The following is a 72,089-nucleotide window of genomic DNA, read 5'->3' as shown; positions in this document are numbered from 1 at the left end:
TTTTGGAAGCTCTTTCCCCTAAAATTGTTTTGTTTGATTAAACCCTACTGAACTGTAGGGTGACTGAACCCAAATGAAACCTGGTTCAGGAGAGGTACAGTAGAAACACTGCGAAGACACACTGAACCTAATAGGGTTAAGTTAGACACCATTGTCCAGTCCTTAGTTGTTTATTTGCAGTGGGATTATGCGTAGAACACAGGAACATAGGTACATACGCAGGAATATCCGTGAGTGTGGTTCTAAAATGAATACAAACTTAAATTAACCAGTAACATCAACATAATACAAATAAATCTGCCACACTTTAACACATTCAATAAGCGGCTGCACATTGCTACTGATAACACGAAAGGCAAATAATACATATTCGATTAAACGCAACACACTCGCAAATTAAATGTACATGCCAATATAAACAGGAATAACTTAAACGATGTGGTATTAATGGAATCAGGGAATTACAATTAAATGCCGCTTCCACAACTCAGGAAAGTAACGCAGTTATCGGTAAGTGCGCAAGTAACTACTATAAGTTTTCTGTAATGCTACTTACTTGTATATCCATGCACACTCTCAAATGTGACACAGGGGCAGCTTTCGGCTGAGAAGTTAACGAACTGAATAAACCAACTATACGAGCTGCCCGCATCCTCAATTTGCTCTCTTCCGGTCATACGTCTTACGAATGCACGTTACCAGTCCTCGTACGTGTCAACTTAAATAAATTATAATAATTACAGGGTCTTTTGTAAACCTGCAGTCCAGCAGCTTTGCCCTAAATCTTTAGATATGTCTTTACTACACATTCTGTCATTGTATTTATTGCATACAACTCTTTCAATTCTGTTTTTGTCTGTCTGTGTGTTTTTGCAGCCATTTATTAACTGTAGAGTTTGCAGCAAACGGTCTGGTAATGACCTTACGGATCCATCAATTGACTGTGCGCCACAAAAGAGAGTGGATGAAGTAAGTGTAAATTAGATTTGAGAAACTTTGCATTATGGAAATGTCACAAGATCAGTTAACTGTGAGACGTGTGCTCAGAATATAAAATGTAAAATTTTACCAGTGTATTATTTATTAATGATGAATTTATATTTATTGTGAATAAATGACTACAATCTAGGCCTATATATCACACTCTGATTAAAGTGCTTAACTTTTCATCCCCATTTTGCACTTAAGGACAAAAGGCAGGAAAAGTGTCCACGTATCACTGGAGAAAAGTCTGTCTTGCTTAGAAAGCTGAAATCGACTGTCCAGGCTGTTACTGATAGCTGATGGTCCTGCAGTGTCCCAAGAGGAGGAAACTATGAGGGAAAATGCTTTGCTTTGTTATATAGGTGTAATCAGGATGTAATACAACATTTAAAAATTTCCGACGCAATTCCAATTAACCAAATGAACTACTTAACACCATTTACAATGACATGTCATTTATACTTTTACCAAGATAATAATTATTGTAGTGTCCTGTCAGTAAAAATGCACTGCTTAAGGTCCCTCTGGCGGATAGCTCAGGAAATATCAGCCCTGTAGACCGAGATTTTTTCACCAGTGGTAAACTTTCTAATTTCTACTACTTCTCTCGAAATAATGACACACATTAATAAAATACAACTAATAAAACAAAAATAATCTATCATTCTCCTTCATTGTATTAGCTGTATACTGATTTATGTTCTTTTGAAACTCTATGCCATTTATACGAGTTCTTTGGTTCGCCTTATTACATTATCAGCTTTACATGGATCAAGTTTCACTTATAGAAAATTAAACAGCAGACATACTCAGATATACCGCAAATCATTTTCAGTTATTCATTCTGGCTGGCTTTCTGAACCACTACAGGACACAATAGATCCACCCCTGGCAAATTGTATCGTCAGGACCCGCCTTGCATTAAGTACAGGGTGTGTGTGCGCTTAAGCACAATGGGATCTTAATTATAGTATGTGCTCGTCATTTTAAATTTAATATTGAAAGCCAGTGTAACCAATAAAAACTAGAACTCCTACATACTACTTTTTACACATCTCATACCCTGAAGGTTTTATCGTCAGCAGTGATATAATGTTTGATATTTGTGATTACATCCTCATTGTCGTGTCGAGCAACAGGAATGATGCGGGAGCAGGAATTTAAATGAACAAAATGGGGTTTTATTAACTAAGGATTGAACAGAAACAAGTAGGATTATGGGGGATCTAAAACAATAATGAAGGGCAAAGGGGAAACGGCACACAGGGGAGATAACATTAATGTCAGGAGAACACAGGACTGGGAAGTACTTTTATATGGGAGACCAAAAAGGGAGCAGAACGAGAGGCAGCATGAAAGACCAGAGGAGGGGGACTGAGGGAGCAAACATGAGGGCTGAAGAATGACGTGACCCAGGACCAGACAAGGGCTGATAATATCCATGGTGGACAGACCAGACAATACAAGACGGAACTCCAGAAGGACAAAACCAACCACTGGACCAGACACAGAATGTCACAAGGGGAACAGAGCAGAACAAGACCAATGACAACCAGAGAGCATGGCACACACCTGACAAGACGAGACAGGACAGTACTGGGGCCGGGAAGCAGACAAAGACAAGACTAGGGACTGCAGGGAAAGGAGACTGGAAGCACCATGGGACAGAAACAGGGCAGACAGATGGAAGGAACACAAGGACAGGGACAGAGACACTAGTGCGGACCACAGAGGACATAGACCAGAGAGAAACAAAGGTGGTACAGGGTAATGGGGCAAAAACTGGGGCATGGGTGATATGGTTCTTCTGGGTCTTCGGGAGCTGGGGCTGGATGCAGGGACGTGGATTCTCAGGGGTGTTGGAAGGTTCAAGAGACTAGGTGGCACCATGGGAACAATAGGACTGGGACTGATAGACGCTGATGGGCCCACAGAACCAGGATCCAAGGCCATTGAAGGGACTCCAGGGCCAACACCGAAGGACGCTGATGGATCTATAGGCTTGGGACCACTAGGATACCCAAGGACTGAGCTGGAACCACTGGCAGTCGGCGGAGCTGAACTGAGACCCCTGGTGAAAACTGAATATTGAATTTGAGGCTTTATTGTGGTGTAACAAGAATTCCTTTGTAAGACATTCTAAGGTTGTAGATTTTTATCAGCTGTGTTCACCACTTCATGTTCACAGAAATGTGCTCAATACTCTGATTTAGTGTACTGTATGTTGTAAATTAAATAAGTAATGTATGGTGGTGTGGTCAGTCACATCCACTGCCTCCTCAACTCTAACACATTGTGAATCTAATTAGTATTACAATGTTCAGTAGAGACAGGAGGGTCATTAGTTAGTAAACAGTGCAACAAGTAACATAAGGTGGTGCAAACTGTATTCAAACAAAGCAAACCCAAAGTGCACTGTCCATTTCCTCCCCTGTGTTCTGAGTTCACCATTACTGGAATAAATCGTGCTTCATCATGGCTCCACAAGTTTGTGGCTTCATGTTTTTCTTATACTCTTTCTCAAGCTGCACATCAAAACCTCGACATTCATAAGTTACTAATTCTGAATACTGTACTGTGTTTAAGAGATTTAGAGGGAAATGGGAAAACCTTAATACTGCAGATATGGTAATACCGCGATAATAGCAGTGAAATTGCTCGTATATGCATATAATTATATCTGCTATGTCAATTAAAAGTCATTTTGTTCTATTCAGTTATTTATCCTCACCCCAACACCGCCTGGTGGCAGTGTAGCCTAGGCTGTACGAGGCTACTGAAGAACAATTTGTTTGAATACACGAGAAAAGCACTGTTCTCGAAGTTTTTCAGTTATTTTTCAAAATTTTAATGTTTGGATAAACAAAATAAGAGTTTGGAGAAAAGTGCCAAGTAAGTAATTTTAATAAGTAGGATATATAAAGGCAAATACGGAGATGTTTCATTTTACACTACTTTTGGTGTGTAGGTGAACGCGGGGACGGGGTGGGGTTCGTCCACGCGAGCACCCCCGCCTTGTGTCCTCCTCGAGCCCGGGGACAAAAACGCCCAAATGATTTTCAGGGTTGCTAAGTGTGATACTCACGCTTTCAGACTCTCACGCTCATGCAAGAAATCTTACGGCAAATATATATTATTCAATTATAAACTTAAAATGAGCTAAATCAAATCTGCTGGGGTAGTTTGCAAATGTGTTGATATGTGAAGTTGTTTGTTTAAAATTCCTTGTATTCTATTTTTGCATGTTTCTGTGAAGGACTTTTATTTTGGTGTTGCGTCCTCTGAAAAGGAGGGGCTCATAATGTGGAGGAGGAGAGCAGAGTAGGTAGTGGCGGGCAGAGAGATCGTTGTTGATCTCTTCCCTAGTTCTAGGCCTTTGCTCAATAAAAAATATTATTTGTCGGTATTTTCAAGTCCATCGTCTTTATTTACATCCACCCACGGGCAGCTAAAACTCCATGCCTTACATATTTATTGGTGGCAGCGGTGGGATATCTTCGGCATCTTTGGAGAAGTTGCTGGTATGGTGAGGAAGAGTACAATATATGATTATCACTGCCCTTTCATCGTATATGCTGGATCAGTTGTACTGGTGGATTAATTTAGACTGAAACGTATTTTGCTTTACGTGCCATTTCGAATACATGGACTGTATTCCGACAGGCTATTTATAATTTTAGAGCGTTTTTTTTTTTTTTTTCACCATCGTGTGAGTTTTAATTTCACGTTCAGTTATTTGGTTCTTTCATTTTATTTCGGAAAAAGAAAGACAAAAAAAAAAAAAAAACAGTAAAAGACGACGTTTGCAGCGCGGCTATTTGAAGTTGGCTTTTTGCCAGGAGTGAACAGCGCTCACTTTTCTGACACGTGTGCGCGTTACTCCCTCCTGTGGCGGACTTCGACCACCTTTATCAATAAAAGACTTTGCTGGATTGAACTGATACAGCACTCCATTGACTTGACTCTTTTGAAACATGGCAGAGGACAATGGAACGAACCCGCACGTGCACTTCAGAGCTGTTTTACCCCAAGACTTCGCTGGAGACGGCAACGAAAGTTTTTCTCAATGGGCTCGTCGTTTTCAAGTATGCTGTGAGACCTCAGGTATGGACAAACCTCAGCTTGCCAAAGTCCTTCCCTCAAGATTGGCGGGTGCTGCATTCAGTTACTGGGATAGTTTGGCAGATGACGTAAAAGCTGATTATGACACCACATGTAGCAAACTGGCTGCAGTTTTTGATCAAAAACAGCTACTAAGAACGTTTCAAACTTACTTGAATGCCAGACCACGTCTGAGTAATGAGCCATTGGAAGTATATGCTGCTGAATTGACCCGCCTTGTTCACCAAGCTTTTCCAGATTATGGAGGATCAGCCATAAAAGGTGAAATTTTGCAGAGATTTACAGCTGGACTTGAACCGGCATTGCAAACTAAGTTGTACGAGTTTGGTGTTACTACACTTGAAGAAGCCATTAAAGTAGCTGGTCGGTGTGAGAGGGCACGTTCCGCAGCCACTGAGACTTTTTCTCTGCCGGCATCTGCTGCTCCTCAGCCTGCTGCGGTGCACAGCCTTGCAGCAGAGTCTGCCAATATGCTTGCAGCGCAGCTCAGCGACCTCCATCTCAAAGTAGACAGGCTTCAGTCTGTTATTACTATGCTGATGCAGCCCAAGTCTCATCACACCAGTTCAGTCTCATCTCCTGAACGTCGCTTCGCCTATCGTCAGAAATCCCCTGTTCCTGACAGAGCTAAGGATGGTCGTTGTTTCTCACCTTCTCGCTATCATTTCACTGCATCTGGTGAGCCCTACTTCAGAGGAAGATCTCCTGTACGTTCCACTAACCACTATCACAGATCGCAAGGGAGCCTTAGGTCGAGTTATCATCAGCAGCAAGGCTATGACAAACCTTTACACTATGACAGTCGAGATGTCCACTTTAGCCCTCAGAGAAGATTTGCTGCGTACGATGACTCAGTGACTTCTCAATCCAGCTACTGCCGTTATTCAAAGGATGACAGCAGCCCAGGTGGGAACCGAGATCGAAGGAGGAGTGAGCAGTATTACAGACATCGCTCTCCAAGTCCACAACGACCACATTCACGCCATGTACACTTCTCCGAACATCAGCAGTCGGGAAACGAATGGTAGCTGGAGATGAGGGCCAATCTTCAGTTCCACTGTCAGCGACCCATAGTGACGACACAGTGACATCTTTGGACTCTACGATCTGGACACCATACGTAAAAGGACTCATTGAGGATCAAGAAGTCAGTGTCTTCCTTGACACTGGCGCTGGTTTGTCACTCATTAGTGAGTCTTTACGTCAATGCATCCCTGCATTAAAACATCGACCCTTACTGAAAATTTTCCAGGTGGCACACACTCTGACAGGACAACAATTAGACATTTTAGGTTCGTTACCTGTCACATTACGTCTTGGGTCACACACATTCAGTATGAACATGTACGTTGTAAGAGACTCTAAACAGGATGTCCTTCTTGGGTGGGACTTTTTCAAAACACATGGTGCCTCAATAGACACGGCCTGTGGTACTTTTATGTTCAATAATGAGAAAGTTTCCCTTCTCAGTTCCTCGCATGCATTGCCTTTTTGCTGTAATGTGTTCTTGCTCTCACAAGTCTCAGTTCCCCCCCTGACAGAGATTGTTGTTCCTGCCTCAGTGGCATGTTCATCAGAAACAAGAAGTCAACTTCATGGTTTTCAAGGTATTCTCGAACCAAATGTGACAATTGACAACGACTTAGCTGTTGCTCGTAGCTTCTCTAATGTGGAAAATCCTACACACCAGGACATTGAGCTGCCCAAACAGACTCAATTAGGTCAATTCTACACGGTGCGTAACGTGCCTTCGGATTTCTATAGGCCTGTGGATAGTCTGGTGGCTCAGGTGAGCCTGCCAAGTCCTTCATGCCAGATACCTGATGTTCACATGGGTACTGACACTCTTGCTCCCAGTGAGGTAGAAGTGGTTAATTCCCTCCTACGAGAGAACTGTGATGTCTTTAGCACTACCTCTGCCGATCTAGGTAGAACTGATTTGATTAAGCATAGCATACAGACATCCTCTACGTCCCCTGTGCATCAGAGAGCATACCGTACATCTCCTGTCCTTCGACAGGAAATTGATAACCAAGTACAGAAACTTCTTGATGCTGAGTTGATTGAGCCTAGTCATAGCCCATGGGCCTCCCCAGTGATACTTGTCCGTAAGAAGGATGGCTCTTACAGATTTTGTATTGATTACAGACGTTTGAACTCAGTTACTATTAAAGATGCACACCCCCTCCCACGTGTGGATGACAGTTTAGATGCCATCTTGTTTAGCACTCTAGATTTGTCCAGTGGCTACTGGCAGATTCAGATGGACGATGCTAGCAAGGAGAAAACTGCCTTTACTACAGGTGATTCCCTCTATCATTTTAAGGTCATGCCAATGGGCCTTACTAATGCCCCCCCGACATTTCAGCGATTGATGGAGCTTGTTCTCCGTGGCCTCCATTGGTCCAAGACTCTAGTGTATCTTGATGACATAATAGTCTTTAGTAAGACCTTTAAGGACCACATTCATGATCTGTCTGAAGTGTTTGGTAGATTACGGCAAGCTGGCCTCAAACTCCGTCCTCAAAACTGTCAGTTTTTCAAGCAGTCTGTACTTTTTCTAGGACATGTTGTTTCAAAGGATGGCATTCAACCAGACCCCAAAGTGACTGAGAAAGTACTGAACTGGCCTCGTCCAACTACGCCTACAGAGGTTAGATCTTTCATAGGCCTTTGTTCCTACTATCGGCGTTTTATCAGGGACTTTGCCGAAAAGGCAGCCCCTTTACACAATCTGACGAAAAAACATGCCACATTCGCATGGAGTGAACAATGCGAGGACACTTTTCAGCATTTCCGGCATGTTCTATCTTCTCCACCTATCCTCACCTACCCTGATTTCAGCAAGTCTTTTATTCTGTATACGGATGCATCTCACCATGCCATTGGCTCTGTTCTTGCACAACAACAACAGAGCGTTGACAAGGTAATAGCCTATGCCAGTCATGTGCTAAGTGCAACAGAGCGCAACTGGTCCACCTTTGACAGAGAATGGTGGGCTATTGTTTGGTCCGTTAGACATTTCTCACACTACTTGCAAGGGTGCCCCTTTGTAATTTTTACCGATCATCGCCCACTGTTAGGGTTAAAGAAAATGCCTATCGATCGGGATCCAACAGGACGTAGGGCACGCTGCGCATTGGAGCTTGATGTGTACGATTGGGTCATGCAATATAGGAATGGTGCTAAGCACACAAATGCAGACTCACTATCCCGACGCCCGACTCAAAGTGATGCCACTCCTCAGCCTACTTCTAATCCCTCATTGTCAGGAGGGTTGGAAACTTCTTTAATCACAGCCCCTCTTACCGCTCATGCTGCCATAGACCTTTCTCAGACTTTGTCGGTCGATATTGCACAGTGTCAAAAAGATGATGTCACGCTGAGGACGGTGAGTGAGTGGTTGAAGGATGGAAGGAGACCTCTAGCTTGGGCTCTAAAGAAAGGTTCGGCAGAGCTCAAAGTATACTGGCGACAGTTTGATAGACTGCATTTGCAGGATGGAAAAATCTACCGTTTTGCCTGTAATAAACCAAAAGAGCCACCTACTCTTCATGTAGTCATTCCCAGCAAAGCTGTCCCCCAGGTGTTACAGTTTTTACATGGACATTCCACTGTAGGTCACCTTGGTCATAAGCACTTGCAAGAGCTAGAGAGCATTTCTACTGGCCTTACATGGCTAGAGACATAGAGAACTACTGCCAACAGTGTGTCCCATGTCAGTCAAGATCTATGCCGGTCCCACATCGAGTAGCTCCTCTCCAGACTATTCATGCCAGTCGTCCTTTTGAAAAAGTGGCAGCTGACATTACCGAGCTTCCTGTGTCACCATCAGGCCATAAATATGTCCTTGTTCTCCAAGACTATTTCACAAAGTATGTGAATTTGTACCCAATGAAAGACCAAAGAGCTATAACGGTTGCGCAATGTATATTTGAACAGTATGTCACGGAGCATGGTGTTCCTGAATGTCTTCATACAGATCAAGGCCGTCAGTTTGAGGCAGACTTAATTAAGGAGTTGTGTTCTAAGTTGGGTGTCACCAAAACCAGGACTTCTCCTTATCATCCTGAGGGAGATGGTTTAATCGAAAGATTTAATCGCACCCTGAAAGACCAGTTGAGCAAATGTCTGTACCAGCAAACAGAGCCATGGGATACCATGTTAAGGGCAGTCCAGTTGTCTTATAATACTAGTGTACACAGCAGCACCGGATACACCCCTTTCTTCCTCATTCATGGACGTGAAGCTAGACTGCCTGTGCATTTACTATTCCCCTGTCCTACTGAAGCTTCCAGCGCCTCTGCCAGCACCCCAGCAGGGTATGCTACATCTGTCTACAGGAAATTGCAGTTTGCTTTCAAGCTCCGTCAGGAGAATCAGGAACATGCTCATGAGCAGCAAAAAGCTCAATATGACAAAAAGGTCAAATATACCACATACAATGTTGGAGACTTGGTTTGGTTGAATGATCCTGCTCATTCCCGGTGTAAACTGGCCCCACGTTGGAAAGGACCCTACATTGTAACAGAAAATGTTCAGTCTAATGATGATCATTCTGTACTGTATGCTATTCAGCCAAAAGAAGTTCCTGCAAAGACAGTGAAAGTGGTACATCATAACCGCCTTAAACCTTACCTGTCTTCCACCTATCAGCTTGGACAAACAGTCTCGGATGCATCATCTCCCATAGTACCGCCTCTTGAAAGGGAAGTACCCACTAGTACTTCTAATCCTTCTACACTTGCTGTCAAGGAGAACTTGCCTTCTGTTGTTTTTACTGGCGAGGTCCCTAGTTGGAGTTCAGCTAGGTCTTTGCTTTCGGAGCAGTCCCCACTGAACTTAACACAAAACACTGGACAGGTTAATGTCACACAGCCTGGTGACATGGATACTGTATCCTTAAACGTGGACCGTCCTGAAGCTATGACTCTGCAGGGTATGCTGGACCCTAGACCCTTAGGTCGCAGGCCTGTCAAATTGCCTGCAAGGTTTAAAGATTATGTTGTGGAGTAAAAAAAAAAAAAAAAAACAACAACTTGTTTTCCGTTACTTGTTTTAGACCATTTGCTGCGGTCCACATAAACACCATGTATTGTTTATTGTAAATTTGGGTTATATTGCGAAAATAATCTGCACATTGTTTTGTCCGGTTTAAGGACGTTGTTACTTTATATAGGTCGAAAACGTGGACATTTCTTTTCCCACAGCGTCACTAATGTGAAGTTGTTTGTTTAAAATTCCTTGTATTCTATTTTTGCATGTTTCTGTGAAGGACTTTTATTTTGGTGTTGCGTCCTCTGAAAAGGAGGGGCTTATAATGTGGAGGAGGAGAGCAGAGTAGGTAGTGGCGGGCAGAGAGATCGGTGTTGATCTCTTCCCTAGTTCTAGGCCTTTGCTCAATAAAAAATATTAGTTGTCGGTATTTTCAAGTCCATCATCTTTATTTACATCCACCCACGGGCAGCTAAAACTCCACGCCTTACAATATATGTAAATTCGTGAGCAGACATCTCGAATTGAAAATCTCACGCAAACCAACTGACCAAAGTTGGCAGCACTAATTTATTGAATAGATTTATTTTCAGATTCATTGTCGCCAACTTTGGTCAGCATGCTGGCGTGAGATTTTCAATTCGAGACAAACCTGCACACATTCACACCCATTTACGTGTATGTGACAGTTTTATTACCTTGTAAATAGTTTGTAGGACTTGCAAACTACCCCAAGATTTTTGATGTAGCTAATTTTATGTTTATAATGGATTAATGTAGATTTGCTGCATGTAAGTAAAGCGTTAAAGTTGGCAACCCTGCGGATTCGGAGTGGCAACCCTAAATTCATACGGCCGAATCCTGAGTTTCGGTGTCAAATTTCCGGGCCCTTCCCATATTGCATTTATTCTACGCAATTCCAGTCTCAGTCTATGACTTATTTATTCCGTGCAAATCGACATTTACCCAAAGACGGATAAACCTACCGGACCAGAAGAATTCCCTAACTGGTAACTATTTTACGCTTAATGGTGTAGATGTGTGCGTTTCACTGACAGTCGGTATGATGTGGTATGAAATAATAAGCCTGTGCTGTTATCCAACAATTTTACAGTGTGAGCTACTTCTACAAAGAAAAAAAAAGTGGTTCTGCAGAGCAGGGGGTGGCGACATTAAAATGAATCCGATTTCTGTTAAGTTTTATTTGGGCTCCGCGTTGCCGACTATGCAGCTGATTGTTACTCTTTCATTACCAATGTATTCTAAATTTCCAAGTGTCAATATATTTGTCATATGTACAGTACTGTGCAAAAGTCTTAGGCAGTCAAAAGAAATGTTTAAAGCTGTTTATCTGGGTAGCAAGTGTACTTTGGCTTAGAACAAAAAACACAATTTAACATTAGAACATGTGCAAATTAAGAGTAACACAATAAAAACTAGTAATAATTTCTTCTGTTTTCTAAAAAGTTACTGATATCTAGTAGAATGGTTAGATGAACACCGCTTCAGTTCCCAAACTTCTCCTCAGGGGCACCTCAGACATTCCATGATTTTGTTAAATTTCACTAACAGCTCAATTAAATAATTAAATAAATTGGTTTAAAAAGTCAGTGACAGATTGACTAGCTGTATGAGGTGAGCTAGTGGCCAAGTCAAAAAATACATGGCTGCACTGGACGGTCGCTGCAAATACTGGGATGATTTTAGCAGCGGTTCTGAAATGGCTAAGCTGACACACTTTGAGAGGAATAATATCATAGATTTACTCCAACATGAGGATAATTTAAACATCATTCTCTTTGCCTGCCTAATAATTTTGCACAGTACTGTATGTTAACACAGTGTTAACATTACAGTGAAGTGCTACATACATTTACACTTACTTCATATAGGATAAACAGGAGAACAAGTCTGTCAGCATTGCTGGATAAGATGAAATAAATAAAAATTAAGAATGAAAAAAGTCGTAAATAAGGAAATGTCTGTGTCTGTGTAACTTTCCAGTACATACTAATATTACCATTTTACTAATACTACAGGTATCTATTGCTAAGGCATATTCGCTTGTTTACAGGATCGTGTTTTGTATTCATCGCAATAATAAGTTTCAGGGATCATTAGGGTCAAGCAATTTTACTCTTCCTTTGCAGGTATCTGGTACCTTTTTGGTAGCACCGGCTGTTGGGTACATATAACTAACGCATTTCTTATATGGAACACAACAGATTATTTTGAATAAACAGTAAAAATAAATCACAAAATGTATACATGGATTCTTTATTTTTTCATTTTCAAAATACAGGTTTCGATTCAAGTAACTTGAGTTACACGGTAAATTAATGTCTATGTTCTATGTCTTCTTTGTTGCTAAAATCGTTGAGGGTGTAACCCCCTTTTCTACATGAAGAATTAATTAAACATCTTACACTTTGTCTTCTTTTTCGAGTTCATCACTGGGTGTGACCAAGCTGCCAACGGGGAAAGACGCATAACCTTTCTCAAATGTGCATAACTAAAAGTACCTGATGGTAGAATTCGGCCCCAGGGTTCTATCTACTACCCAAACATATAATTTATCAATATTTTTCTCATCCAAGACTGTAGTATCATTCGAAGATCTGCTTGTTTAGTGTGAAGGAGACGCCCCTGGACGTACTGAATAAGGGGACCACAGACCAGTGTCCTCAGTTCTATTTCTCCCCCCAGTTCTGAGAGGAAGATGACCCGCCTGCTGGTTCTGGTGCTGGCTTGTGGAGCTCTGCTTATCTCCACAGAGGCCCAGCAAGGCTACAACAGTCTCCCTGATCTCTACAAGGAGGCCATTAAAGTCGCAGTCAAAAATGCTCATCAAAATACCCGTCAGCACATGAATTTCTATGACATCCTGGGCCATCCAAAGGTAACTGCTGAGAAAATGTTTACAAAAGTGTGAAACTTTCATCATCTGCAAGCTGAAGTAATGAGTATCACATTGATTTTGATATTTTCATTTCAATGCATATGATGCTTAATGTCACTTAACAATGAATGTGGTGGTTTTATATCTCAGCTCTGGTCAATTTTACCTTCTCACAGTTTCCCTCTGAATCTGGTGCATTCAAGTCTGTGACAATTTTGCATTTTTTCCTGATTGTTGTTTGTTATATAGACTTTAAAACAGTTGTAGGCAATTTTGTATATAACATGTTTATGTGATTTAGCTCGGCAGTGAATCTATTGATATCGAGATTCTCTTGAGAGCAACAGAATGTGCAAAGTCAGCTGTACCAGATCATCGGGATGACTGCATGTTTATGACCAACAGGGTAAGTAATGAGTCACTGGACTGTGAGCACTGGACATGTCAGTTACCAAATTAATTTTGGTTTGTAAATTTTTTCAATGCCCTCTGGAAGAATGTTGGCGAGCAACAAACAAACAAACAAATAAATAAATAAATAAATAGGTGGCCTCAAACAGCCAGTTCCTTCACCTTATTCTGAAATTTTAGCAGAGCAAAAGCAAAAGGCTGGATTATCAGGCAGAAACAAACGCTAATCATCTGAACGGCGACCTGTAGAGTATGCCTCGAGCTATGACACCTAGCTGGCCTTATTTAAAGTGTCAAGGATCTGGGCAGCTCGGGTGCGGGAACGAGGCATGACCAGGGCACAAAAAGGGTGGACGACCCACTGGCGGCTCCAAGAACAAAAAATGGGGTTTATTAAATAAAACAGAAAACACTACAAACACAAAACCAAAAGGACCACGCAGGGTCAAAAAACTAAAGGGGATAAATAAAGACTACAAATCACAAATAAACATAAACTGGGCAGGGAAACATAATACAAGTGATGTTAAGCTTCACACCCAAGCTCTGAGGCATGTGTCAAAAAAAACGATACAGTGCGTTCTGAAGCAGAACTTCGATGCTTCTTCCGTTGTACCCTAAACACGTGACCATGGTGATCCGAAGCTTCGTTCTGCGCTCAACCACGTGACTGTTTCAGAAAAGTGAAAATGAGGCGCGAACCTCAGTGACCCCAATATACCACATACTGAAGACCCTTTGAGGTTCTGGGATATGCACCAGGCTGTGTATCCACACTTATACAAACTTGCAGTACAGTTTTTATGCACTCCAGCGTCCTCCGATCCATGTGAGCGGGTATTCCCCAAAGCAGGAGAAGTGGTGAATAAAAAACGTAACCAACTTAGCCCCTGCACTGTTGAACAAATGCTGTTCCTGAATAAAAATCTGTAGACTAATGGCCCTCTTCCGTTACACTAGCACCCCTTCCCAGTTAAGTCAATGGTTTCCCAGTCCACAAGAAGTCACATTCAATTTCACCAGGTCATTAATGTTCATGACGCACTACAGACCATTAGAATTTTTGTCAATTTATAAATATTCAGATTCACTGCACTCACTCAAAATTAAGTGTTATTTCCTTATTTGACCACTTGGTGTCGCTAATGGTCACCATTTCGGAAGGCTTCGAGTACTGAACCATTTTTCGACACGTTTGAAAAGGAAGCTTCAGTGCTTTGAAAAGCTTAATTTTGCCATCACTACATAATACATGTAATGAACCACTGGGGAACTGAACAGAAGCAGGAACTAAAATACTAAGAGGTAACAAGACTAACACAGGACAGGTGAGGCTAATTAACAAAGACCAGGGAAACGGGGCACAGGTGAAACTAATAAACTCAAAGGAACTAAAAACCGGGAAACTAAGAACTAACCAAGGAATAAGAAACCAACACTGGGGAATTACAGACAGGTAAAGACAAGCAGAGCCACAAGGAACAAAACAAAAACCAACTACAAAATCAGACACAAGAACTAGAGAAACTCAAATGAAACACTAGGGATCAAAAATACAAAAACAGAGGTGGTGGGATTCAAACACAGGACGGAAGGGTACAAGGACAACTGGCTGCTCAATGTGTTAACCAAATCTGATTGCTGCAATCAGCATTAAATGGTGCTATGATGGTGGTGATTAATACAGTAAGCTGACGTGGGGTTTCCTTATCATAGTCTGTGTGCATTTACATATAAGGGCCCACTCTGGCATTGCAAACTAGTGATGCAGACTGACATCTGCCCTTTGATAGGTGGCTCATAAAGGGGCACCGAATATCAGTATCAAGATAAAAAGTTGGTATTACTTGGTATCGGATCGAAAAGAAAATCAGTGGTATTACCCATCCCTCAAAGGGGGCTCATATATAGGCTACGTTTGTGGTGAAAGGGCGGGACTTAACACCTGTTTTAATCTGAAAGCCAGCAATTTAACCTGATCAGAGCAGGTCAGGTGTGCAGTACAAATTACCATTGAAATTTATCTAGTTTAAATAGTGAACTACAATTCATAGTACCTAAAACTCGGTGAGCCTCTAGAAACCTGGCTAATCCAGTAAACACGCTCCGTAGTACAGCAGTGTAATCAGGGTCACTAGCTTGACCGGAGGGCAGTATTTTAATATAGAGCAGTGTTCAGTTAAATGGCATTTGCTGTCAATACTTTTTGTTGTATTTGCTTTGTATGATATCGCCTTATGGTGTCCCTGCTTTGGAAGCTCTTTCCCCTAAAATTGTTTTGTTTGATTAAACCCTACTGAACTGTAGGGTGACTGAACCCAAATGAAACCTGGTTCAGGAGAGGTAGAAACACTGCGAAGACACACTGAACCTAATAGGATTAAGTTAGACACCATTGTCCAGTCCTTAGTTGTTTATTTGCAGTGGGATTATGCGTAGAACACAGGAACATAGGTACATACGCAGGAATATCCGTGAGTGTGGTTCTAAAATGAATACTTCTCAGCTTTCGGCTGAGAAGTTAACGAACTGAATAAACCAACTATACGAGCTGCCCGCATCCTCACTTTGCTCTCTTCCGGTCATACGTCTTACGAACGCACGTTACCAGTCCTCGTACGTGTCAACTTAAATAAATTATAATAATTACCGGGTCTTTTGTAAACCTGCAGTCCAGCAGCTTTGCCCTAAATCTTTAGATATGTCTTTACTACACATTCTGTCATTGTATTTATTGCATACAACTCTTTCAATTCTGTTTTTGTGTGTCTGTGTGTTTTTGCAGCCATTTATTAACTGTAGAGTTTGCAGCAAACGGTCTGGTAATGACCTTACGGATCCATCAATTGACTGTGCGCCACAAAAGAGAGTGGATGAAGTAAGTGTAAATTAGATTTGAGAAACTTTGCATTATGGAAATGTAACAAGATCAGTTAACTGTGAGACGTGTGCTCAGAATATAAAATGTAAAATTTTACCAGTGTAGTATTTAATAATGATAAATTTATATTTATTGTGAATAAATGACTACAATCTAGGCCTATATATCACACTCTGATTAAAGTGCTTAACTTTTCATCCCCATTTTGCACTTAAGGGCGAAAGGTGGAAAATGTGTCCAAGTATCACTGGAGAAACTTCTGTCTGGCTTAGAAGCTGAAATCGACTGTCTGGGCTGTTACTGATAGCTGATGGTCCTGCAGTGTCCCAAGAGGAGGAAACTATGAGGGAAAATGCTTTGCTTTGTTATATAGGTGTAATCAGGATGTAATACAACATTTAAAAATTTCTGATGCAATTCCAATTAACCAAATGAACTACTTAACACCATTTACAATGACATGTCATTTATACTTTTACCAAGATAAAAATTATTGCAGTGTCCTGTCAGTAAAAATGCACTGCTTAAGGTCCCTCTGGCAGATAGCTCAGGAAATATCAGCGCTGTAGAGCGAGATGTAAGACCGAGTTTTTTTCACCAGTGGTAAACTTTCTAATTTCTACTACTTCTCTCGAAATAATGACACACATTAATAAAATACAACTAATAAAACAAAAATAATCTATCATTCTCCTTCATTGTATTAGCTGTATACTGATTTATGTTCTTTTGAAACTCTATGCCATTTATACGAGTTCTTTGGTTCGCCTTATTACATTATCAGCTTTACATGGATCAAGTTTCACTTATAGAAAATTAAACAGCAGACATACTCAGATATACCGCAAATTATTTTCAGTTATTCATTCTGGCTGGCTTTCTGAACCACTACAGGACACAATAGATCCACCCCTGGCAAATTGTATTGTCAGGACCCACCTTGCGTTAAGTACAGGGTGTGTGTGCGCTTAAGCACAATGGGATCTTAATTATAGTATGTGCTCGTCATTTTAAATTTAATATTGAAAGCCAGTGTAACCAATAAAAACTAGAACTCCTACATACTACTTTTTACACATCTCATACCCTGAAGGTTTTATCGTCAGCAGTGATATAATGTTTGATATTTGTGAATACATCCTCATTGTCGTGTCGAGCAACAGGAATGATGCGGGAGCAGGAATTTAAATGAACAAAATGGGGTTTTATTAACTAAGGATTGAACAGAAACAAGTATGATTGTGGGGGATCCAAAACAATAATGAAGGGCAAAGGGGAAACAGCACACAGGGGAGATAACATTAATGTCAGGAGAACACAGGACTGGGAAGTACTTTTATATGGGAGACCAAAAAGGGAGCAGAATGAGAGGCAGCATGAAAGACCAGAGGAGGGGGACTGAGGGAGCAAACATGAGGGCTGAAGAATGACGTGACCCAGGACCAGACAAGGGCTGAAAATATCCATGGTGGACAGACCAGACAATACAAGACGGAACTCCAGAAGGACAAAACCAACCACTGGACCAGACACAGAATGTCACAAGGGGAACAGAGCAGAACAAGACCAATGACAACCAGAGAGCATGGCACACACCTGACAAGACGAGACAGGACAGTACTGGGGCTGGGAAGCAGACAAAGACAAGACTAGGGACTGCCGGGAAAGGAGACTGGAAGCACCATGGGACAGAAACAGGGCAGACAGATGGAAGGAACACAAGGACAGGGACAGAGACACTAGTGCGGACCACAGAGGACATAGACCAGAGAGAAACAAAGGTGGTACAGGGTAATGGGGCAAAAACTGGGGCATGGGTAATATGGTTCTTCTGGGTCTTCGGGAGCTGGGGCTGGATGCAGGGACGTGGATTCTCAGGGGTGTTGGAAGGTTCAAGAGACTAGGTGGCACCATGGGAACAATAGGACTGGGACTGATAGACGCTGATGGGCCCACAGAACCGGGACCCAAGGCCATTGAAGGGACTCCAGGGCCAACACCGAAGGACGCTGATGGATTTGTAGGCTTGGGACCACTAGGATATCCAAGGACTGAGCTGGAACCACTGGCAAAACTGAATATTGAATTTGAGGCTTTATTGTGGTTTAACAAGAATTCCTTTGTAAGACATTCTAAGGTTGTAGATTTTTATCAGCTGTGTTCACCAATTCATGTTCACAGAAATGTGCTCAATGTTCACAGAAATGTGCTCAATTTAGTGTATGTTGTAAATTAAATAAGTAATGTATGGTGGTGTGGTCAGTCACATTCACTGCCTCCTCAACTCCAACACATTGTGAATCTAATTAGTATTACAATATTCAGTAGAGACAGGAGGGTCATTAGTTAGTAAACAAGTAACATAAGGTGGTGCAAACTGTATTCAAACAAAGCAAACCCAAAGTGCACTGTCCATTTCCTCCCCTGTGTTCTGTGTCCACCATTACTGGAATAAATCGTGCTTCATCATGGCTCCACAAGTTTGTGGCTTCATGTTTTTCTTATACTCTTTCTCAAGCTGCACATCAAAACCTTTTCATTCAAAAGTTACTAATTCTAAATACTGTATTTAAGAGATTACGCTGCAAAAAAGTCCTGTTTTTAAACCAAATGTATCTCAACTGTGCACCTCATTCTGAAAAATGGAACCCCAAAATTCTAATCAGCAGAGGGAAAAAACATCAAAAATACCCAAATACCATAAAAATGTTATACCTGTGTTTTATTAATTGTTTAGTTCATATTGTTTTCTTTATCAGCATCTTAGTTCACCCATCCATCCATCTTCCAGCTGCTTACCTTGGTCAGAGTCATGGTGAGGCCTGGAAACTGGGCACAAGGCAGGAGTAACCTCTGGATAGGACGCCAGTCCTTCACAGGGCACAAGGCTGTATTTTTAATTACAGTAGATTGTAAATTTTTCGGTAATGTTTTATGATCACATTAGTAACTAATAAATTGGAATGTTTTGAACTTATCGATAACACGCTAGTCAGCTGTGTATTCATTGTCAGTTTCCTGATTACGTATTTTTACAGTCAAGGGAGGTGATGTTACACTTATATAATTCCTTGGTAAGACCCCACCTAGAATACTATGTGCAGGTTTGGTCACCATACCTCAAGAAGGACATTGCTGCCTTAGAAAAGGTGCAACGAAGAGCTACGAGAATGATTCCTGGTCTAAGAGGAATGTCTTATTAGGAGAGGTTAGCGGAACTGAATCTGTTTAGCCTTGAGCAAAGGAGACTAAGGGGGGATAAGATTCAGGTCTATAAGATGCTAACGGGTCTGGATGCTGTTCAGCCAAATGACTATTTCAATATTAGTCAAAATACTAGAACTCGTGGCCATAAGTGGAAATTAGCAGGAGAACATTTCAAAACAAATTTGAGGAAGCACTTCTTTACACAGCGTGTAGTTAGAGTATGGAATAGTCTTCCTGCTAGTGTAGCAGAAGCTAAAACCATGGGTTCCTTTAAATCAGAGCTAGATAAGATTTTAACAACTCTGAGCTATTAGTTAAGTTCTCCCCAAACGAGCTTGATGGGCCGAATGGCCTCCTCTCGTTTGTAAATTTCTTATGTTCTTATGTTCTTAATGTAATACTTCATCACATCTGGGAAAGAAAAGAATGAATTTGTCATTCAATTAAAAGCATTTAATATTGTTTTAATTGTCTTGCACAGTACCCTTCTCAATTCATTGCATAAAGCCATGCCAACCTAATTTACATTTGTACTTAACACAAGCACTTCTGGCATTATACTTGCATTACTTTTAAAAAAAAAAAAAAAAAAAAAAAGCACTTTTCCAACAGAGTATTAGATCGATGGTATTCATAGCCTTGGTTTTTATTGAGCTAGTATCGGGAAAAATTCATTGTGGAGTCTTAAAGCACTTATGTAAGTCGCTCTGGCTAAGGGCGTCTGCCAAATGATGTAAATGTAAATGTAAATGTAAATGTAAATGTAAGTCTAGTATTTATAATGCTAAGTTGACTGCCACAGTAATTGTCATATTTATCATGATATAGGTTACTACTGCTGTTAGTTTCTGATCGTGTTATCATTAGTTTAACTTGTATACATTTGAACTTGAACTGTTTCTAGTTGTAGAATATAATCGGTGGGTATTTGTAAAATAAAATATCAATTTCCCTCCAATGGGCTCACCACCTGTAGGAGGGGCCATAGGGGTCGGGTGCAGTGTGAGTTGGGCGGTGGCCGAAGGCAGGGACCTTCACGGTCCAATCCTCGGCTGCAGAAGCTAGCTCTAGGGACATGGAATGTCACCTCTCTGGTGGGGAAGGAGCCTGAGCTGGTGCGCGAGGCTGTGAGGTTCCAACTAGATGTAGTCGGGCTCACCTCAATGCACGGCTTTGGCTCTGGAACCAGTCTCCTCGAAGGGGGTTGGACCCTCTTCTGCTCTGGAGTTGCTCACAGGGAGAGGCGCCGAGCTGGGGTGGGCATACTTATTGCTGGGCATAAGTATAAGTACTGGCTGGGCGCCTGTACATTGGGGTTTACCGCGGTGGACGAGAGGGTAGCCTCCCTTCACCTTTGGGTGGGGGGACGGGTCCTGACTGTTGTTTGCGCTTATGCGCCAAATGGCAGTTCAGAATACCCACCCCTTTGGAGTTCTTGGAAGCGGTGTTGAAGAGCGCTCCTCCTGGGGACTCTCTTATTCTGCTGGGGGACTTCAATGCTCACGTGGACAATGACAATGAGACCTGGAGGGGTGTGACTGGGAGGAACGGCCCCCCCGATCTGAACCCAAGCGGTGTTTTGTTGTTGGACTTCTGTGTCCATCACGGATTGTCCATAATGAACACCATGTTCAAACATAAGAGTGTCCATATGTGCACTTGGCACCAGGACACCCTAGGCCGCAGTTCGATGATCGACTTTGTGGTCGTGTCATCGGACTTGCGGCCGCATGTATTAGACACTCGGGTGAGGAGAGGGGCGGAGCTGTCAACTGATCACCACCTGGTGGTGGGTTGGCTCCGCTGGTGGGGGAGGAAGCCGGTCAGACCTGGTAGACCCAAGCATATAGTGCGGGTCTGCTGGGAATGTCTGGCGGAATCCCCTGTCAGAGGGAGTTTCAACTCCTACCTCCAGCAGAAGTCCGCCCATGTCCCGGGGGAGGCGGGGGACATTGAGTCCGAATGGGCCATGTTCCGCGCCTCCATTGTGGAGGCGGCTGACCAGAGCTGTGGCCATAAGGTAGTCGGTGCTTGTCACGGCGGCAATCCCCGAACCCGCTGGTGGACACCAGCAGTGAGGGATGCCGTCAAGCTGAAGAAGGAGTCCTATTGGGCCTTTTTGGCCTGTGGGACTCCGGAAGCAGCTGATGAGTACCGGCAGGCCAAGCGGAACGCGGCTTCAGCGGTCGCTGAGGCAAAAACTCGGGTATGGGAGGAGTTTGGAGAGGTCATGGAGAACGACTTCCGGATGGCTTCGAGGAGATTCTGGTCCACCATCCGGCGTCTCAGGGCGGGAAAGCGGTTCAGCATCAACACTGTTTATGGTGGGGATGGTGCACTGCTGACCTCAGCTCGGGACGTTGTGGGTCGGTGGAAGGAATACTTTGAAGACCTCCTCAATCCCACTGACACGCCTTCCAATGAAGAAGCAGAGTCTGGGGACTTGCTGGGGACTGGTGGACTCGCCTGGACAGAGGTCACTGAGGTGGTTAAATAGCTCCTCGGTGGCCGGGCCCCGGGGGTGGATGCGATCCGCCTGGAGTACCTCAAGGCCCTGGATGTTGCAGGGCTGTCTTGGTTGACACGCATCTGCAGCATCGCATGGACATCGGGGGTGGTGCCTCTGGATTGACAGACTGGGGTGGTGGTCCCCCTCTTCAAGAAAGGGGTAAGGTCTATTCGGGGGTTCTGGAGAGGAGAGTCAGTCAGATAGTCGAACCTCGAATTCAGGAGGAGCAGTGTGGTTTTCACCCTGGCTGTGGAACAGTGGACCAGCTCTATACTCTCGGCAAGGTCCTGGAGGGTGCGTGGGAGTTTGCCCAACCAGTTTACATGTGCTTTGTGAACTTAGAGAAGGCATTCGACCGCGTCCTGTGGGGAGTGCTCCGGGAGTATGGGGTGTCGGGCTGCCTTATAAGGGCTGTTCGGTCCCTGTACAACTGGTGTCAGAGCTTGGTCCGCATTGCCGGCAGTAAGTCAGAGTTGTTCCTGGTGAGGGTTGGACTCCGCCAGGGCTGCCCTTTATCACCGATTCTGTTCATAACCTTTATGGACAGAATTTCTAGGTGCAGCCAGGGCGTTGAGGGTGTCCGGTTTGGTGACATCAGGATTAGGTCTCTGCTTTTTGCAGATGATGTGGCTCTGTTGGCCTCATCAGACCGTGACCTTCGGCTCTCACTGGAGCAGTTCGCAGCCGAGTGTGAAGAGGCTGGAATGAAAATCAGCACCTCCAAATCCGAGACCATGGTCCTCAGCTGGAAAAGGGTGGAGTGCTCTCTCCAGGTCGGGGAGGAGGTCCTTCCCCAAGTGGTGGAGTTTAAATATCTCAGGGTCTTGTTCATGAGTGAAGGAAGGATGGAGCGGGAGATCAACAGGCAGATCGGTGCAGCGTCAGCAGTGATGCGGGTGCTGCATCGGCCTGTCATGGTGAAGAAAGAGCTGAGCCAAAAGGCAAAGCTCTCGATTTACCAATCGATCTACGGTCCTACCCTCACCTATGGTCACAAGCTGTGGGTAGTGATCGAAAGAATGAGATCGCAAGTGCAAGCAGCCAAAATGAGTTTTCTCCACAGGGTGGCTGGGCTCTCCCTTAGAGATAGGGTGAGGAGCTCTTTTATTCAGGATGGGCTCAGAGTAGAGCCGCTGCTCCTCCGCATTGAGAGGAGCCAGATGAGGTGGCTCGGGCTTCTGCTTAGGATGCCTCCTGGACGCCTCCCAGGTGAGGTGTTCTGGGCATGTCCCACTGGGAGGAGGCCCCGGGGAAGACCCAGGACACGCTGGAGGGACTATGTCTTACGGATGGCCTAGGAACGCCTTGGGATTCCCCCAGAGGAGCTGGAGGAAGTGGCCGGGGATAGGGAAGTCTGGGTTTGCCTGCTGAGACTGCTGACCCCGCGACCTGACCTCGGATAAGCGGAAGTTAATGGATGGATGGATGGATGGATGGATGAAAATATCAATTGGACAACAGCATTGGAGGCCTGGAGGGAAATGGGAAAACCTTAATACCGCGGTAATAGCAGTTAAATTACTCATATATTCATATATATGTTATGTTAATTGTAAGTGTTTTTGTTCTGTTAAATTATTTGTTCTCACCCCAACTCCGCCTGGTGGCATTGTAGCCTAGGCTGTGTGAGGCTACTGAAGAACAATTTGTTTGAATACACGAGAAAAGCACTGGTCTCAAAGGAAATGGAAAAAGAGTACGTTTTTCACTAAGTTCAAACGAGTTCTAAGTTATTTTTCAAAATATTAATGTTTGAATAACATGGTCTGAATTACACAAAATTAGAGTTTGGAGAAAAGTGCCAAGTGAGTAATTTTAATAAGTAGGATATTTAAAGGCAAATGCGGAAATGTTTAATTTTACATTGTACTGTTGGTGTGTTGGTGAACGCGGGGACGGGGTGGGGGCGGTTTTCGTGCACGCGAGCACCTTCGCCTTGTGTCCTCCTCAGGCCCGCGGACAAAAACAACTCTACCCTCGCCCAAATGATTTTCAGGGTTGCTAAGTGTCATGCCCCTTCCGTGTGCCACGCCCCCTCGTTAACCCTGTGTGGATTCCCCGTGTTTACCAGCTGTTCCTGATCGTTGTCATTAGCCCATTGTATTTAGTCTGCGTTTCCGTTTGTTTCCCCAGTCCGGTCATTGTTATGTCAGCCCTGGTGTTGTTTGCTCCTTGTGTTTGCCCAAACGCCTGGCTTCCAGCGCGTTTACTCCGCTCCGTGCAGGACACTAAGTGTGATACTCACGCTTTCAGACTCTCACGCAAGAAATCTTACGGCAAATCTATATTATTCAATTATAAACCTAAAAATAGCTAAATCAAAAGTACTGGGGTAGTTTGCAAACTATGCAGATTATACGGTAATAAAACGGTTACATATATGTAACTGCGTGTGCAGACTTATCTCGAATTGAAAATCTCATGCCAGCCAACTGACCAAAGTTGGAAATACTGGTTTATTGAATATTGTTACAGAATACCCTCCATACAATATACTTGTTCGGGTTCTCGAGCGATCGCCTGATTGAAAAAATGCCGTGTCCCAGGCCCCAGGGAAATTACATCGCCCCCCGCTCGGCGCCCCGTATGTCTTCAGATTAGGGGTCGCCAACTTCGGTCAGCTGGTTGTCGTGAGATTTTCAGTTCGAGGCAAGTCTGCATACACATTTACATCTATGTAACAGTTGTATTACCTTGTAAATAGTTTGTAGCATTTGCAAACTACCCCAGCGCTTTTGGTGTAGCTAATTTTAGGTTTATAATGGATTAATGTAGATTTGCTATAAGTAAAGCGTTAAAGTTGGCAACCCTAAATTCATACGGCCGAATCCTGAGTCTCGGTGTCGAATTTCCGGGTTCAACCTATAATGCGTTTATCCTACGCAATTCCAGCGTCAGTTTGTGATTTATTTGTTCAGCGCAACTCGACATTTACCCAAAGACAGGTGAACCTACTGGACCAGGAGAATTTCCTAACTGGTAACCATTTTACGCTAAATGGTGTAGATGTGTGCGTTTCACTGACAGTCGGTATGATGTGGTTTGGAATAATATAAGCCTGTGCTGTTATCCAACATTTTTAAAGTGTGAGCTACTTCTACAAAGAAAATAATGTGGTTCCGCGGAGCAGGGGGTGGCGACAGTAAAATTAACCCGATTTCTGTTAAGTTTTATCAGCGATCGTGACAATACAAACAGATTGTTTTGAATACACTATTAATAATAGAAAAACAGAATCTATCCTATGTAGCCTAACAGTGGTTATATGGAATAAGGGGACACGCGCACTGCGTGCGCGCCTTAGCGAATTATGATGGTTGCACAATAAATTTTTCCTTGGAATAACAGCGGAAAAAATAAAGTAGCAGGGTCTGAACATCACTCTACCACGGCCACGATGCTAATAATTACAAGAATAACAATCGAGCATAGTTTGATTACCTTGATCTGGTATTTAAAATCTAACTATCTAATCTAATAATCTAATTTTAATAAACCAACAAAGGCCAGCCAAACAACATAAATATAAATAAATATAAACAAGACAATAATGTGGCTACGCGGAGCAGGAGGTGGTGACAGTAAGCCATGCCAACCTAATGGTGTTTTGTATTCATCGCAATAATTTTTCAAAGTTTCAAGGCTCATTGGGGTCAAGCAATTTTACTCTTCTTTTGCATATATCTGGTACCTTTTTGGTAGCACCCGCTGTTGGGTACATATAACTAACGCATTTGTTCCACAGAACACGAAGAGATTGTTTTGAATAAACAGTAAAAAAAAAAAAAAAAACAGAATCCCAAAAAGTATATGGATTCTTTATTTTTTCATTTTCAAATTAAAGGTTTCGATTCAAGTAGCCTAACTTGAGTCACACGGTAAGTTAATGTCTGTGTTCTATGTCTTCTTTGTTGAGGGTGTAACCCCCTTTTCTACATGAAGAACTAATTAGACGTCTTACACTGTGCCTTCTTTTACGGGTTCATCACTGGGTGTGACCAAGCTGCCGACGGGGAAAGACGCCATTCTCAAATGTGCATAACTTAGGTGTCTGATGGTAGAATTCGACCCCAGGGCTCTATCTAATACAGAAACATATAATTTATCAATATTTCTCTCATCCAGGACTATAGTATCATTCAATTAAGGTCTGTTTAGTGTGAAGGACACCCCCCTGGACGTGCTGAATAAGGGGACCACAGACCAATGTCCTCATTCCTGCTTCTCCTCCAGCGCTGAGAGGAAGATGACCTGCCTGCTGGTTCTGGTGCTGGTTTGTGGAGCTCTGCTTATCTCCACAGAGGCCCAGCAAGACTACCACAGTCTCCCTGAACTCTACAAGACTGCCATTAAACTCGCAGTCAAAAAAGCTCATCAAAATACCAGTCAGCACATGAATTTCAATGCCATCCAGGGCGATCCAAAGGTAACTGCTGAGAAAATGTTTATAAAAGTTTCATACTTTCATCATCTGCAAGTTGAAGTAATGAGTATCACATTGATTTTGGTGTTTTCATTTCAATGCATATGATGCTTAATGTCACTCCACAATGAATGTGATGGTTTTATATCTCAGCTCTGTTCAATTTTACCTTCTCACAGTTTCCCTCTGAATCTGGTGCATTCAAGTCTGTGACAATTTTGCATTTTTTCCTGATTGTTGTTTGTTATATAGACTTTAAAACAGTTCTAGGCAATTTTGTATATAACATGTTAATGTGATTTAGATCGGCAGTGAATCTATTGATATCGAGATTCTCTTGAGAGCAACAGAATGTGCAAAGTCAGATGTACCAGATCATCGGGATGACTGCATGTTTATGACCAACAGGGTAAGTAATGAGTCACTGTACTGTGAGCAGTGGACATGCCAGTTACCAAATTAATTTTGCTTCGTGATCATTTTTTTGATGCCCTGTAGGAAAAAGTTGGCCAACAAGAAACAAACAAACAAAAAAATAAATAGAGTGCCTCAAACATCCAGTTCCTTCATGTTATTTTCATATATTAGTAAGAGCAAAGGCAAAAGGCTAGATTATCAGGCAGAAGCAAACGCTAATCATCTGAGGGGCGACTTGTACAGTATGCCTCGAGCTATGAACCCTAGCTCGCCTTATTTAAAGACCTGTGGGCTGTACTACAAAGCGGGTGTTACATACCCAGAGTTAACTCAATAGAGCCAGGTTAACCGTTAAATGGCGCTACGACAATGCTTATCAACTCAGTAAGTTGACATGGGGTTTCCTTATCAGAGTCTGTCTGCGTTTACATATAAGGGCCCACTTTGGCATTGTAAACTAGTGATGCAAACTGACATCCGCCCTTTGATAGGTGGCTCATACAGCGGCACCAAATATCAGTATCAGGATAGAATCTTGGTATTTCTTGGTATCGGATCGAAAGGACAATCAGTGATATTACCCATCCCTACTATTCAGTCAAAGGGGGGCTCCTATATAGGCTACGTTTGTGGTGAAAGGGCAGGACTTTAACGCCTGTTTTAATCAGAAAGCCAGCAACCTGCCAGCAACCTGATCAGAGCAGGTTATGTGTGCAGTGTGAATTACCATTCAAATTGATCTTGCTTAAATAGTGAGCTACAATTCGTAGTACCTAAAACTTGGAAGTAAGCCTCTAGAAACCTGGCTAATCCAGTAAACACGCTCCGTAGTACAGCCCTCAGCAGTGTAATCAGGGTCACTTAGCTTGATCGCAGGGCAGTATTTTAATACGGAACAGTGTTCAGTTAAATGGGATTTGATGTTAATATTTTTAGTTGTATTTGCTTTGTATAATATCGCCTTATGGTGTCTCTGCTTTGGAAGCACTTTCCCCTAAATTTGTTTTGTTTGATTAAACCCTGCAGTCCAGCAGCTCTGCCATAAATCTTTAGATATATCTTTACTACACATTCTCTCATTGTATTTATTGCCTACAACGCTTTCAACATTGTTTTTGTGTGTCTGTGCGTCTTTGCAGCCATTTATTAACTGTAGAGTTTGCAGCAAACGGTCTGGTAATGATCTCACGGATCCATTAATTGATTGTGCACCACAAAAGAAAGTGGATGAAGTAAGTGTAAATTAGATTTGAGAGTCTTAGCATTATGGAAATGTAACGAGTGTGAATTGTGTCTAAACATGTGGTTAAACTTTGAGTGTGTTTGTACATGGACAGATTTGATCAGAGTACTGTTTAAGTGTTTATTAATGACAAAGTTACTTTTAATTTGAACAACAGTGGCAGCACCAGGGAGAAGCTTGGGGGGGGGCTCTAGCTCCTCCCGTGATGACCATAGCACCCCCACAGCACCACCAAAAAATTGGTTTAATTTTTTTTTTACTATTTGTAAAATCTGTAAATTGTGAAAGACATTTTTGTTGTTTTCATAGCATACCTGTAGTGTATTTTTTGTTCAAAGTACACACAGAGAGCTAGAAGTTAGAATTAATTTAGTCTTTTATCCTCCTACACAGCTTATCATGGCGTGTGCTTCAATACATCATCTATATAAGCTGAAAAGTTAAAGCACCCGCTCTAAATAATCTCGCTCCCCTATAGCACCTGTAACATTAAGTCACTGGCGCTGCCACTGCTGAGTAAATGACTGCAATCTGACTAAAGTGCTTAACTTTTCATCCCCATGTTGCATTTAAGTACAAACGAGGTAAGATGTGTCATCCTGTTACACATCGTCCTGGATCTTTCATTCTCTTGGCTTCCACGGACACTAAAGAAGCTGAAAGCGACTGTCTGGGCTGTTTCTGATAGCTGATGGTCCTGCAACCTGGACCAGAGGAAGAAACTGGGAGGGAAAATGCTTTGCTTTATTATATGGCTGAAATCAGGATGTAATACAACATTTGTTTGTATTTCAGTGTTTGTGTGCCAGTACGGCTACGTGTGTGGTTGTTGTTTAATTTTTTACTTTAATTTTTTTTTCTCGGTCTGCGTGAGTACTTGTCTGTCCTTGTTAATTGTTAATTGATAGCTGCGGGTGTCGCGCGAGCGACGTTTATGTCAGCGTACCTTCGCTACAAACACCCGCAGGGTAATATTATCTAACGTCAGTAACATTAAAGGACAGTTGCTCCTGAGCTTTGCTCGGTCGCCGGTCGGGGCCGGAAGGACATTTTACACTTTTTTTCCCGCTCCGGCAGTAGCCTGCTTTGAGATGGGGTTTGGTACGCGGCGACAACACTGACCACAGAAGGCAGAAACGTTCCAAGATTCATTTCTGACAGTGATCATTAGTGAACAGTTGCTACAGCCTAATGAGAGCCTTTGCAAACTAATTTGAATGCATTTGACGACTGACTATGTTTAATTCTGGCTTATGTTTACTACGTAAGAATGTAAATTGTATTATAAAATCTAGATTTTGTAATTTTGCTTTTGTGAAAAGACCGTTGAAGGTATGAAAAAACTAACGCCATATTTGAATTCAGCATGTCAAAATTAGTTAAGAAGCATCAAAAAATGCAGCCAAACAAAATTTTTTTAAAAATTTGTTACCCGGTGTTATTAGAGGTATAGACAGTTACTGTATGTGTGCACCTGTGATAGAGGGTCCCGTACGGTGTCTTGCCTGCCTGGTGCCCAGGTAGGGGACCTACCTACTGAATCATGTAGACAGGCTTTTGGCCCCAGCCGGGGTGGATCCAGTGGTCGTGGTGAATGTTGGCACCAATGACATAGGAAAGGGTAGGAGGGCTGTTCTGCAGGATAAATTTATAGAAGTTGCAGATAAGCTTAGAAGCAGAACATCCACGGTGGTATTCTCTGGAATACTTCCCGTGCTACATGCAAGCCAGGCTAAGTTAGCTGAGATTAGGGGATTAAACGCGTGGCTAAAAGGGTGGTGTAGGAAGGAGGGGTTTAGGTTTATGGAGCACTGGAAGACCTTCTGGAACAGGTGGGACCTGTTCAAGCCAGACGGGTTGCATCTGAACCAGAGGGGAACCAGTGTATTGGGGAGGCGTATGTGTAGAGTAGTTGAGGAATGTTTAAACTAGGGACTGGGGGGGCAGGGAGGTTAGTTAAGAATTTAGGTGGGGAGAGACGGAAAGCCCCAATATATATTAAAAGTGGGCACTGTAAAAGGCCTACCATTTGTGGTCTGCAGGGTTGGACTGGGACATAAAAACAGCCCTGGACATCATCCACACCGGCCCACCACGAGAGAACTTGCAGGCAAGGGAGCTCACTGATTAAAATAAAAGTACAGAAGCTGTATGGATAAAACTAGATGCCAAAAACTCAAATGGCCTAATTGTCGGGGTTTGTTATAGAGCACCTAATGTAGCTGCAGAGGAAAGCAGAATGTTATATGATGATATCAGGATTATGAGTAATAAAAATGATGTGGTGGTTATGGGTGATTTTAATTTACCTGGCATACAGTGGGACACAGTCTCTGGCTCTTCTGTAAATGAACTTGAGATGGTAGAATTAGTACAGGATTGTTTTTTTACTCAGTTTGTTAATACCCCTACCAGGGGAGAGGCCCTTCTTGATCTTGTTTTCTCTAATAACCAGGATAGGATTAGAAAATTAGAGGTTTTAGAACCATTGGACAGTCGTGATCATAACATGGTGTGATGGCTACAGCCACACAGTAAGGCTAGAAACATATTTACATCCTTTGCTAATTTGTTTTGTATGTTTTTGTTTTATTTGCAGTAATTTATAGGTTTTGATTTTTGCCTTCTGTTGGGGTAGCATATTTTCATATTGTAGGGTTGTGTGCAATGATTGTTGAAATCAATCATTTTGGTTTGCAGTTACTTTGGTTTTGGGGGATGGGTTTTATAGGCAGCATAAAGGTGTGGCTTAGGGCGGAGATCTCCCAGAAGGACAACTCCTGGAGCAGGGGCAAACCATGTGCTGCCATGGCAAGAGGGGGGAGTTGGTGTATAGTTGTGTTTTGCTTTGTTTAATTATGTGTAGTGATTATTTGGTTTACCCCTTTGTATGTTAATTGGTTTGGCCAAACCTCTATATATGTTCCCTCGTGTTTCTTTATTGGTAGGTCAGTTTGTTTTAGTTAATACTTTGCTTTGTAATGTTAAGTTTTGTTTATTTTTGTTGACCTCTTTTATGGGCCCAGTTATTAAGGTCTTGAGTTTACTATTGTTTGTATTTTGAGGGTTAATAAAGCCCTGTTTCTTTAATTAAGTTCCTGTGTTTGTGTTGCCTGACTGCTTGGTCTCTCACACATGGTTAAATTCGAGGTAAATTTTTGTGTCCGAAGAGCATTAGTCGAAAACAAAAGTATACAGTACTTTAATGGTATGAGATGGAAACTAGAAAAGGTCAACTGGACGGAGTTACGGTAAATAGCAAAACAGCTGAAGAGGCATGGGAATTTTTTAAAAGTACATTGTTGCAAGTGCAAGAGGATTTTATACCTGTTTTCAGCCAAACTAAATCTTGGAAACTACAACCAAGGTGGTTTACTAAGGAAATTAAGAATAAAGTCAAGAGGAAAAGGGCTCTGTTCCACAAATGGAAATTAACGAATGATTTCAAAATTTAAATGATTTCTTCCAATATTTTAACTCCAAAAGAGCCCTAAAAGCTGAAATCACTAAGTTGCAGGATAGTAAGGGCCTTAAAATTAATAATGAAATTGATATAGTAAATGAGTTTAATGATTATTTTACAGGGATGTTCACAGTAGACAACATGAGTAACTTACCACCATTTAGTACGAATACAGCATCGTCTTTGACCAATACAGTATATGTAACTGAGGCTGATGTGGTACTAAGCCTAGCCAAGCTCAAAATAAATAAATCGCAGGGCCCTGATGGCATCTTACCTAAAAAGAGATGAGGGATATTATTAGCCAACCTTTAACATTACTATTTCAGAAATTCTTATCTACTGGTGTGGTACCTTCTTATTGGAAGCATGCTAATATAACACCCATATTCAAAAAAAGGGATATAAGTAATCCAGCAAACTATAGGCCAATCAGTTTAACTAGCATTACTGGAAAAATAATGGAAGCTATAATCCAAGTGAAAATGGTAGATTACCTGGATGCAAATAACATTCTGAGGGGTAGCCAACATGGATTTAGGAGAGGTAGATCCTGCTTAACGAATCTACTTGAGTTCTTTGAGGAAGCTACAAGTGAAATTGATCACAAAAAGGCCTACAATGTGATCTACTTTGATTTCCAAAAGGCCTTTGATGTTGTCCCCCACAAACAGCTCTTAAGCTCAAAGCTGCAGGGATTTTAGGAACTGTGGCAGCTTGGATCAAAAACTGGTTAACAGACAGGAAGCAGTGAGTAGGTACAATGTCACAGTGGGCCTGCGTTCATGGTGGGGTACCACAGGGTTAAATTTTAGGACCACTATTGTTCCTAATTTACATTAATGATATTGACACCAATTCATACAGTAAACTGGTTAAATTTGGTGCAACATAGGCCTACGAGAATGATTCCTGGTCTTATAGGAATGTCTTATGAGCTGAATCTGTTCAGCCTTGAGCAAAGGAGACTAAGGGGGGACATGATCCAGGTCTATAAGATTCTAACAGGTCTGGATGCTGTTCAGCCAAATGGCTATTTCAGTATTAGTTTAAATGCTAGAACTCGTGTCCATAAGTGGAAATTAGCGGGAGAACATTTTAAAACGAATTTGACACAGCGTGTAGTTGGAGTATGGAATAGTTTTCCTGCTAGTGTAGCGGAAGCTAAAACCCTGGGTTCCTTTAAATCAGAGCTAGATAAGATTGTAACAACTCTGAGCTATTAGTTAAGTTCTCCCCAAACAAGCTTGATGGGCCGAATGGCCTCCTCTCGTTTGTAAATTTATGTTCTTATTTAAATTTTCCCTATCAAATTGCAGATGACCTCCTTAACACCATTTACACTGACACATATCATTAATACTCTTCCTAACAGAATAAATGCTGGATTGTTCATTTGGTAAAAATATATTGCTTAAGGTCCCTCTGGCATATAGCTGAGGAAATATTACTTGTATACATGTACTATTCTTTTTAGAATTTTGTTAATTGATTTTACGCAGAAATACGCGAGATACAAATGGCTGAATTCTAATCATTGCTTCTGCCAGGGACAACGGCTGTTTGAAAAAAAAAAATCAACATGTTCATATATGTAATTCATTGTTTAGTCATAACAACAGTATATTAAAACAATTCTTCATGCCACATATGTTAAATAAAGCCGTGCTTAACAATATATTTCAGTGTCAATCTGGAATTTGAAAAGGCATCTCAAGGCCTCTCATTCACACCTTTGTGCGCTATAGTATGACATGGCTTGTTTCCATCTGATTTTTAAAGCGTTAAATCAGTCTGGGCCACGAAAATGTCACTTTTTTTATATAGTTGGGTACCTGATCTGTACTGAGAAGTTGATATTTGCCTGGCACAGTGGGCTAAGCCTGCGTGCTTGTAATCACAAAGTCGCCAGTTCAAACCTAGCCTCAGCACATCTGTGGGTCTTTGAGCAAGGCCCTTAACCCCCAGCTCCCTGGGCGCTGCTACAGGTGGCTGCCCATTACAGACAGCTTGCTCTACGAAGAGTAAGTTGAGGGAGGCGTAAAGACAATTTCCCCATGGGGATTAATAAAGTGATGTTGATGATTATTATTAAAATGGGCATGGAAACCTGGCCTCTCATTCACACCTTTGTGTGCTATAGTATGACATGGCTTGTTTCCATCTGATTTTTAAAGCATTAAATCAGTCTGGGCCAGGACAATGTCACTTTTTATATATACACTGCTCAAAAAAATTAAAGGAACGCTTATTAATCAGAGTATAGCATCAAGTAAACTAAACTTCTTGTATATTCATCTGGTCAGATAAGTAGCAGAGGGGGTTGTTTATCAGTTTCAGTTGCTTTGGTGTTAATGAAATTAACAACAGGTGCACTAGAGGGGCAACAATGAGACGACCCCCAAAACAGGAATGGTTTAACAGGTGGGGGCCACTGACATTTTTCCGTCCTAATCTCTTCTGACTGTTTTTTCACTAGTTTTGCATTTGGCTACAGTCAGTGTCACTACTGATAGCATGAAGCGATACCTGGACCCTACAGAGGTTGCACAGGCAGTCCGACTCCTCCAGGATGGCGCATATTGATGTGTCATTGCCAGAAGTTTTTCTGTGTCTCCCAGCACAGTCTCAAGGGCATGGAGGAGATTCCATGAGACAGGCAGTTACTCTAGGAGAGCTGGACAGGGCCATAGAAGGTCCTTAACCCATCAGCAGGACCTGTATCTGCCGGTATTCTGCAAGAAGTAACAGGATGAGCACTGCCAGAGCCCTACAAAATCACCTTCAGAAGGCCACTGGTGTGAATGTCTCTGACCAAACAGACAGAAACAGACTTCATGAGGGTTGCCTGAGGGCCCGACGCCCTCTTGTGGGCCCTGTGCTCACTGCCCAGCACCATGGAGCTCGATTAGCATTTGCCGTAGAATACCAGAATTGGCAGGTCCACCACTGGCACCCTGTGCTTTTCACAGATGAGAGCAGGTTCACACTGAGCACATATGACAGATGTGATAGGGTCGGGAGAAGCTGTGGAGAACATTATGCTGCCTATAACATTGTTCAGCATGACCGGTTTGGTGGTGGGTTAGTGATGGTCTACGGAGGCATATCCATGGGGGGACACACAGACCTCTACAGGCTAGACAACGGTGCCTTTACTGCCATTAGGTATCGGGATGAAATCCTTGGACCCACTGTCAGACCCTATGCTGGTGCAGTGGGTCCTGGGTTCCTCCTGGTGCACGACAATGCCCGGCCTCATGTGGCGAGAGTATGCAGGCAGTTCGTGGAAGATGAAGGAATGGATACCATTGACTGGCCCCTGTTGGGGAGAGAGGAGGAAAGCGCCGTAGCTTTGACCTCCTCTGCCCGTCTGGGTGGAGGAAGCGCCGTAGCTTACCACTCCTACCCGCTATCTATGTGGAGAAAGCGTACTGGCTTCTCACTCCACACCTTGCACTTCTCGGACTCAGGAATAAAGAGACAACACACTTCTCTATTTTACTTGCGCAAGGGTGCCCACTCACTTAGATGCAACAGACAGTATCTGCGCCTCAGTTCAGTGTCACACCGGGCAGTCCCTTGGCTTCTTTATTTATACTTGGCGGGGAGGGGTCTACTTGGGGTGTATTCAGAAGCTGTTAAGGCTAATGAAGCTCCTTGCACACAAAGGGTTATCAGGAAACATTGCATTCTTCCGGGTGGGCCCCTTGCCACGTTGACAGAATCTTACTATCTCACCCAGGGTCATTGCTCCTGTTTCACGTCCTTTGACGCACAGAGAGAACACCCTGTCTTAACGTATTTTCTAAGTTAGGGGGCTGATAATATGTTTTGCACGTACACACTTAATATGATAAGGTATATACAATTTTCACTCTAACAGCCCCCACGCTCGCCTGACCTAAGTCCAATAGAACACCTCTGGGACATTATGTTTCAGTCCATCTGACACCACCAGGTTGCACCTCAGACTGTCCAGGAGCTCAGTGATGCCCTAGTCCAGATCTGGGAGGAGATCCCCCCAGGACACCATCCGTGGTCTCATTAGGAGCAGCCCTGACATTGTCAAGCATGCATACTGTACAAGCACGTGGGGGCCATACAAACTACTGAGTACGATTTTGAGTTGCTACAATGAAATTTCGGCAAAATGGACTAGCCTGCCGCATCATTTTTTCACTTTGATTTTCGGTGTGCCTTTGAATTCAGCCCGCTGTAGGTTGATAATTTTCATTTCCATCAAACCATGTGGCATCCTTTTGCTCCTAACACATCACCCAGTCCGTATCAGTATAGATATCCAGCATGTTTTTTTTTTTCCCCCATTGAGATCTTATGTGTTTTCAAAGTGTTCCTTTAATTTTTTTGAGCAGTGTATTTAACTGAAACTGCTGATCCAAACAACCAGTGATTCATAAAGGAAAAGCATGAAAATTATCAGGGGTGCCCAAACTTTTTCATACCACTGTATATGGACAAAAATATTAGGACACACCTCTTAATTATTGAATTCAGGTGTTTCATTCTGACCCATTGCCACAGTTATATAAAATCAAGCACCTGACCATCAGTCAGTTTTGCAAACATTTATGAAAAAATTCTGAAGTGTCAGTGAAAAAAAAGTCAATTCTGAAGTGCTCAGTGAATTCAAGCATGGCACTGTCATAAGGTGCCACCTTTGCAATCAGTCAGTCAGTGAAATTCTTTCCTGATAGATATTCCATAGTTAACTGTCAGTGGTATTATTGCAAAGTGGAAGCGTTTAGGAAAAACAGAAACTCAGTCATGAAGTGGCATAACCTCATAAAGTAAGAGAGGGGGGGTCACCGAGTGATGAGGCACATAGTACATAAAAGTCGCCAATGCTCTGTTGACTCAATAACTTAAAAATTCCGAACTACTTTTAGCATTAACTCCAGCACTAAAGCTGTGCACCGAGAGCTTCATGGAATGGGCCCCCATGGCTGAGCAGCTGTATGCAAGCCAAACATCACGAAGGGCAATGCCAAGCGTTGTATGGAGTGATGTTAAGCACACTGCCACTGGACTCTGGAGCACTGGAAATATGGAGTGATGAATCATGCTTCTCTGTCTGGCAGACTGATGGACGAGTCTGGGTTTGGCAGATGCCAGGAGAACATTACCTGCCTGACTGCATTGTGCCAACTGTAAAGTTTGGTGGAAGAAAGATAACGGTATGGGGTTATTTTTTAGGGGTTGGGCTAGGCCCCTTTGGTCGAGTGAAGGGAACTCTTCATGATTCAGCATACCAAGACATTTTGGACAATTCCATGCTTCCAACTTTGTGGGAACAGTTTGGGGAAGGCCCTTATCTATTCTAGCATGACTGTGCCCCGGTGCACAAAGCAAGTTCTAAAAAGACATGTAAGTTTGGTGCAGAAAGTCTTAACTGGCCTGTACAGAGCCCTGACCTCAACCCCATCAAAAACCTTTGGGATGAACTAGAAAGGAGATTGCGAGCCAGGCCTTTGGGTCCAACATCAGTGCCTGACTTCACAAATGCTCTTCTGGGTGAATGGGCAGCAACCCACAGACATACTCCAAAATGTTGTGGAAAGCCTTCCCAGAAGAATGGCAGCTGTTATAGCTGCAAAGGGGCGACCAACTCCATACTGATGCCTATGGATATAGAATGAGATGTTAATGTCCCTGTAGGTATAATAGCTAGGTGTCCTAATACTTATGCCCATATAATGTACATTTTCTATAAAGCACACATTACATGGATTCACAAATACAGCCTGGTCAGGATCAGTCCCTTCCTTGTCTTGTCTTGTCTGTTTTTCCCTGTTTGGCCAGCAGGGGTTGCTGATCTTTCCATTCGATCCTGTGCTTAGTATATTCACTAGTCCTTGTGTTTTGCTCTGTGCCCCATGTTGCCAAGTGGCTAAATGGGCTTAGTGTGCAACTTAGTAATCATCCATTCCCTAACTGTTGTGGATAGTGTGGTGTTTTGTACCCTGACCCTTTATCTGATGATTCCATGTTTATTATGTTTTTTGTGTGATTGTATTTCTGTATTGAGTCTAGTTTTGCGCCGTTTGTTCTTAGTTATATGCTTTGCTATCTTCTTATAGCCTTCTCCTGCTTTGTGAGCGTCAACTATTTTCAGTTTCAGTGCTCTAGACAACTGCTTTGAAGAACCCATGGTGCTGATTGTTGGAGCAAGGCCAGATGAGTCTGGGCATTTAAAACCTCTGAGATTGACAACACCTGGTCTTTTCAGACAATGATTGTGAACAGTCCCTGACACTGTCAGGTGTCAGCTTGCCAAAGGGGGTAGTACAAGGTATTAACTCTGCAGGGTGCCCAAACCAAATGTACCTCAACCGTGCACCTCATTCTGGAAAAATGGAACCTCAAAATTCTAATGTAACTCAGCAGAGGGAAAACAACACATCAAAAATACCCAAATACCCTAAAATTTTATAACAGTGTTTTATTAATTGTATAGTTCATATTGTTTTCTTTATCGGCATCTTAGTTCACCCATCCATCCATCTTCCAGTTGCTTACTTCGGTCAGAGTCATGGTGAAGCCTGGAAACGGGTCACAAGGCAGGAGTAACCTCTGGATGGGACACCAGTCCTTCACAGGGCACAAGGCTGTATTTTTAATTACCATAGATTATACATTTTTTGATAATGTTTTATGATCACATTAGTAACTATTAAATCTGAATGTTTTGAACTTATAATTAACAAACTAGTCAGCTGTGTATTTCATTGTCAGTTTCCTGTTTACGTATTTGTACAGTCGATGTAATACTTCATCACATTTGGGAAAGAAAATAATGACTTTGTCAGTCAATAAAAAGCATTTAATATCGTATTCATTGTCTTGCATAGTACCGTTCTCAGTTCATTGCATAAAATGCCATGCCAACCTAATTTACATTTGTTCTTAACACAACGCTAGTATTTATAATGCTAGGTTGACTGCCACAGTAACTGTTGTCATATTTATCATGATGTAGGTTACTACTCATGGCGATATCAATTGGACAACATCATTACATCATTAGAGGGCTGCAGGGAAATAGGAAAACCTTAATACTGCGGATATAGTAATACCGCGGTTATAGCAGTGAAATTGCTCGTGTATGCATATAATTATATCTGCTATGTCAATTAAAAGTCATTTTGTTCTGTTGAATTATTTGTTCTCACCCCAACACCGCCTGGTGGCAGTGTAGCCTAGGCTGTACGAGGCTACTGAAGAACAATTTGTTTGAATACACGAGAAAAGCACTGTTCTCGAAGTTTTTCAGTTATTTTTCAAAATTTTTATGTTTGGATAAACAAAATAAGAGTTTGGAGAAAAGTGCCAAGTAAGTAATTTTAATAAGTAGGATATATAAAGGCAAATACGGAGATGTTTCATTTTACACTCTACTATTGGTGTGTAGGTGAACGCGGGGACGGGGTGGGGTTCGTCCACGCGAGCACCCCCGCCTTGTGTCCTCCTCGAGCCCGGGGACAAAAACGCCCAAATGATTTTCAGGGTTGCTAAGTGTGATACTCACGCTTTCAGACTCTCACGCTCACGCAAGAAATCTTACGGCAAATATATATTATTCAATTATAAATTTAAAATTAGCTAAATCAAATCTGCTGGGGTAGTTTGCAAATGTGTTGATATATGTAAATTCGTGAGCAGACATCTCGAATTGAAAATCTCACGCGAGCCAACTGACCAAAGTTGGCAGCACTAATTTATTGAATAGATTTATTTTCAGATTCATTGTCGCCAACTTTGGTCAGCATGCTGGCGTGAGATTTTCAATTCGAGACAAGCATATGTTTATAATGGATTAATGTAGATTTGCTGCATGTAAGTAAAGCGTTAAAGTTGGCAACCCTGCGGATTCGGAGTGGCAACCCTAAATTCATACGGCCGAATCCTGAGTTTCGATGTCAAATTTACGGGCTCTGCCCATATTGCATTTATTCTACGCAATTCCAGCCTCAGTCTATAACACTGGGTTACAAAAAATTTTTTTTGTGAGTTGTCTAATATATTTCTGCTGATTTAACATATTTCTGGCCCACAGAACACGAATATGGCATCAGTTTTTGTAGATCAGGTCAGGTTTTTCAGCTAAGTTGATTTTAAAATTTTCTGTCTCGAAAAATTTTAATTTACCACAAAATTAACTTTATATATGCAAATTGTATGTTCAGTCATCACTGTTCAAAACTTGGGGCTTAAATTTCCTTTTCCTTGAAGTTCTGGAATGTCCAGCGGCAGGGATATGTCTCTAGTCAGATTCCAACAGTAGTCCGCCATCATTACTGCATCCCACCGACCTTGGTACCTGTTCTCCATCTCCTTCATCTCCTGATGGAAACGCTCGCCCTGTTCATCACTCATAGATCCAAGATTTTCCAGAAACCGATCCATATGTGAGTATAAGTAATGCATCTTGATGCTCATGTTGCATCCGAGGTTCCTGAAAGCAGTCAACATATTCGTGACAAGTTCCGCGTAGTTAGGGGCCTTATTGTTGCCCAGAAAGTTTTTCACAACCATAACAAAAGCCTTCCACGCTTCCAGCTCCACTTCGTTCATTGACTTTTCGAACTGAGGATCTGTGATGAGCTGACTGTCACAGTCAGCTCATCTGACTGCTCTCTGCTCCCCGCCTGGGAGAACCCCGCTGCCACCTACCCGCTCAGCCCTGCTGGTAAGCCTCGTGATGAGGAGAAGCCGCCTCCGTTGGAGGCGTATAATTACCGGCCGGCGCGCCTGGGTCAGGGTGGAATACGCGCTGTTAGGGACGCTATTCCCCGGGTCGCTAGAGCCCTTAAAGGGAGGGCGCCTACGCGCTCAGCACCCCTCCTGCCTGCTCCGGACCTGTTTGATCCGGACCTGCATGTTCCGGATCTGCCCGCGGCTGCGCTGCCTGCTGCCGCCGCCGCTCTGCCCGCGGCCGCGCCGCCCGCTGCTGATGTCGCCGCTCTGCCCGCGGCACCGCCTGCTTCTGAGGCCGCGATGCCAGCAGCTCCGCCTGTCCTGCCTGACCCGCTTGTCCTGCCTGCTGCAGCTGCCGCCGCTCTGCCCGCGGCACCGCCTGCTGCAGCTTCCGCCGCTTTGCCAGCGGACCCGCCTGTCCTGCCTGTCCTGCCTGACCCGCCTGTCCTGCCTGCTCTGCCTAGGGCAATGCCCGAGGCGGCCGCTGCGGCGCCCCCTGCTGGCCGCGTGATGGCGGCGCCCGCTGCGGCGCCCCCTGCTGGCCGCGTGATGGCGGCGCCCGCTGCGGCGCCCCCTGCTGGCCGCGTGATGGCGGCGCCCGTCCTGCCGGCACCCGAACTGCCTGTCTCGCCTGTCCTGCCGGCACCCGAACTGCCTGTCTCGCCTGTCCTGCCGGCACCCGAACTGCCTGTCTCGCCTGTCCTGCCGGCACCCGAACTGCCTGTCTCGCCTGTCCTGCCGGCACCCGAATTGCCTGAGGTGGCTGCGTTTGCGCCCCCTGTTGGCCGTGTGATGGCGGCGCCCCCTGTTGGCCACGTGATGGTGGTGCCTGTGGCTGCGTCTGCGGTTCCGGTGCTGCCTCCGCCTGCACCCACGCCCGCCGAGGTGCCTGCTCTGCCTGCGGCACCTCCTGCTGGCCACACACCCAAGCCCGTCTCGCCTGACCTGCCTGTCCTGTCCGGCCAGCTCTGCTCGCCGGTCCTGCCCGTCTCGCCTGTCCTGTCCGGCCAGCCCTGCTCGCCGGTCCTGCCCGTCTCGCCTGTCCTGTCCGGCCAGCCCTGCTCGCCGGCCCAGCCCGTCTCGCCTGTCCAGCCGGCCCAGCCCGTCTCGCCTGTCCAGCCGGCCCAGCCCGTCTCGCCTGTCCAGCCGGCCCAGCCCTGCTCGCCTGTCCAGCCGGCCCCGCCTGAGGCCGCCGCTCTGCCCGCGGCCCCGCCTGAGGCCGCCGCTCTGCCCGCGGCCCCGCCTGAGGCCGCCGCTCTGCCCGCGGCCCCGCCTGAGGCCGCCGCTCTGCCCGCGGCCCCGCCTGCGGCCACGCCCGCGGCTCTGGCTGCCCCGCCGGTTGAGGCCTTGACTCTTGTCCGCCCAGGAATGACCTCCCTCATGACTCCCTCGCCCCGGCGAGGTCAACAGCCCCCTGGACCCCGCCTTTCGGTGTCCCGCAAGGGACGGGGACACAGGCGTCGGGCCCGGGTCCCGCCCGCCCTGCCCCCTAGCTCGCCCGTTCGGCCCCTGGCTGTGGCTCGGTGGCTGCCTGCGGGTCCTCCGGCTCGGGGTCGGCGGTCGCCTCCGGGTCCCCCCCTGGTTCCTCGGTCACTCCCTCGTCCCGTTCCCTTGGCCCCTGGGTGGTCCCCTTCGGTTGCCTTCTCCCTCTCGCCTGCGGCCCCTCCGGCCGCTGCCCGTCGCCCGCCTGGGTTCCTTCGGGCTCCCCTGGCTCCTCCTCCCTTTCCCTCCGTCCCGTCTGTTTCTGCTCCTCGTCCCTCTGTGTCTCCTCCGTTTCCGTCTGTCCCTCCTGCCTTCGTTCCTCGTCCCTCTCTGTCTCCTCTGTTCACTCCTGGCCCTTTTGTTCCTCCTTTTTCTGTCCCCTCTCTGTCTCCTTTCTTTGTCTGCCTGTCCGCGTTCCCTGTCCTCTGTCGGGTCTTGTCGTTTTTCTGGTCCTTGTTCCTGTTCTGTGTCTCTGTCCTGTTTCCGGTGTCTCGTTGATGTTTTGCTTTTGTCTTCCAGGTCCTGTTCCCCCGTCTCGTCCGTCGCCTCCCCTCGAGCGCGCCCGGTGTGCGCGCCTTTGGGGGGGGGTTCTGTCACAATCCGCTCCGTTCGATCCCGATGTGTGCCACGCCCACCTCGTTACCTCGTGTGATTACCAATTGTGATCATCTGTGTCCTGTTATTTCTGCCTAGTCTTTTGTATTTAGTCCGAGTCTCAGTCTGTCTTCCCCAGATCTGTCATTGTATTGTCACGTTGGATGTCCCTGCTTGTCTGTCGCTTTCTCAAATAAACCCCTGATTACCCGTAAGCACGGCTTGCTCTGCTGCTTCCTTGCCGAGCCCTGACACTGACGGATTTGAGGACCGTCAAAGATGCCAGCCTTTAACTTCTCAATGGTCAATCCTGGAAAAGCCTGGCACAAGTAAATGAAGCAGCCACCAGCTTTGTCCAATGCTTTGGTGAACTGCTTAATCAAACCAAGTTTGATGTGCAGTGGTAGGAAGAGTATCTTATCTCTGTCCACCAGAGAGTTGTTGATGACGTTCTTTGCTCTGCAAGGCACCAATTCCTCCCGTTCAGGCCAGTCCTTTTGTATGTAATGATGAGTTCTGTCCCTATTGTCCCACATGCAAAGGAAGCAGCGGTACTTGGTAAACCCCGACTGCTGTCCCAACAAAAAGTTCACCATCTTTAAGTCAACACAAATATACCAGTGATGCTGATCATAGCAAATTTTCTCCAAAACGTACTTCACTGCTTCATACTTCTCCTTCAGTGTAGTCGAGTGTGCGAGGGGTACAGAGGCATAGAGGTTGCCATTGTGCAGCAAAACACATTTCAGTGATCGCTTGCTGCTGTCAATGAACAGTCTCCAATCTGTGGGTTCGTATTGTGGCACTCCAAGCTTGTGTAGAAGTTGTGCAATATCTGAACAGTACACCAAATCCTTCTCTTGAGAGAAATAACATAGGTAGTCTTGATGTCTGTTGCGGTAGAATGTGATGCGAACGCTGTCTGAGAGTAAGTTTTTGTCCTTTAATCTGGATGCTAATAGTTTGGCAGATGATTTTGACAAGCTGAGATCACGAACTAGATCATTAAGCTCCATTTGAGAGAAAAGCTTTGGCGCACCGCTTTCATCAACCACATATTCTTCTTCATCTTCTTCAACACTGGGAGAGTCTTGGTCGCTAATTACAGGAAGTTCTCCAAAGACAGGTATTGGGATTTCATCGCAATGAGCTACAGGACGACGTGCTGATTCAAGATCAGGATATGTCAGGTTGTTCCGGTTTTTTCTGTTTATCCCAGTCACATCAACAGCGCAAAAGTAGCAATCAGTGCCATGGTTTCTCGGCTCCCTCCAGACCATGGGTATTCCAAACTTCAGACAACTCTTATGACCCTTGGTCCACTGACGCAGATACTCAGTGCAGTTTTTGCATACCATGTGTGGTGCCCAAGCTTTGTCTTGGTCACCTAGTGCCATATTGAAATAAGCAAGGTATGCACGCTTTACGAAACTTGTGATTGGTTTCCTGTTATGAACAAGAGTGTATTCGCCGCAAATGTAACAAAAGACATCAGGCTTATTTCTGCAAGATCTTCTCAATGATGCCATCTCATTAACTTTGAAACTCTAAATAACAATATTTGTAATATGCAGCAACAAAATTTTAAGTATAGGCCTATAAATGAGAAACACACACGCACACACACAATGTAGTTTACGTAATGCTTTGCATGGCATCAGTTTATCTAATTTCGACAATAGATGAAAAAGTTGACCTGGTAGCGCAAAACCATTGTGATTTTTGGATTTAGCGCATTAAAATTATCCTAGATCAGCTATAAAAAGTTAGACCTTTTTTTCACTGTTGACCAGTGTAATTAATTTATTCTGCGCAACTCGACATTTACACAAAGACAGGTGAACCTACCGGACCAGGAGAATTCCCTAACTGGTAACCATTTAACGCTTGATGGTGTAGATGTGTGCGTTTCACTGACAGTCGGTATGATGTGATTTGGAATAATAAGCCTGTGCTGTAACAGCGCAGGGATATCCAACATTTTTACAGTGTGAGCTACTTCTACAAGGAAAATAATGTGGCAACGCGGAGCAGGGGGTGGCGACAGTAGAATGAATCCGGTTTCTGTTAAGTTTTATTTGGGCTCTGCGTTCGCACCTTCCGGGCCCCGAGTAGCAGGCGGTTGACGCCGATTATGCAGCTGATTGTCATTCTTTTATCAACAACGCATCCTAAATTTCCATGTTTCAAGTTCAAATTTCAATTAATTTGTCAAATGTAGACCTATGTTAACACTGTGTTAACATACCAGTAAAATGTTACATTACGATAAACAGGAAAACAAGTCTGTCAACATTGGAGGATAAGATGAAATAAAATAAAATTAAGAATTAAAAAGTCATAAATAAGAGAATGTGTGTGAATGTGTAACTTTCCAGTACATGTTACTAATATTAACATTTTACTAATACTACCGGTTTCTATTGCTAAGGCATATTCGCTTGTTTACGGGATGGTGTCTTGTATTCGTCGTAATAAGCTTCAGGGCTCATTATGGTCAAGCAATTTTACTCTTCTTTTGCATGTATCTGGTACCTTTTTGGTAGCACCCTCTGTTGGGTACATATAACTAATGCATTTGTTCTACAGAACACTAACAGATTGTTTTGAATAAACAGTAAAAAAAAAAAACAATCCCAAAATGTATACATGAATTCTTTATTTTTTCATTTTCAAAATAAAGGTTTCGATTCAAGTAATTTGAGTCACACGGTAAGTTAATTTCTATGTTCTATGTCTTCCTTGTTGCTAAAATCATTGAGGGCGTAACCCCCTTTTCTACATGAAGAATTAATTAAACATCTTACACTGCGCCTTCTTTTACGGGTTCATCACTGGGTGTGACGGGGAAAGACGCATAGCCATTCTCAAATGTGCATAAGTGAGGTGGTAGAATGATGGTAGAATTTGACCCCTGGGCTCTATCTACTACCCTGACTAATTATATTTGATTAAACATTTTTCTCATCCAGGACTGTAGTATCATTCAAAGGTCTGTTTGTGTGAAGGACACACCTCTTGATGTACTGAATAAAGGGACCACAGACCAGTGTCCTCACTCCTGCTTCTCATCCCAGTGCTGAGAGGAAGATGACCCGCCTGCTGGTTCTGGTGCTGGTTTGTGGAGCTCTGCTTATCTCCACAGAGGCCCAGCAAGACTACAGTCTCCCTGATCTCTACAAGGAGGCCATTAAAGTCGCAGTTAAAAATGCTCATGAAAGATCCAGTCAGCACATGAATTTCTATGCCATCCAGGGCCTTCCAAAGGTAACTACTGAGAAAATGTTTATAAAAGTGTGAAGCTTTCATCTGTAAGCTGAATTAATAAGTATGACATTAATTTGTTCCTTCTGTTTCCTTCTGAAACTGCTGCATCCTAGTCTGTGACAGTTTTGCATCCTTTGCTGATTATTGTTATTTCATATAGACTTTCATTAAAACAGTTGTAGGCAATTTTGTATATAACATGTTTTTATGTGATTTAGATCAGCAGTGAATATATTGATATCGAGATTCTCTTGAGAGCAACAAACTGTGCAAAGTCAGCTGTACCAGATCATCGGGATGACTGCATGTTTATGACCAACAGGGTAAGTAATGAGTCACTGGACTGTGAACAGTGGACATCAATTAACACATTCATTTTGGTTCATTTTTCGATGCCCTGTAGGAAATAGTTGGCCAGCAACAAACAAACAAATAAATAAATAGCTGGCCTCAAACATCCAGTTCCTTCATGTCATTCTCAAATTTTAGTAGAGCAAAGGCAAAACGCTGGATTATCAGGCAGAAGCAAACGCTAATCATCTGAGGGGCGACCTGAAGAGTATGCCTCAAGCTATGAACCCTTGCTGACCTTATTTATAGACCTGTGGGCTGTACTACACAGCGGGTTTTACATACCCAGAGTTAACTTTATAGGGCCAGGTTAACCAATTCTGATTGATGAAATCAGCATTAAATGGTGCTATGATGGTGGTAATTAACTCAGTAAGTTGACATGGGGTTTCATTATCATAGTCTGTGTGCATTTACATATAAGGGCCCACTCTGGCATTGCAAACTAGTGATGCAGACTGACATCTGCCCTTTGATAGGTGGCTCATAAAGGGGCACCGAATATCAGTATCAAGATAAAAAGTTGATATTACTTGGTATCGGATCGAAAGGAAAATCAGTGGTATTACCCATCCCTACTATTCAGTCAAAGGGGGCTCATATATAGGCTACGTTTGTGGTGAAAGGGCGGGACTTAACGCCTGTTTTAATCTGAAAGCCAGCAATTAAAGCTGATCAGAGCAGGTTAGGTGTGCAGTGTGAATTACCATTTAAATTTATCTAGTTTAAATAGTGAACTACAATTCATAGTACCTAAAACTCGGTGAGCCTCTAGAAACCTGGCTAATCCAGTAAACACGCTCCGTAGTACAGCAGTGTAATCAGGGTCACTAGCTTGATCGGAGGGCAGTATTTTAATACAGAGCAGTGTTCTGTTAAATTGGATTTGTTGTTAATACTTTTAGTTGTACTTGCTTTGTATGATATAGCCTTATGGTGTCCCTGCTTTGGAAGCTCTTTCCCCTAAAATTGTTTTGTTCGATTAAACCCTACAGTCCAGCAGCTTTGCCTTAAATCTTTAGATAAATCTTTACTACACATTCTTTCATTGTATTTGTTTCCCACCAATCTTTAAATGCTGTTTTTGTGTGTCTGTGCGTCTTTGCAGCCATTTATTAACTGCAGAGTTTGCAGCAAATGGTCTGGTAATGATCTTACGGATCAATCAATTGACTGTGCACCACAAAAGAGAGTGGATGAAGTAAGTGTAAATTAGATTTCAGAGACTTTGCATTATGGAAATGTAACAACATCACTTAACTGTGAAAAGTGTGCTCAGAATATTGTGTCAAACTTGAGTGTGTTCGTACATGTAAAATTTTATCAGTGTATTAATAATGATTATTTTTTTATTTACTGTGAATGTATGACTACAATCTATATATCACAGTCTGATTAAAGTGCTTAACTTTTCATCCTCATTTTGCATTTTAGGACAAAAGACAGACAATGTGTGGAAGAGGCATGGATAGTGTGCTGGCTTAGAAAGCTGAAATTGACTGTCCAGGCTGTTACTGATAGCTGATGGTCCTGCAGTGTCCCAGGAGGAGGAAACTATGAGGGAAAATGCTTTGCTTTATTATTTGGCTGAATCAGGATTTAATACAATATTAATTTTTTCCCGATGCAATCCCAATTAACCAGATGAACTAATTAACACCATTTACAAATACATGTCATTTATACTTTTATCAACATAACAATTGTTGCAGTGTCCTGTCAGTAAAAAATGCAGTGCTTAAGGTCCCTCTGGCGGATAGTTGAGGTAATATCAGCACTGTGCTCGAGTCCGGTCTTGGGTGTAGAGTTTTTTTTTTTACCAAAGTGGTAAACTTTCTAATTTCTACTACTTCTCTCGAAATAATGACACACATTAATAAAATACACTTACTAAAATGAAAATGAAATGAATCCATTATTCTCCTTCATTGTATTAGCTGTATACTGATTTACATTCTTTTGAAATCACGGTCACAGGGCGCGTTGCCAAATTGGTTTTATGCCGGTTTTTTTTGTTCGCTTTATTACATTATCAGCTTTACATGGATCAAGTTTCACTTATAGAATGTTAAGCAGCAGACATACTCAGATATACCGCAAATCATTTTCAATAATTTTTCAGTCTGGCTGGCTTGAAACATTACTCAGCCTATGCAACTGGAGGGGAAAGAAGTTCTGTTCTGCGCGGAGCTGCCACTCATGTTTTATATTAAGGGATCCTCCCGTATAGAAAAATAAAATACTGATCCTTTCTGAACCACTACAGGACACGATCGATCCACCCCCAGCAATTTTTTTCATGTCGAGCAACAGGAAAGACGCGGGAGAAGGAATTGAAATGAACAAAATGGGGTTTTATTAACTAAGGATTGAACAGACACAAACAGGATTGTGGGGGATCCAAAACAATAAGGAAGGGCAAAGGGGAAACAGCACACAGGGGAGATAACATTAATGTCAGGAGAACACAGGACTGGGAAGTAGGCCTACTTTTATACAATTTTTTTTATGTTCACAGAAATGTGCTCAATAGAAGGATTATTTTCAGTGTATGTGGTAAATAAACAGTGCAATAAATGAGGTAAGGCGGTGTGATCACTCACATCTGCTGCTTCCGCAACTCCCTAAAAATGACATAAATCAGAAGTTAACAGGTGGTATAGTAACTCAAGGGACAGAAACAAGAGGGTCATTAGTTAGTAAACAATGCAACAAGTAATGTAAGGTGGCGCAAACTGTATTCAAACAAAGCAAACCCAAAGTGCACTGTCCTGTCCTCCCCTGTGTTCTGTGTCCACCATTACTGGAATAAATCGCGCTTCACTACAGCTCCACAAGTTTGTGGCTTCGTTTTTTTCTCATACTCTTTCTCAAGCTGCATATCAAAACCTTTTCATTCATAAGTTACTAATTCTGAATACTGTATTTAAGAGATTACTCTGCAAAAAAATCCTGTTTTAAAACCAAATGTACCTGAACCGTGCACCTCATTCTGGAAAAATGGAACCTCAAAATTTTAATGTAACTCATCAAAGGGAAAACAAAACATCAAAAATACCCAAATACCCTAAAATTTTATAACTGTGTTTTCATGGGCGTAAATTTCATTTAACAGTAGGGGGGACAATAAATATAAAATTTCTCATGAGCAATTTTTGAAGGGGACACAAATAATACAATCAAATTGTACTTATAAAGATATGTCCCCACAATGAAAAACTATGCTTCTATCATTATTATTGTAGCATGGAGACTGCGTCATTATGGTTATTTTCAAAGTTTTTCTCAGGTTCAATGACAAAGCAGATTTTTCTTCAAAACTATTTATTGCATTATTTGTTATGTTGTTTACAGTAAAGCCATCAACATACAATAAAATTTAAACGACTGTTTAAATACATAATAGAAATTGATTATACAAAAAATACAGTGGGGTCAGTTCGGACGTAGCACAGTGTTCATTTACTAAATGTACAGCTAAACAATATGCTAATTGTGGCCGTTAATGTTAAGTTAACATTATGCCAAGTCGTCACAAATAAAACAATGCACGGGAAACGGTTTTGGCGTGTTAGTTGCAGTGCACTATGCAACAAGCTATTGTAAACAAGCTAACACTAACTAGATAAGTAATATTTTAATCGCTAATATAGCAGATTCATGGAAAATTACATCGGTAATCAGCATTTTTGCCGCAACTAATTTATGAATGAGTCTGCATCAACTACATTAAAGAGAATCGCTTAATTTAAAGTGAATAAAATACCCTACTTACTGCAGTTCAATATTAATTGAGCCGCAGCCACACACCTGATTCGTGTGTGTAGAGTAGGTGAGATGGACTGGGAAAGCAGGCAGTTGGCTAAACCACTGTGAGTAAGGGGAGGGGGAACTGTTTCTAAATAAATTTTTTGCGTTTGTTTTTTTTTCTACTTACAGAACGAATTATTGTAGGTATACATACATATATTTTTCACAATAGATAGTGCGATTATTATTTTTTTAATAATTTTTTTTGGGGGGACAACCCTCGGATAGGGGGGGACATGTCCCCTCCGTCCCCCCCGGGATTTACGCCCATGTGTGTTTTATTAATTGTATAGTTCATATTGTTTTCTTTATCGGCATCTTAGTTCACCCATCCATCCATCCATCTTCCAGTTGCTTACCTTGGTCAGAGTCATGGCGAGGCCTGGAAACTGGGCACGAGGCAGGGGTACCCTCTGGATGGGACCCGGGTCCTTCACAGAGCACAAGGCTGTACTTGTAATTACAGTAGATTATACATTTTTCGAAAATGTTTAATGATCATATTAGTAACTATAATAAATCTGAATGTTTTGAACTTATAATTAACACATTAGTCAGCTGTGTATTTCATTGTCAGATTTTCCTGTTTACGTATTTGTACAGAAAGGTAATACATCATATTTGGGAAATAGAATTATGAATTTGTCATTCAATTAAAAGCATTTAATATCGTTTTAATTGCCTTGTATATTACCGTTCTCATTTCATTGCATAATATGCCAGACCACACTAATTTACATTTGTACTTAACACAACGCTAGTATTTATAATGCTAGGTTGACTGCCACAGTAACTGTTGTCATATTTATCATGATGTAGGTTACTACTGCTGTTAGTTTCTGTACCTGTTATCATTAATTTAACTTGTATAAATTTTAACTTGAAGTGTTTATAGTTGTAGAATATAATTGTGATTGAGTGGCATATAAAAAAAATCAAGTGGACGACATCATTACATCATTAGAGGGCTGCAGGGAAATAGGAAAACCTTAATACTGCGGATATGGTAATACCGCGGTTATAGCAGTGAAATTGCTCGTATATGCATATAATTATATCTGCTATGTCAATTAAAAGTCATTTTGTTCTGTTGAATTATTTGTTCTCACCCCAACACCGCCTGATGGCAGTGTAGCCTAGGCTGTACGAGGCTACTGAAGAACAATTTGTTTGAATACACGAGAAAAGCACTGTTCTCGAAGTTTTTCAGTTATTTTTCAAATTTTAATGTTTGGATAACATGGTCTGAATAACACAAAATAAGAGTTTGGAGTAAAGTGCCAAGTAAGTTATTTTAATAAGTAGGATATTTGGTGTGTAGGTGAACGCGGGGACGGGGTGGGGACAGTTTTCGTGCACGCGAGCTCCCACGCCTTGTGTCCTCCTCGGGCCCGGGGACAAAAACATCTCCACCCCCCGCCCAAATGATTTTCAGGGCGTGATACTCACGCTTTCAGACTCTTACGCTCACGCAAGAAATCTTACGGCAAATCTATGTTATTATTCAATTATAAACCTAAAATTAGCTAAGTCAAAAGTACTGGGGTAGTTTGCAAACTATGCAGATTATGTACAAGGTAATAAAACTGTTACATATATGTAACTGCGTGTACAGACTTATCTCGAATTGAAAATCTCACGCCAGCCAACTGATCAAAGTTGCCAAGATTGATTTATTGAATATTGTTACAAAATACCCTCCATACAATATACTTGTTCGGGTTCTCGAGCGATCATCTGATTGGAAAACTCCCGTGTCCCACGCACCAGGGAAATTACATCGCCCCCCGCTCGGCGCCCCTTATAGCCTATCTTCAGATTCATTGTCGCCAACTTCGGTCAGATGGCTGGCGTGAGATTTTCAGTTCGAGGCTAGTCTGCACACACGTTTACCTCTATGTAACAGTTTTATTACCTTGTAAATAGTTTGTAGGATTTGCAAACTACCCCAAGATTTTTGATGTAGCTAATTTTATGTTTATAATGGAATAATATATATTTGCTGTAAGTAAAGTGTTAAGGTTGGCAACCCTGCGGATTCGGAGTGGCAACCCTATAAATTCATACGGCCGAATCCTGAGTTTCGGTGTCAAATTTCCGGGCTCTGCCCATATTGCATTTATTCTACGCAATTCCAGCCTCAGCCTATAATTAATTTTTTCCGCGCAACTCGACATTTACACAAAGACAGGTGAACCTACTGGACCAGGAGAATTCCCTAACTGGTAACCATTTTACGCTTGATGGTGTAGATGTGTGCGTTTCACTGACAGTCGGTATGATGTGATTTGGAATAATAAGCCTGTGCTGTAACAGCGCAGGGATATCCAACATTTTTACAGTGTGAGCTACTTCTACAAGGAAAATAATGCGGCAACGCGGAGCAGGGGGTGGCGATAGTAAAATGAATCCGGTTTCTGTTAAGTTTTATTTGGGCTACGCGTTCGCACCTTCCGGGCCCCGAGTAGCAGGCGGTTAACGCCGATTTTGCAGCTGATTGTCATTCTTTTATCAACAACGCATCCTAAATTTCCATGTTTCAAGTTCAAATTTCAATTAATTTGTCAAATGTAGACCTATGTTATATAACACTGTACGTGTTAACATATACCAGTAAAATGTTACATTACGATAAACAGGAAAACAAGTCTGTCAACATTGGAGGATAAGATGAAATAAAATAAAATTAAGAATTAAAAAGTCATAAATAAGAGAATGTGTGTGAATGTGTAACTTTGCAGTAGGCCTACATGTTACTAATATTAACATTTTACTAATACTACCGGTTTCTATTGATAAGGCGTATTCGCTTGTTGTCTTGTATTCGTCGTAATAAGCTTCAGGGCTCATTATGGTCAAGCAATTTTACTCTTGTTTTGCATGTATCTGGTGCCTTTTTGGTAGCACCCGCTGTTGGGTACATATAACTAACGCATTTGTTCTACAGAACACAAACAGATTGTTTTGAATAAACAGTAAAACAAAAATAAATGTTTCGATTCAAGTAATTTGAGTTACACGGTAAATTAATGTCTATGTTCTATGTCCTCCTTGTTGCTAAAATCATTGAGGGCGTAACCCCCTTTTCTACATGAAGAATTAATTAGACGTCTTACACTGCGCCTTCTTTTACGGGTTCATCACTGGGTGTGACCAAGCTGCCGAAGGGGAAAGACGCATAGCCATTCTCAAATGTGCGTAACATACTGGCCCGACTAATTATTTATATTTGATTAAACATTTTTCTTATCCAGGACTGTAGTATCATTCAGAGGTCTGTTTGTTTAGTGTGAAGGAGACGCCCCTGGACGTGCTGAATAAGGGGACCACAGACCAGTGTCCACAGTCCTGCTTCTCCTCCAGCGCTGAGAGGAAGATGACCCGCCTGCTGGTTCTGGTGCTGGCTTGTGGAGCTCTGCTTATCTCCACAGAGGCCCAGGAAGACTACCACACGCTGTCCGATTTAGTCAAGAGTGGTGTCAGACTGGCAATTATAGCTGCTAATGAAAACAGCAATTACCATATGAATTTTTTTTCTGTTCCATTAAATAAAAAGGTAAGAATGAAGTAAAAGTGAATTACTTTTCAGCCTGTGATGGTTTTGTGATTGTGCTGATTAACAGTTTGCAGGTAATTTTCTCTGTTTTACCAATGTTCGTATGGCTATACTGTATATGCAGATGAATACAGATTCTGGATAAATTGTGATCGTTGTAGTTCACTGTTTCGCCTTATGCATCTTCCTGGTTAGAGCCGTCCTAAGCAGAGGAACCACAGTTGAACAGGGATGGGAATACAGATGTGTATTTGTGCATGTTATGTGCACAATAAACATAACACTTCACATTGTGTTGTTTAGGTTGTAACAGACTTCATTACCCTGAGGATTTTTTTAAAACCTACAACCTGTGCAAAATCCAATGTGGTAGCCCATCGGGATGAATGTCCATTTGACAACAGCAAGGTCAGTCAACCTGGACTAGTGGGTGAGATCGGCGGTCGCATAATAAACTAACGTACATATCTAAATTAGTCACCTTTAACCGGTTAAGGTTTTCTGATTTATTTTGTCAGTAGTATATTAATTTTTCTTCTTCTGTGAATCAAATTTGCCTTTGACTCTCTTCTTCCATTTAACTTCCTGCAAGATCAATGTTTCTCAACCTTTCTAACCATGTGGCCCACCCATATACAGTGGACCCTTGACTTACAAACTGAATTCATTCGCGATGGCTGATTGTAACTCAAGTTAATCGTAAGTCAAGACTAGTTTTCCCATAAGAAATAATGGAAATACCCATAATGCATTCCGAACCTCCCAAAGTACCCATTACCTAACCTTTTCATAATAAAAAAGGGCTGTATAATGTGCGTAATTTACCAGAAACACCAATATATTTCCTAGTGTACTCACCAAAAAGTCATAAAATGTGCCTAACCTACCAGAAACAACAATTTCATACTGTACTCACCACTCAAGTTGACATCTTTGGCTTGCAGGAAGGGAGGAGGGGGAGGATGAAATGGAAGGTGGAATGGAAGATTTCGACATGCTTTACATATTAGCGAGATCGGTCACACGAACCCCACTCTCATATTTCTGCACAATATCCTTCTTTTCTATTGTGATTGCTTTCTTTACCTTCTCTTCTTTGCTTAGCTTCTTTTCTAACTTTTTTGGGGCCATTTTGATAGCGGTTAGCAAAATTAATTATATAAAGCACTGCACTGACCGAAATTACGTCCACAAACACGCGTATCTGGGCTTAGACTGACGCTAACGAATGCCTCTCGGGCATCACGGCTCTTTGTTTACAACCGCACAAGCGGATACACGTTTTTGACCTCGATCTGCATTTGGGTCGTAACTCAAGACTTTGTTCATAAGTCAAAACTAAAATTTTGGTCGTAACCCAAGTTGTTCGTATGTCAGGCTGGTCGTAACTCCAGGGTCCACTGTATTTATATACATAATATATATTTTTATATGCTATGTTTTTCCCACATAATTGACATTTTGTTTGTATTTCGAGCCACCAGTTTTGCTTCAGATTCCCTTAGCATTGCCCCTAAATACATTTATAACATTCAAAAAAGTGGGAGCATGAATGGACAAGAAGCTGAAATCTAATTTAACCATAAAAAAATCAACTGTTGCCTGTATGATCTTAAACTACAAAAATGGCTGCTGCAACACATGTCTTTTTACCTTGTTAATCCACAAAATAAAAGCTGTTGTGGCTGCTGACCTGTTGCCTTCTTCACTGACAATTGAAGCTTCTTCAGACGGAGCGTTTATTTCATCCATGTTACCAAGACAATAACATGCGTGCTTTGCTAATTCCGCCAGCCTTGCCGTGCGTAGGTTGATTGGCTTGAATTGCTTTACTTTCTGTGATGTGGTAGGCTTATGTGTGTAACCAAATGTTGCTCCTTATTGACAGTTTATTAAAGTTTCTCATTTTAATTCTCATTCAAATTTTATATGATGATAAGTCGATATGCCATTCATATCGCCCAGACCTATCTCATCGCTAAATTTCGCCGACCTGAGAATTGGTAATTTGGTTCACGTTAGTGCGGCAGCGCATCACAAACCGAACCACGTTTCCTTCCCACTGTTACATGACCCACTTACAGACCGCTCGCTTGAGAATCCCTGTGCTAGATTATCCTTGTTTCATCCCTTAATCACTAGCACTTATTTCCAAAAATACTAAACAGTGTTCAATGTTTACACATCCTTAAAAATCTTTATGTGATTGATCTGTTTTGACAGCCATACATTAACTGTGTAGTCTGCAGCAAGTTCACTGACGTTACCTTCAATGAACCATTTGTTGACTGCAAGACAAATGAGCTGGTTGATCAGGTAACTAGAGTTTTCTTGTTCCTGAATAATACTGCACATTAAAGTGTTTCAGTTTTTTACACATTGTGAATGTGCTCATGTGTGCGTCAGCCTCTGCAGTGTATATTTGTCCCGAGTACTGATGAATATGCAGATATTCATGATGATATAATTAATCCCATATTCTCTGTGCATGTTGTTTCTGTAGGCCCATCAGAATTACAGAAAGAAGCACTGTCGTGTTTATCTGCCTGGAGGGACTAATATACATACGGTGAGCTATTAATTTTTAAGGGATAATCCTTCTATTTCCACAGTCTTAGCTTGTGACTTTTCTGTAAGTACTAGGGATATAACGATACCAAAAACTTACGGTACGATAATATCGCGATAAAAGGTTCATTTATGAAATTTATAAAGAAAAAAACTCTTAATAATTAATAATCACCATGTTTATTTATATCATATTAGTTCTTCCTTTTAACATAAAGTGCATCTGCTTTTCTTTATTAGTGAAATATCCAGCTATGACCTTAAGCCTTTGCCAGAACTTGGCAGTACTTGTCCTTTGCAATGAATGACTGAACAATGCATGTAATTATAAAATAAAAACAAGCAGTCAGTAGTTCCTTTATAAAATATTAATTATTACTGCAGCAGCTGGATCTTTTAATCAAAACACAATCTGCAATTCCGAAGTAGTGTTTTCTGCCATTTTCCCGCCAGGTCCGTTTTTACCGCGTGAAATATAGGCCACGGCCATACATTCTAACACTAAATAATGCATGAAAACAGTGCATGTGTAACACTTATGAACCTGTTTTGGGTCCACTTAGGCTACGTTCACACTGCAGGGCTTAATGCTCAATTCTGATTTCTTGCTCCGATCTGATTTTTTGTTTGCCTGTTCACATTACTCTTTTTAATGTGGGCAATATCAGATTTCAATGTGAACGGTTCACTATACTGAACTGTACCACGTGCGCACAAAACAACAAAGACTCAATGACATGCACGCGCAAAAACAAAGACGTCACTTTATTGATTCGAAAACTGCCCGGTTACAATATGAGTCTTCCAGTTTTGCCTGAACAGATTTATCTCCCCAAATAGGGGAGCAGCGTGTGGCTCAGTGGGCTAAGCCTGTGTGCTTGTAATCAAAAGGTCACAGCTTCAAACCCAGCTTCAGCACATCTGCAGGTCCTTGAGCAAGGCCCTTAACCCCCAGCCCCTTGGGCACCCAAACAGGTGGCTGCCCTTCACAGACAACTTGCTCTACAAAGAGCAAGTTGAGGGAGGCATAAAGACATCTCCCCATGGGAATCAATAAAGTATCTATTATTGATTATTATAGTTTTTAAATCCAGCACCTCACTGTCCCTCCACTGGCCAGCTTCTGTGCTCTCCTCCATGTTTAGCACTCTGACGGAGACATATGGTGACTTCCACCTGCGCAGAATTGTGACGAACGTCAATCAAGAGTAACGTAAAACTCGCATGAATTCTGATTTTGCTGTTCAGACTGAGGTCGCATTGCAAAATATGAGACCTGTATCCGATTTACGACCACATACTGAAGTGGCCCTAATTGGAATTGAAAAAAATCGGATTCCATGTGACTTGTGCTGTTCATGCTGTTCAAAATGCGATCTGAGTCACATATGACTAAAAAAATTGGATTTGGGCCACATTTGTCCTGCAGTGTGAACGTAGCCTTAGTAGTACTGTACTATTGGCCAGTTCTAGGTTCGATGGGAGTGGTGGGGGAAAAGATAATGGCACCTCAAAGTTTAGAACAGCAACCTTTAGTAAATATTAATTGTAGAACATGAAGAATCGTGAATATATTTACATTTAAATGGAAAAAAGTAAAGCTACCTCTTTATAAAGTATGGATTTAAATATTGTTTGTTTTGGGTTCTGAGTCCAGTGGTTAAATCAGTTATTCCTAGTTAATCTTAAGTCTAAATCTAGTTATATCCTAGTTCAGTTTTGCTAATTTTTGACTGTGCACAGATCGTATAAAATAATTATATATCTATTTATAATCAGCTAAGTTCTTATTTAAATTCTCTATCCAGTATCTTTAGCACCTATTTATCTTTCCTTTAAATCAGTAACCTCTCCCCACACATCTCAAAATTCAACACGTATAGAGGGAAGAAACAGAATCACATCGTATGCCATTCAGTTCCCTCTACTCATCCTTCACTGTTGCTCCATGAGTCTAGCCGGCCACCATGCAATGAACTCCGTTCAGTGGGTCCCTGTTCGGCGAAGAACATGCAGGAATATCCGTTCCAAATTTTCGGAAGTGTCAATGTAACGCAGAAAAAAAAACAATTTATCGTGGTTTAAAACATTTCTTCCATTTTCCTTTAGTTAATTCAAAAAATTTTTTACACCGCATAAGCTGTAAAATCAAATTTAGCAAGTTTTCTTTTTATCGTATTCTAAATCCTATGGCAGCACTCACTGCAGCCAGCCTCAACCGCTTCTGCAAAAACCAACCCGTGCTCTCCACGTTACTTTGTGACATCACCTCACAATCTGCATACAGTCGTCATTTATAATAAGGCGTGGCCACGAGATAATTAAGTGGTGGTCACGAATTAACAACGTGTGGCCACGAGATTTCCGAATGCCTGGAAACACATGGACAACTTTGAGAGTGGATAAAAATAAGTATAATTTTATAAAGAAACTATAATTTTTAAATTGATAACATATAATTGTGAGAAGACACATGTTAACTTCCTAAAGGCGTTATGGAGAAGTGCATACAAATCTAACTCGTTCCCACGCTTTAAGTAAGATGTGGTCAACACTTAATTATCTCATGGCCATGCAATATATATTTTTTATGTCACCAGAGTGTCAGCTTCGGGATCCGGCGAACCAGAAATCAGGCGCGTGGCAGCCAGGAGTTCAGGTAACGGGGTTTATTTGGAGGCGGACGGACAAGTACGGACATCGACGGACAATACAACAATGACAGATCTGGGGTACACTGACTTAGACACGGACTAAATACAAGACACAGGCTAAGGGTAACGAATCACAGGTAAGAGACAATCAGGGAATCACACGAGGTAACGAGGTGGGCGTGGCACACATCGGGAGCGGACGGAGCGGGGCGTGACATAACCCCCCCCCAAAGGCGCGCACACCGGGCGCGCCCGAGAGGAGGCGACGGACAGGACGAAACCGGGGAACACAGGACGTGGAAAACAAAGCAGAACGTCAACCAAAAACAGGGAACAGAACGGAGACGCAGAACAAGAACAGGGACGAGAAGAAGGACAAGACACGACACAAGACAGGGAAGGCGGACAGGCAGACAGAAAAGGGCGACACGGAGGGAACACCCACAGGCGACACGAAGGGGCCAGGAGTGAACGAAGGAGACACAGAGGGCTGAGGAGCAGAGACAGGAGGCAGAAAGGGAGGAGGAACAAGGGGAGCCCGAAGGAACCCAGGTGGGCGACGGGCAGCGACCGGAGGGGCCGCAGGGGAGAGGGAGAAGGGAGCAGGAGGGGACCACCCAGGGGCCAAGGGAACGGGACGAGGGAGTGACGGAGGGGACACGGAGGGAGCAGGAGGGAACACCGGTGCAGGCAGGCAGAAGGGGGAAGCCGCGGCAGGCGGAGGCGCAGCCGGAGCCGGAGAAGGCGCCGTCCGACGCCCAGCCGGAGCAGGGGGGCCCGGAGGCGACCGACATGGAGCCGGAGGAGGGACCGAGGACCGGCACCGAGGATCCAGGGGGGGACCCGGCGGCGACCGCCGACCCCGAGCCGGAGGACCCGCAGGCAGCCACCGAGCTACAGCCAGGGGCCGAATGGGCGAGCCAGGGGGCAGGGAGGGCGGGACCCGGGTCCTACGCCTATGTCCCCGTCCCTTGCTGGAGACGGAGAGTCGGGGTCCTGGGGGGCATCGGCCTTGCCGGGGTAATGGCGAGGGAGTCAGGGCCTCAGGCGGGGCAGCCAGAGCCGCGGGCATGGCCGCAGACGGGGCAGCCAGAGCTGCGGGCAGGACTGGGGAAGCGGCCTCAGGCAGGGCCGCGGGCAGTTCGGGAGAGGCGGCCTCAGGCAGGGCCGCGGGCAGTTCGGGAGAGGCGGCCTCAGGCAGGGCCGCGGGCAGTTCGGGAGAAGCGGCCTCAGGCAGGGCCGCGGGCATGTGTCCAGCAGGGGGCGCCTCGGTGGGCGTGGGTGCAGGCGGAGGCGGCACCGGGACCTCAGACGCAGCTGCTGGCACCACCAGCACGTGGCCAACAGGGGGCGCTGCAGCAGGCACCACCAGCACGTGGCCAACAGGGGGCGCCGCAGCAGGCACCACCAGCACGTGGCCAACAGGGGGCGCAACCGCGGCGTGCACCTCAGGTAGAACGGAGGCAGCTGCAGGCGTGCGACCTGCAGGGGCCGCCTGGGCAGGCGCCTCGGGCTTCCGGCCAGCAGGGGGCACCGCGGCGGGTGCCGCAGCCAGAGTGGTGGCAGCTGCAGGGACTGCAGGCAGAACAGGCGGGTCAGGTGGTGCCGCTGGCATAGCGGCGGAAGCTGCAGCAGGCGGTGCCGCGGGCAGAGCGGCGGCAGCTGCAGCAGGCAGGACAAGCAGGGCAAGCGGGTCAGGCAGGACAGGCGGGTCCGCTGGCAAAGCGGCGGAAGCTGCAGCAGGCGGTGCCGCGGGCAGAGCGGCGGCAGCTGCAGCAGGCAGGACAAGCAGGACAGGCGGGTCAGGCTGGACCGGCGGGTCAGGCGATGCTGCAGGCAGATCAGGCGATGCCGCTGGCAAGGCGGCGGCAGCTGCAGCGGGCGGTGCCGCGGGCAGAGCGGCGGCATCAGCAGCGGGCGGTGCCGCGGGCAGAGCGGCGGCATCAGCAGCAGGCAGCGCAGCCGCGGGCAGATCGGCGGCGGCAGCAGGCAGCGCAGCCGCGGGCAGATCGGCGGCGGCAGCAGGCAGCGCAGCCGCGGGCAGAACCGGAGCATGCAGGTCCGGAGCTAGCAGGAGGGATGCCGAGCGCGTAGGCGTCTTCCCTTTACGGGCTTTGGGCACCCGGGGAATGCCGTCTCTTACGGCACGAATGCCGCCGTGCCCCAGACGCTCCGGCCGATAAAAATAAGCCTCCAACGGAGGCGGCTGCTCGCCGTGGAAGCTGGCTAGGCAGGCGGCGGCGGTGTCATCCCAGGCGGGGAGAAGAGAGCAGGCTCCCAGGAAGAGCGATGGCGTTTCTTCCTGCAGCTTCTCCCTTCTCTCGGTGAGCCGGCGCTGCAGGCGACGAAGGCATTTCCGTGCCCTCGTCAGCGGGTAGTCTTGTCCGGGCGGGCGTTCCTCCGCGAGGAGGTTCGCGCCCCGGGTGGCCAGCTCCAGGGCTACCGGATCCTCCAGGACCTCGGGCTGGGATTGCCAATACACGAAGTCTTGCAGGAGACCGAGCCGGTGGTGCTTGGTCTCCCGCGTCGTGTTGTTACAGAGATCTGTCATTCTGTCAGCTTCGGGATCCGGCGAACCAGAAATCAGGCGCGTGGCAGCCAGGAGTTCAGGTAACGGGGTTTATTTGGAGGCGGACGGACAAGTACGGACATCGACGGACAATACAACAATGACAGATCTGGGGTACACTGACTTAGACACGGACTAAATACAAGACACAGGCTAAGGGTAACGAATCACAGGTAAGAGACAATCAGGGAATCACACGAGGTAACGAGGTGGGCGTGGCACACATCGGGAGCGGACGGAGCGGGGCGTGACACAGAGGGGCTCCGTAGTTTTTTTAATATACTGTAAATGTGCTTTTGTTTCTATTTGACCAATTTATAAATTATTGATGAAATAGTATTTTGTAATGGATTTACTGACCTATAGTCATGTGGGTTACACACGGCCATTAGACCACAAAGCATTCGTTAATGTAGTATGTATTTTTTTAGATGGAGCTTATACAAGCAAAATAACCATGTGATATCGTGGTTGATATCGTAACAGTCCGACAGTGGTGTTGAAATATTTTATCGCGATATTGCGATATTACGGTTATCGTTACATCCCTAGTAAGTACCATAATAATCTTGGATATAATTACCCAAGGGTATTAAAAATGACATAGATGTCTTAACAAGAATAGGAGAATGCCCTCATTATTGTAATGACATCTGATGTAAATGAATAACCAGCCGTCCTGACAGAATAAGACAGCACGGTAACAGAGCTCTGTAAAATGGCTTGAGGCAAGTCATTAATCACTAATCGCCAATTCACCACATAGTCAACGGCTGAACCAGTGATTGGTGCTGTCCCAACCTAACCTTTTCACTCTTTCTGCTTTTCTTTGAGCAGCTGAATAAGGTGGAAGTGAACTTGACAGAATGAGCTGCACATCAAGTCAATGTGAATATGAGCTGGTCGTGATTTAAGCAGAGTCTGAACAGAAGAATCCTGTGGCTTAAGCTGTAGAGGGTGGGGGTGAGCCCCCACAGTGACCTGTACCTGATCACCAAAATAACATAAAAGAACCTTCCATGATGTCTTGTCTGTTCTTATGTTAATATCTCAGTAATTAGTCCCCCATCCGGATCCTCACACACCATGCTTACCTTCCAATGCACTATGCCCCTAATTCCTTGCTAGCCATGTGCACCATGTCATCATACCATCAGTGATCTTCATTCGCTGCATCATGATGTTCATCACATTGTCATGTGATCCTCACTAAGCGAATCGTATCCAGGCTTAAGAAACTTCACTCATTCACAGCCACTGACACATGCAGTGCCTTCTCAACTCCAGCACAGTGTCATAAATCAGAAGTTAACAAGTGGTAGTGATTCAGGGCACACTGTGAATCTAATTACTGATACAATATTCAGTACAAACAGGTGGGTCATTAGTAAGTAAATAGTGCAACAAGTAATTTAACGTGGTGCAAAATGTATTCAAACAAACCAAACCCAAAGTGCACTGTCATTTCCTCCACTGTGTTCTAAGTTCACCATTACTGGAATAAATCATGCTTCATTACAGCTCCACAAGTTTGTGGCTTTGTTTTTTTCTTATACTCTTTCTCAAGTTGCACATCAAAACCTTGTCATTCATAAGTTACTCATTTTGAATACTGTATTTAAGAGATTCTGAAAAAATGGAACCCCAAAATAATGTAACTCAGCAGAGGGAAAAAAACATCAAAAATACCCTAAAAATTTTATAACTGTGTTTTATTAATTGTATAGTTCATATTCTTTACTTTATCTGCATCTTGGTTCACCCATCCATCCATCTTCCAGCTGCTTTCCTTGGTCAAAATCATGGCGAGGCCTGGAAACTGGGCACAAGGCAGGGGTACCCTCTGGATGCGATGTTAGTTGTAAGTGTTTTTGTTCTGTTAAGCTATTTGTTCTCACCCCAACACCGCCTGGTGGCAGTGTAGCCTAGGCTGTACGAGGCTACTGAAGAACAATTTGTTTGAATACATGAGAAAAGCACTGCTTTCAAATGAAATGGAAAAGGAGTGAGTTTTTCAGGAAGATCAAATGAGTTCTAAGTTATTTTACAAAATATTAATGTTTGGATAATATGGTATGAATAAAACAAAATAAGAGTTTGGAGAAAAGTGCCAAGTGAGTAATTTGAATAAGTAGGATATTTAAAGGCAAATACGGAGATGCAGTAGTGCAAAAATGGGGTATGTGGTATATGGGCGTACTGCCAGGGGGGCGCCAAAACGAGGGAGGGACAAAAAAAATATCACTGAAATCTGTGTTTTAAAACTGTTCCTGTGCTTTTAACTCATGACTATGCTCTAAATACCAGCGATGTTGCTGCAACGGGCACCCTCTCCTTTACTGTCCTCAGTGCTTGTTCACACCAGTGGAGGGAGGAGGGGGGGGCGCTGCTGAGCGTCTATTTAGTAGTAGCCAGAGTGGTAGTAGCCTGTTGCTAATTGACGTGGTGGGGCACCTATTTGCGGCAGGATGGAGAGAGCAAACAAGTTATTTGGTGCTCAAGGCAGAAAGAGAAAAAAGAAAAGGAGAAGGAGTGTGAGGGGATACGGCAAAAAATGCTGATGTGGGTGAAAGACAGGAACAGCTATGAACTGTGATGGAAACAAATGTCACTTATGTGCAAGCTTGTGCCCGGCATCAGGGATCAGGCTCTGATCTTCACAGAAAACTAGGCGAGATAGTGCTGCTGCTGGCTGGCTTGGGTTAGCAAGCTGAAATTGCAGAGCGATTTCTTGCTGTTGCACACAGGCTATAGGCAAGGATTTTTATTGCTCAATGTGTACTTGGCAAAATCTGCATTCAGGTAAAAGCCTCCAAATACTTTGCAGTGGAATTGGATTGTACACCTGACATTTCCAAACAAGAACAGGCCTCAATTATTATTCATTATGTGCAGACAGACGAAAACAAAAAAGCAACAATACATGAGTCCTTTGTGGGTTTCACTGTTGTGAAGAACAGCACTGGGAAAGGCCTCACTGACATCTGTCTGCTGCTCTGCACAGTCTGGGGTTGGATCTAGCTAACTGTATGGGCCAAAGTTATGACAGTGGCACCAATATGAGGGGAGGGCACAAGGGTGTGCAAGCCCAAGTACAGCAGAAATATCCAGAGGCTCTGTTCATCCCCTGTTGTAGTAACTAGGGCATTAACGACTTCAGATTTTTCCAGATCGACTTATCCGTCAATAAAGTCGAAGTCGAGTCGACAAGTTGTTTGATGACGTCATCACACAGGCGCAGCGGAGGAACACAGGTGTCCAACAATGAGCAACATGTCAACATGACAATTAAAAAAACAAAACATAGGCTAATACCTTGAATTTTCTGGTAAATTTAAGTGCACAACAGAAAGTGGGAACAGCTTAAGCTGCGACAGCCAAGGCACACAGAATGTATCTGCGCTGGATATCACCAGGTGTTCTGACGAGTTGAGCTACCTATCGAGACGTACTATTGAGCCTTTTTGCGCATGTGCAGTTCCACCGTTTGGGGGTTAGGGTTAGGTTTTAGGGGTTTGGGTTAGGGTTAGGGTTTTTGGGGGAGTTAGGGTTAGGGTACGGGTTATGGTTAGGGCTATTGATTAGCACTGCGGTAGCCTAACTCGACAAAGTAGCTCAACTCGACAGAACACCTGCACACCACGCACCTTGTAGGCGGAGCCTGCATGTCCGTTATAGCCGAACAAAACTACAGCTAAAAGCGGCCCTGGGGACCACATTGTTTGTCCGTTATAAGCGAAATTCCATTATATGCGAGTCCGCTATATCCGATGTTGTTATTAAAGGTACACGGCCGGGATCAGCGGACCTTGTCCGTTATAGACGATATTCCGTTATAAGCGAGTCCACTATAACGGGATTTTACTGTAACACATTAACAGAAGAATGAAAACACACAGGCTTGCATGCTTAACATGCAACCCTTAACATGCAACCCTAACCCTAACATGCTTTATAAAATAACTGAAAATTCAAGCCTTCACAATAGCAAAACACGCTAAGAAAACAACTTCAACTTGCAATAAAAATTAAATAGAATTCTAAACTCACCAGCAGGTAGCCTCTAAAAAAATTAATAAATCAGGTGATTTTCCTTCCATAATTTTTTTATTTCACAGCAAAGTAATTCTATTCTGAGTTGCCCTCATATTTCTCATAGCGTACATAACGCTAGTACTTTTATTGTACTTCAACGCTGACTTGCAGATTGTGCAGGTCACTGTACTGTTTGTGTGGTCTAGAATTAAGTATTTCCATAACATGTGATGTGTGTCTGTCACCTACTGCTGCTATGTCTCTCATCTTGTTGCGGTCTAGTGTTTAAAGTCCCCTCCACGCGCCAACGTTACCACCCTTTTTATGAAGTGACTTGGTTAATTGGTTAAGTCAAGGAACGCATGTCAGCATAAGCCAATCAGAGGCAGAGATTGCATTGCCTACACAAGCACGCCCAGAGAGAGGAAAAAGACACGACTTGTCGACTTCTCTCAGCGGTTGTCAACTTCTGCTTCTGACGTCGACACGTCGACAAATCGGCTTTTCTGTTAATGCCCTAGTAGCCACAGTCTTAATCTTCTGCTGTGTGATGCAGCCTCTTTAAATAAAGTGTGTTTGACATTCTTTGGCACACTACTAAGACACAACATTCTCATCCTCTGGAAAGAGGTGGAATGTCTTACAAGAGTTTGTGGACATAACCCTCAAGCCAATGAGGTGGGAATCTTATTGAAAATCTCACGCCAGCCAACTGACCAAAGTTGGCAACACTGATTTATCGAATATTGTTACAAAATACCCTCCATACAATATACCTGTCCAGGATCTTGGGTGATCATCTGATTGGAAAACTCCCGTGTCCCAGGCACCAGGGAAATTACATCGCCCCCCGCTCGGTGCCCCTTATTTCTTCAGATTCAGTGTTGCCAACTTTGGTCAGCTGGGTGGCGTGAGATTTTCAGTTCGAGACTAGTCTGCACACACATTCACACCAATGTACATGTATCTAACAGTTTTATTACCTTGTAAATAGTTCATAGGATTCGCAAACTACCCCAACACTTTTGACATAGCTAATTTTATGTATATGTAACCCCAACCAGGGGGGAGAGGGGACACTAAAAATGCCTCAACACAGGTGTGCTCACCAAATGAACAATGAAATGGAGACTGTGCACAAAATATAACTCACTTTAATAAATTAAATCAAAACAGAGGCTTACGCCCACATAGAATACACCAATACAACTCAAGAATACAATTAAATCGAAATGAAACCCCAAATCAATAAAAAAAGGAAAAGAAACAACCCATCCACCCCCATACAGGTAGCAATACACAATTCAAACAAGGTCGAGAAGGTCAGTGACCAGGACTACCCCCCCAGAGGTAGGAATAACCAGGCCTACACCAGCCTAGCTGACTATTAATGGAGTTGTTGCACACACAAAAATCCACGGCACTGCAAACGATCCCAAAGGCCTGAGCACTGCACACCCACGCCACAACACAGTCCCCTCTGAGGTCAACCCTGGCATCAGAATCCCCACCCATAGAAAGAGAAACAAACTAAAGAAAATATAAATAAAACACCATACTAAATCACAAACAATATACATGGAGGTGGTCTTACAGCTTAGTATCCTTCACCTATCCGTATTACGTACAAGACAAACAATTTTACTAAGCAATTCAGGGGGGAAACCCTGAACCGCTCACAGGCTTAACAGGCCTCCCGGTCAGAGTGACCAGAATGCAATAAAATACGCATGGGGAATAACAGTGGTTACATAAGCCTCCTTAGCCGCGTTACACAGCCAAATGGACCCAACGTGGCGGCTTGTAGCCTGTACGAAAACATCACCCGTCCCAGACAACGGCACTTAGAACATGGTGGCTTCTCTTCAGGTACCCCTTCCAAACCGGGAGGCTGCTTGTCTATTAATGGCCAGTCAATCTTCCGCATATACTACTGTTTCTGTGCCGCCGACAAATTTATTTGTGTGTATGTTAAAACAGGGTGAACATTACAAGGAAATGTTACATTATGATAAACAGGAAAACAAGTCTGTCAGCATTGGAAGATTAGATGAATTAAAATAAAATTAAGAATTAAAAAGTCATAAATAAGGAAATGTCTGTGTCTGTGTAAATATCCAGTACATGTTACTAATATTAATATTTTACTAATATTACAGGTATCTATTGCTAAGGAATCTTCGCTTGTTTACAGGATCGTGTTTTGTATTCATCGCAATAATAACTTTCAGGGCTCATTAGGGTCAAGCAATTTTACTCTTCCTTTGCATGTATCTGGTACCTTTTTGGTAGCACCTGCTGTTGGGTACATATGACTAATGCATTTGTTCCACAGAACACGAGACTGTTTTGAATCAACAGTAAAAAAAAAAATACAGAATCCCAAAAAGTATATGGATTCTTTATTTTTTCATTTTCAAATTAAAGGTTTCGATTCAAGTAACTTGAGTTACACGGTAAATTAATGTCTATGTTCTATGTCTTCTTTGTTGCTAAAATCGTTGAGGGTGTAACCCCCTTTTCTACATGAAGAATTAATTAAACATCTTACACTTTGTCTTCTTTTTCAAGTTCATCACTGGGTGTGACCAAGCTGCCAACGGGGAAAGATGCATAACCTTTCTCAAATGTGCATAACTAAAAGTACCTGATGGTAGAATTCGGCCCCAGGGTTCTATCTACTACCCAAACATATAATTTATCAATATTTTTCTCATCCAAGACTGTAGCATCGTTCAAAGATCTGCTTGTTTAGTGTGAAGGAGACGCCCCTGGACGTGCTGGATAAGGGGACCACAGACCAGTGTCCTCAGTTCTATTTCTCCCCCCAGTTCTGAGAGGAAGATGACCCATCTGCTGGTTCTGGTGCTGGCTTGTGGGGCTTTGCTTATCTCCACAGAGGTCCAGCAAGGCTACCACAGTCTCCCTGATCACATCAAGGAGGCCATTAAACTCGCAGTCAAAAATGCTCATCAAAATACCCGTCAGCACATGAATTTCTATGCCATCCAGGGCCTTCCAAAGGTAACTGCTGAGAAAATATTTATAAAAGTTTGATACTTTCATCATCTGCAAGCTGAACTAATGAGTATCACATTGATTTTTGATGTTTTCATTTCAATGCATATGATGCTTAATGTCACTTAACAATGAAAGTGGTGGTTTTATATCTCAGCTCTGTTCAATTTTACTTTCTCAGTTTCCCTCTGAATCTGCTGCATTCATGCCTGTGAAAGTTTGAATTTTTTGCTGATTATTGTTTGTTATATTAACTTTAAAACAATTAAATATTGTAGGCAATTTTGTATATAACGTTTATGTGATTTAGATCAGCGATGACTATACTGAGTTTGAGGTTCTCTTGAAAGCAACAACATGTTCAAAGTCAACTGCAACAGACCATCGGGCTGATTGTACTTTCACGACCAACAGGGTAAGTAAAGAGTCACTGTACTGTGAGCACTGGACATGTCAGTTAGCAAATTAATTTTGGTTCATGTTAACTTTTTCGATACCCTGCAGGGGAAAGTTAGCCAGCAACAAATCAACAAACAAACAAAGAGGTGGCCTCAAACAGCCAGTTTCTTCACCTTATTCTGAAATTTTAATAGGCTTACAGGTTTAATGGTTGGATTACCAGGCAAAAACAAATGCTAATCATCTGAGGGCTGACCTGTAGTGTATGCCTCGTGCTATGAACCCTAGCTGGCCTTATTTAAAGACCTGCGGGCTGTACTACAAAGTGGGTTTTACATACCCAGAGTTAACTCAAAAGAGCCGGGTTAACCAACTCTGATTACTGAAATCAGCATTAAATGGCGGTGTGGTGTTTTGTGGTGAAAGGGCAGGACTTAACTCTTTTTTTAATCAGAAAGCCAGCAATTAAACCTGATCAGAGCAGGTTAGGTGTGCAGTACAAATTACCATTTAAATTTATCTAGATTAAATAGTGAACTACAATTCGTAGTACCTAAAACTTGGTGAGCCTCTAGAAACCTGGCTAATCCAGTAAACACGCTCCGTAGTACAGCAGTGTAATCAGGGTCACTAGCTTGATCGGAGGGCAGTATTTTAATACAGAGCAGTGTTCAGTTAAATGGGATTTGTTGTTAATACTTTTAATTGTACTTGCTTTGTATGATATCGCCTTATGGTGTCCCTGCTTGGAAGCTCTTTCCCCTAAAATTGTTTTGTTTGATTAAACCCTGCAGTCCAGCAGCTTTGCCTTAAATCTTTAGATATATCTTTACTACACATTCTCTCATTGTATTTATTGCATACAACTCTTTCAATATTGTTTTTGTGTGTATGTCTGTTTTTGCAGCCACTTATTAACTGTAGAGTTTGCATCAAACGGTCTGGTAATGATCTTACGGATCCATCAATTGATTGTGCACCACAAAAGAGAGTGGATGAAGTAAGTGTAAATTAGATTTGAGAGTCTTAGCATTATGGAAATGTAACAAGATCAGCTAACTGTGAGAAGTGTGCTCAAAATATTGAGTGTGCTCGTACATGTGAAATTTTCTCAGTGAATTAATGATGATAAATTTATATTTAATGTGAATATATGACTACAATCAATGTGTAACAATGTGTAAGTGCTTAACTTTTGATCCCCATTTTGCACTTAAGGACAAACGACTGAATATGTGCTGAAGTATTATTGGAGGATATTCCAGAATTCTGGCTTAAAAAGCTGAAATCGACTGTCTAGGCTGTTACTGATAGCTGATGGTCCTGCAGTGTCCCAAGAGGAGGAAACTAGGAGGGAAAATGCTTTGCTTTATTATATTGCTGAATCAGGATTTAATACAACATTTACATTTTTCCGATGCAATTTCAATTAACCTAATGAACTACTTAACACCATTTACAATGACATGTTATTTAGACTTTTGCCAACATAATAATTGTTGCAGTGTCCTTTCAGTAAAAATGCAGTGCTTTATTAAGGTCCCTCTGGCGGATAGTTGAGGTAATATCAGCGCTGTGCTCGAGTCCGGTCTTATGTCTCGGAATTGTAGAGCGATGCACAAGACCGAGTTTTTTTTCACCAATGTGGTAAACTTTCTAATTTCTGCTACTTCTCTCGAAATAATGACACACGTTAATAAGATACAATTACTAACATAAAAATAAAATGAATCCATTATTCTCCTTCATTGTATTAGCTGTATAGCCTACTGATTTACATTCTTTTGAAATGACGGTCAGATGGCACCGCCAACTTGATTTTATGCTGTTTATACGAGTTCTTTGGTTCGCCTTATTACATTATCAGCTTTACATGGAACAAAATCAGCACACATACTCAGATATACCACAAATCATTTTCAATAATTTTTCAGTCTGGCTGGCTTGAAACATTACTCAGCCTATACAACTGAAGTGGAAAGAAGTTCTGATCTGCGCAGAGCTGCCACTCATCTTGTACGTTAAGGGATCCTCCCTTATAGAAAAATACAACACTGTTCCTTTTTGAACCACTACAGGACATGATAGATCCACCCCCAGCAAATTGTATTGTCAGGACTCGCCTTGCATTAAGTACAGGGTGTGTCTGTGCTTAAGCACAATAGGATCTTAATTATAGTATGTGCTCATTATTTTAAATTTAATATTGAAAGCCAGTGTAACCAATAAAAACTAGAACTCCTACATACTACTTTTTACTAATCTCTTATCCTGATGACTCACATGAAAATTTTATCAAGTCAGCAGTGATATAATGTTTGGTATTTGTGATTACATCCTCATTGTCAGGTCGAGCAAGAGGAGTGACATGGGAGCAGGAATTGAAATGAATAAAATAGGGTTTTATTAACTAAGGATTGAACAGAAACAAACAGGATTGTGGGGGATCCAAAACAATAATGAAGGGCAAAGGGGAAACACAGAACACAGGGGAGATAACATTAATGTCAGGAGAACACAGGACTGGGAAGTACTTTTATATGGGAGACCAAAAAGGGAGCAGAATGAGAGGCAGCATGAAAGACCAGAGGAGGGGGACTGAGGGAGCACACATGAGGGCTGAAGAATGACGTGACCCAGGACCAGACAAGGGCTGAAAATATCCATGGTGGACAGACCAGACAATACAAGATGGAACTCCAGAAGGACAAAACCAACCACTGGACCAGACACAGAGTGTCACAAGGGGAACAGAATAGAACAAGACCAATGACAACCAGAGAGCATGGCACACACCTGACAAGACGAGACAGAACAGTACTGGGGCCGGGAAGAAGACAAAGACAAGACTAGGGACTGCAGGGAAAGGAGACTGGAAGCACCATGGGACAGAAACAGGGCAGACAGATGGAAGGAACACAAGGACAGGGACAGAGACACTAGTGCGGACCACAGAGGACATAGACCAGAGAGAAACAAAGGTGGTACAGGGTAATGGGGCAAAAACTGGGGCATGGGTAATATGGTTCTTCTGGGTCCCCGGGAGCTGGATGCAGGGACATGGATTCTCAGGGGTCTTGGAAGGTTCGAGGGACTGGGTGGTGCTATGGGTTATTTTCTGTATGCTAATGTGTGTCTGGGGCTTCCTCATCCCAGATTTAAAGGCAATGTTATGTGTAGTAATGTTAGGCCAAGTTATTTCATGTCAGTTCAGAATCAGAAGTTAGGGGACATAGATGTCAAATGTAATAATATCATAATGCTTTTTTTTTCCCCCAATCTTAGTTTTAATTGGCTAAATAACAAATAATTTGTATTCTATATTTTATAGTTTTCTCCTGTATTTTTTCCCATTTTTATCACAGGATAAGGCAGAATTTATATTTCATAGTTTTCATACTGTAATAAATGCTATGTCAAAAACACTGCATTATTTATATAACACATACCATATATTTCATATATTTGTCTTTCTTCCTTTCATCAGTCACAAAGTTTCTGTTTTTATTCAGCA

At 43.2% G+C, this 72,089-nt stretch overlaps 1 protein-coding gene and 1 long non-coding RNA gene across 13 annotated transcripts; both read left to right on the top strand.

The window, feature by feature from the left end:
- Window positions 1-44,205: 44,205 nt before the first annotated feature.
- Window positions 44,206-70,321, top strand: LOC140588848 (uncharacterized). Of its 5 annotated transcripts, XR_011990052.1 has the most exons (7): window positions 44,206-44,220; window positions 45,032-45,060; window positions 45,357-45,615; window positions 45,834-45,938; window positions 47,075-47,167; window positions 47,401-47,731; window positions 70,137-70,321. It is a non-coding gene; the product is annotated as an uncharacterized lncRNA (long non-coding RNA). The 5 variants fall into 5 exon arrangements; XR_011990049.1 differs by lacking the exon at window positions 70,137-70,321 and having other exon boundaries at window positions 45,426-45,615; window positions 47,401-48,803; XR_011990048.1 differs by lacking the exon at window positions 70,137-70,321 and having other exon boundaries at window positions 47,401-48,803.
- Window positions 51,867-62,146, top strand: LOC111842349 (cystatin-like protein). 8 transcript variants are annotated; one of them, XM_023808844.2, is made up of 8 exons: window positions 51,871-52,001; window positions 52,935-52,970; window positions 53,065-53,332; window positions 53,636-53,740; window positions 55,556-55,648; window positions 55,836-55,901; window positions 58,501-58,559; window positions 61,961-62,146. In XM_023808844.2, the coding sequence occupies exons 3-8, from the start codon at window positions 53,153-53,155 to the stop codon at window positions 61,962-61,964; spliced, it is 507 nt and encodes a 168-aa protein (XP_023664612.1). In that variant the 5' UTR covers window positions 51,871-52,001; window positions 52,935-52,970; window positions 53,065-53,152; the 3' UTR covers window positions 61,965-62,146. The 8 variants fall into 8 exon arrangements, 7 of the variants coding, with proteins under 7 accessions (XP_072567409.1, XP_023664612.1, XP_072567412.1 ...); XR_011990047.1 differs by having other exon boundaries at window positions 51,885-52,001; window positions 58,501-61,164; XM_072711311.1 differs by having other exon boundaries at window positions 51,885-52,001; window positions 58,501-59,751; window positions 59,788-62,146.
- Window positions 70,322-72,089: the final 1,768 nt, after the last annotated feature.

The sequence above is a fragment of the Paramormyrops kingsleyae genome, chromosome 4 (genome assembly GCF_048594095.1).
Source record: "Paramormyrops kingsleyae isolate MSU_618 chromosome 4, PKINGS_0.4, whole genome shotgun sequence".
NCBI lineage: Eukaryota > Metazoa > Chordata > Actinopteri > Osteoglossiformes > Mormyridae > Paramormyrops > Paramormyrops kingsleyae.
The sequence above is the reverse complement of the archived record's forward strand: the minus strand, read 5'-3'. Positions and strand labels throughout refer to the sequence as shown.

Bases quoted from the DNA above. Each gene is read 5' to 3' on its own strand.
- LOC111842349 (XM_072711308.1), top strand. From the start codon at position 59,347: ATGGAGCCGGAGGAGGGACCGAGGACCGGCACCGAGGATCCAGGGGGG.